The sequence below is a fragment of the Coptis chinensis genome, chromosome 9 (assembly GCF_015680905.1).
Source record: "Coptis chinensis isolate HL-2020 chromosome 9, ASM1568090v1, whole genome shotgun sequence".
Classification (NCBI taxonomy): Eukaryota; Viridiplantae; Streptophyta; class Magnoliopsida; order Ranunculales; family Ranunculaceae; genus Coptis; species Coptis chinensis.
The window spans coordinates 33824175-33877501 of record NC_141464.1 but is presented as its reverse complement, the minus strand read 5'-3'; the positions used below and the strand labels follow the sequence as shown (position 1 = coordinate 33877501).

Here is a 53327-nt window from a genome sequence, read left to right as displayed (position 1 = left end):
ATAAGGGTTTGTAGAAACCCTTATCATTCGCACCCAGATGGTGGAATGATTTAGCAAATACAGATTATTTGCTAATATGTTGAACAAATAAACTCGCGTCGTTGATAAACATTACCTTACCACCCATCAGGTACTAAATTGAAATACACGAGTTATTTGGACGAAGGAACCGACGCTTACAACTATATCTCCAAATAGAAGAGCGCGGTTACCTTATTGTGGTGTTACTTGAATGTAACGGAAAATGAGTCATTTAAAGTCAGATACTCAAAACTTTATGTTGGGTCTTTTTAAGTCAGATTCCCGAGACCAGATATGTCAGATTCCCCTAGACTATGCACACCCCCAAACAGGATGAAACTGGGGTGTCATATTTCTATATCAACTATTAGGTAATAGTTGAAAGATTTGGGGGTTTAGCGAGTACCCCCAAAAAAATGGTATTTTTACATACCTGTGTCGAGAAAAAATTGCATTAGAAAGTGTCCTTCATGAAGCTTAGATTTGTAAAATAGGACAACTAGCATTTTGAAGATGTTCGGTTGAAAGATTGGTCTCAATAACGGAAATGATTGATTTATCTCTTGTATGCAAGGGTAAAAGTTTGTTACGCTAAGGTATGTCTACATTTTGAATTACTGAGATGGTAGAAAATTTAAGCATGTAGGAGATTCCCTTAAAGTATATTCAAATACCCGATATAAAAGCATGTTTTCAAAGTTCATTATTTTGGCAAAATTATTAAGCATTCATAAAAAAATGAATTTTAATCATGCTCGTTAATTCTAAACAGGCTGTCATATCATTTCCAAAATAGGCTAAGATTGATTTTCTTTTGAATAGGCTAAAAATGTTTGGAAATTGCATATAACCCGTTGACAGGAGATTCAAGGGAGAGATAAAAGATAACGTACCTGCCCAAGTTGTGCTTACACGCACTTGGGTCGAAGATGACTTGAGTGGTCATTGACCTGTTGATAGTTCGGGGTCAATGCCACTCACCTGTTATTCAGAAAATTATTACATACAAATAGAAACCCACAAACCAGGCGGAAATGGTGGCACAAGGCCAATAAGTTACAATTTGGTGCCTTCGAGGGCCTAATTACACGAATATATTTAAAAATAAAAACAAACAACTAAATTATTTACGAAGTTAAAAAAAAAAAATCTATAACTAAATATTTAACACTTAAGTAATTTTTTTTTTTTTTTTTTTTTTAGGCGTGGTGCTAGGGCAAATGGAAATTAGTGTCCACAGTCCATATGCTTTCGGCACAATCAAACGTGGGATTAGGCATTGGGTGCAGTCCCCACGTCATTTAGTCCAAAGTCCGTTTGGTTGTTAAGCGTAAGTCCTAAGCACACACACACAATATTATTATTGATTTATTTACTATTTACTATTTACTATTTATTATTATTATTATTATTATTATTATTATTATTATTTTATTTTATATCTTTTTTATTTTTATTTCTTTTTCATCTTAATTGCTTCGGATAGGTGCAACCACAAAGTTAACACTCACAACTACCCACGTAGACTTTTAGTATTGCTTCGGTCACCTGCTCAACATTATCACCGTCACTATAACTTCAACAAACCCAACTAGTTTCATCATCATAGCAAGCAATCTCCACCTTCACCAAGTGTTTCGGCCGACGCCAAACAATGTTTCTACTCGATCCAATCCAACACCCGTCTCCTCAATACTCAAACATCACCACCTTTTCAACGTGACCTCCAACTTCCAAAGACTAACCGACCGTCTCCTTCCTCGGGCATCGGTATACCCACAATGTTCTACCAATCAGCCACGACCAACCATCTTCACGCCCAACTCGCCACCAACATCACCCCCACAATACAACGTTTACTAGCACGGACATCACCACCACTACACATTTACAGGCACCTATCTCGACATCAACCAACACCATGATCACAACCAATAGTGGCAACAACAACCATCGCCTCCTTCATCACGATCGCGAACACCGCCAAGACCTTCCATCGGCGGCATCCCAACAACTAGAACCAACAGCCATCACTACTAAGCACCTCCAACTTTCAGCACCAAAACAGCACCACCACCATCGACTTCTCACACTTCAACTTCAACAACCACCAAACAAAGACCTTCTTTCGTCACCAACAACCATCAAGATCATCATACCACGCCGTGAATCACCCCAAATCAAGAGCGAACTCCGCCATCACTCGAACTAACCTCAAGCCACCAGCCACCAACGCCGCCACCTTCACTTCACCATAGACCTTTGCACGACCGGACACCACTGTCTCAATCCAAAGCATCACCGATCTCCACCTTCCTCAAGCAAAGACGACCACCACCACTAGCATTATCCCAAAGACCAAAAACAAAGCACCTTCTTCTTCAATTCAAACACCACATGCACCTCCATTCAAGTACACCTCCAACCAAACCCAACCACCTTGTCCAGCCTCCTTTGCAACAAACACTTTCAGAGAGGAGGAGACAAGTCGGAGAGGAGATAAAGAAAAAGAATGAGACGAGCGTAAAAAAGAAAATAAAGAAAAAAGAGACACAGAGAAGAAAAGGAGGAGGAGAGTGGAGAGAGAAAAGAAAAAAATGAAAAGAAAGAGATGGGGTGTGGGTTTTTTTTAAAGGCCAAAAAAGGGCCCATAACCACAAAATGGTTGATTTTGTGGTTTTTTTTCCGGATAATAAAAAATATGGAGAGGAAGAAGAAATGAATTTGATTGATGTATATGATCAAATTAATTATTTTGCTAATTTTATGAACTTGGCCGGTGCCATTGATCCGACCAGAAAAAAATGATCGGGTTTGTCATTTCGTTCACATTTCAATAAAATTGCAAAATATTTCATCTTAATGATTTTAATAAGTTTTGTTGTTTGATAAGTTCATTTTATTCTTCCTAGAACTCATAGACAAGTCTAATAGAAGAAAACTTGATCTCTAACATGTATGGCTCATCTCTAAGCTCATACATGCTAGCAAAATGGAACCAAAGCAATGACTTATCTCTAAGCTCATCACTTTGATCCCTAACTAGACACTACACCAACTATCATTTTGGGATAGGATGTAGGTCTAGTTGTTCTTCCTAAACAACTTACCAAACCAACAACGAAGATTTTCCCTCACATGAGTTTTATTAACTCCCCAAACGGATATAATTCTCACTCGGGCAGAGTTTCCACTCTGAGATCACATAACTAAAGTTTTATTCTAATTAACTAAAAATAAAACTGAATTAAAAACATTTTAATTAAAGATTGGAAATTAAATTCTTCATTACACTAGGAAAGCAGTAAACTACTCTACTCCTACTGATGGAATGCTAACCATTTCATGAGAAAAACTAAAACTAGACCCTTCTATTTATAGTTGAATGGACGGTCGTGATCGAATCTCAGAAATCTGATCCAACGACTGAGATTTGATCACTATTCAACTTTTTGACTTTAAGGAATAGTAATCACTATTTGACACTATTCAACATTATTTGCAACAAGTACCAACTCACAGTGAAAGGGGTGGTGGCAGAAGGGGAGGTAGAGCAAGAGGCTCAAGTAAGAAATAACTTCCATTGGTTCTTTAAATGTGTAGTTTAGGAGTATGGAATGTAAGAGGGATAAACGAAGCTGATAAGGCTAAGGAAGTGAATAAAGTAAGATTAGAGAATAAATTATGTATGTTTGGACTACTAGAAACCAAAGTGAGGCAAAGCGGAGATATGACTCATCGATCGTATTATCTTCGCCCGTTTTGGGCTCACTTAAATAACTTTTGCTTTCGAATCCGCCCCGGAAGAGTATGGTTCTGTTGGGATCTTGGGATGGTATCCGTTGTTCATCCGCAAACAACAGCCCAAATGATTCAATCGCAAAGTCACTTGTCTTCCCACTAACAATGCGGTTTCTTTTTATCTATTGTCTATGCTAGCAACTCAAGGAGAGAAAGAAATGTTTTGTGGAGTGATCTCAAGTCATGTAGTTACACTATTAATGAACCTTGGTGCATCAGGTGATTTTAATAGTGTGCTTTCCTCATCCGAAAGATATGGAAGTTTAGTTCACCCAAGAGAAGTTGACGATTTCTTAGAATGTGTAAACACTCTTGAGGTGCATGATCTACGATTACGAGGAAGCTTCTTTACCCGGACTAACAATTCGAGAGGGAAGAGAAAGAAGGAGCTCCAAAATCACGGATGCCTAGTAAACCAAGAGTGGTACAACTCCTTCCCCTGCCTTGCAAAGTTTTACCCAAAGGAGTTTTCGATCACTCACCCGATGGTACTAAATTGGTGCTAAAACCCCTAATTTTGTTTTACCCTTTTAGGTTTACGCAATGCTTGGGTGCTTCACAAGTCTTTTATGCAAACTGTTTCGAGGCCCGGAACATGCAAGTGACAAAGGCAATCGATCTATATCTTAGCTCAAAAGCAGAAAACTCTCAAAGGGGATCCTAAAGAGTTGGTCAAGAGAAAACTTTTCGATGTGGGAAGAAAGAAGAAAGAATTAAGATGTTCAGTGTCCAAGAAAAACTACAAACTGACCAGGCGAATAATTCTCTTATTCAAGAAGAAAGGGCAGTAAGAGAGGTTTATATAGAGCTCATGAAGATGGAGTATGAGGAATTAAGACAGAGAGCAGGTTGTACGTGGATGGTTCAAGGTGACAGATGCACTGCTTTGTTTCATAACATTCTCAAGGAAAGGAAACAAAGGAATAAAGTCTGGACAATTTCTGATGGTGAAGGTCTATTGATCTCAGAACATGATAAAGTAGTGGATTTAATAGTCGAACACTATAAATCTCTACTAGGTGATACTTCTCAAGCTGATATTCAAGTTATTCAAGATATCACAAATGTGCCAACAAAATCGAAAAAATTAGAAGTACAGATTGAAAAGAAGAGATTAGAGAAGCATCTTCTTGATTTGGGGCGGATGGATATAATGCCTTCTTCTATAAGAAGTGTTGGTCCATTGTTGGGGCAGATCTTATGAATGCAGTAAAGTTTGTACTGAGCTCTCACACCATGCCGAGTGGGTTTAACTCTACTTTTATATCGCTGGTTCCTAAAGTACCAAACCCTGGAAAGGTGAATGATTATAGGCCTATTGCCTGTTGCAATGTTACCTATAAATGTGTGGCAAAGGTCCTGGTCAACAGATTGAAGCCTATATTACCTGACCTTATTGGTTTCAACCAGTCAGCATTTGTACCTTCAAGATCTATACAAGACAAATGAGTTGCTAAGAAACTATAAGAGAAGATATATATCACCAAGATGTGCTTTGAAGGTGGATATTAGTAAAGCCTATGACTCTGTTCATTGGGATGCATTACATGTCATGCTTCAAAAGATGAGAATACCCCAACAAGTCATTTTATGGCTACAGCTTAGAACTCCACCCCTTTCTATTCTATCATCATCAATGGGAAGCCCGAGAGCTACTTTTAAAATAACAAGGAGACCCCTTGTCACCTTACTTGTTTGTTATAGTCATGGAAGGATTGAGCAAACTTTTATTGGAGGGATTAACTAATTCTTCTATAAAAGCTCACCCAAAATGCTCAAGGTTGTGAACCTAGATGACCCGTTAGTTTTCTTTAAAGGTGATATGGAATCTGCATTATCTCTAAAGGGTATCCTCATGAAATTTTCGTAAGGAACCGGCCTTATGGTAAACTTGCGTAAGACTTCCTTGATCACGGAGGTTTAACAATCGAAGAAGGAACACTCATGTCATCAAACTTGGGAGTGTTAGCTCAAGAGCATATAACTTATCTTGGTCTCCCTCTCATTTCCTCAAGATTGGGGATTTCGCCAACCTCTTATAGAGAGAATAACTACAAGAATCAAAAGTTGGAAAACAAGAGCTTTTTTATCTCATGCGGGAAGGTTGCAATTGATTCACTCGGTTCTCTCCTCTTTCCATGTGTATTGGGCAAGAACTTTGTCTTGCCGAGACGCGATTATATCTCAAGTTTCAAAAATGTGTGCGAAGTTTCTTTGGAGTGGCCCAGATATGGAAAGAAAAATGCATCACGCAAGTAAAGAATGTTTGGCACTAACAAAGAAAGAAGGTGGGTTGGGAATCATGAATCTAGGACTATGGAATAAGTGACCTATTGTGGGCTCATATTCAAGATAGTTACTAAAGAGGAAAGTTTATGGGTCAAATGGACTTGGAGTCACCACATTAAGGGTAAGAACTTCTGGTCAATGCCATGCCCAAAGGAGGGCTCGTGGGTGTGGAGGAACTTACTTGAGTTGAGAAAGGTGGCTTCAAAGTTCATTAAGTATAATTTCAACAGTAATGAAACTTCTCTCCGGTATGACCTATGGTGCTCACAACCCTCTCATTGAAGACCTAAATGCCGGGAATGAAATCCATCCGCCTTTGGAGTCCAAGGTAAGTGAGTTGATCACCGGGTACATGGAATGCTCTTGTGCATAATTTGCAAAATTCGAACCGAGCTAAGAATCTTAAACATTGAGATCAACACATTCCTCGTTTTCGGATAGAATTATCCGGACGCCAGATCCTAGAGGTACATACAGTTCTATATCGCCTACAATGCTTTGAGAGTCCCTAGGGAGAGGGTAAGATGGTATAATCTGGTTTGGGGAAAATGGTTATGCCTAAGCACTCGCGTTTATCTGCATGGCAATTGTTTGTTTGGTAATTTACCGACTCAAGACAGAACTTGTCAAGAAAAAAGGTGTTGAATAACTCTTCATGTTGTTTTGCAACAACTTCGAGGGAGAATTCAAAGCATCCATTCTTTGAATGTGTATATAGTAAAACCATTTGGGAGGAAGTAAAATTGCTACTAGGATGTCAACCCGCACGCTTTGAGCTCAAATGAAGAATGGTGGTACCAACTAATTCTTTACAAGCAGAGATCACCAAAATCTACATCCGTGCTAACGATCTACTATGTGTGGATTGAGAGAAACCAGAGAAGATTCAAAAAACAAAAGGCAACCAGCTTTCGGTGGTAAAACAGAGGCTCCTTCAAGATATGAAAGTGTATGTACAAAGTCAATTGGATGAAGTCAAGAATATCTATAGTGATAGAATGTTAAAGACTTGGTATAATGGTGAGATACGAAACTATGCTCAAGTTCCGCAAATGGTTAAAGCCGTAACAAGATATGTTCAAATTGAATATCGATGGTTAAAATTCCGATGATCGGTGTGGAGCAGGAGGAACAATAAGAGATTGTGAGGGAAATATTACAATGTGCTTTCGGGTTCGGGGAGGGATGAAGTCCATCTTATTTCAAGAACTAAAGGCAATATTGCAAGGTCTCTATGGTTGTCGAGTATTAACATTCGAAGGTGGAGGTAGCATCGGACTCTTTAGGTCTATCAAGATTCTCTTGGGTAAGGAGAAAATACCATGGTAATCGCGGTCAATCTAGTCAAAGAGATTAAGGCAGTTTCGCTAACTTTTCTCTCATTAGGTTCATACATGTCTATAGAGAATGTAATAGGGCGGCAGACTTTCTCGCAGACTCTTTCAAATGTAAATGAGGTTATCTTTTTTTGTTCCTCCTCTAGACAAATGTGACCGACATGTATTGTGGAGGAGGATAAAAGAGGTCAAGTTTATATAAGAGTTTAATGCAGGTAGGGTCTGCCTTAACCCCAAAAACTTATTAAAAAAAAAAAAAAAAAAAAAAAAACATTATTTGACACTATTCGAACTATTCATCTTTTGACTTTACAAAAGTTAAATAATAAAAATCTAAAATATCTACGTCGTCTTCGATGAATAGTGACGTGCTTGGCTTTATCTCTGATTTCAAACCATACGTCCATTTTGTAAAAGCAATATACCGTTGTGTAGAGTTTTTCATACTGATCATTTTGATAGGTCATATGCTTCAATCGGAGTTAGGAGACGGAAGATGTCACTATTTGAACTTTCTCCCCGATTTTGGATCGTTACAAGTCGGGTTTGACCAAGTCTTGACCCAAACATGACTCCTTTAGCTAGCTCAGAACTCAAGTTTGGATTCTTCAACTTGTTTCATGGTTCTCTCGAGTCCATGAGCTTTCCTGGCAGATTGGAGCTTTAAATGAGCCGACATCAAGATTTCAAGTCCAAGCTTTATTCGGGTCAGATTTCATGTTAAAACGTAGATTCTGTGTATTTTATCATCGATCGTTGAAACCTCGTGGAAAACATGAAAATACAATTAATTTACATTTATTAAACACATAATTGACCCAAATGTAATGTCTCTGCGGGGTTTAAAACACAATTTTGGCTACTTATCACTGGAAAAGTACTTTCCACCATCATTTTTTATATTAGCATTCACCTTGTTGTGCATCTAGCTGATGAGGCATTGATGTGTGGACCAGCTCAAAATCGTTGGATGTATCCGTTTGAACAGTAAATAATCCTTCTTTCAATCCCAATTCTTTTTTCCTTGCTTTTAAATAAAATTAATAAATGCATTCATGGGTTTATCACTTAATTAGGTCAATGAAGGAGTGTAAAGATATACCCAGTAACAAACGATTTGTTGAAGGATCGATTGCAGAGTCTTATCTTGTCTCAGAGTCTGTTAGGTATGCAATGGAGTACATTCCAAATTCACAGCCCAAGAATCACAAAACCAATGGTCAAGTGTTTCTAGATGAAAATGATGAATATAGCAATGAGGGTTCTGTGCTTGAAGGTAAAGATGTGATTTTGTCGAAGGAGCAATTTGTACAAATCCGTAGATGGCTACTTTTCCGTTTGGAAGTCGATGGACTTGATGATCACTACAGGTGTTAGTTTTTGGCATGAATGTTTACTTTCCTATTAATAAATTCACACATATATACTAACTTATTTGAATAAATTGTAGTGAGTATCGTGAGTCTTTGCAATCTAGTTCCCGAGGCAGCAGAAAAGGGATAACAAAGACAGAAGTAGAGATACAAACAGATTTTATCGATTGGTTATATAATAAGGTATTTGTTAATTAGGATAGTAAGTTACATTTTTATGTTATTTTCACTTTTTGAATTGTGGTATGTTTTCTCTGTAGTTGTTGGAGAATGGCGACACATTATCTGAATTGTGGTTCTTTGCTAGAGGGCCATTGTTCAAAGCTAAAACTTTTCGAAAGTATCGCATCAATGGTTATGTATTTTCTACTAAGTCTCATGATGAAACCGTTCTTACGCAAGACTGTGGTGTTTGCATGAGTGCAATTACTACATTTACATCAAGTAGGAAAGATAAAAATCCTATCGATGCGTCTGCTAAGTGGTATGGAGTCATCAAACAGATACTAGAGGTGAATTACACAAGTTTCAAGGAAGTGGTGTTTTATTGTGATTGGGTTAGGGTGGAAGATAAGACCAATGGATGTAAGTTATGCCTAAACTCTAACTTGGTGGTGGTAAATTTTAATCGGCTCAAGAGTTCCGACAAAATGTTAGATGAGCGACCATTTGTGCCAAAGAAGCAAATCAAGTATTCTATTCGAGGGATTTGAAATATCCTGATTGGTGGGTGGTCATACATTCACCAAGGCGAATGACTAACGAAGTGGACAAGCTAGAAGCACCAGAACCAGAAGACTTCCAATCTACTCTTGCAAAGCAACCTCATTTGAGATCACTGCTAGAACCACGTCGTTGATTGTAGTGTGCAATAATTTTGAAAATATGTTCAAATGCCTGCCTTCCTTTTTTTATGATCATCTTAAGATTTTCTAGTAGTTTGGAAAATTAATTTTGGATATTATGGTTAATTTGATAGTGCATATTCTTTTATTTCTTTTCGTTCTTTTTGAATAATTGGTTATGTCATATTTTAAGTGTTATGAAATCCTTAATAATTTGTTTTCAAATGTTGTTGGAAATTGTTAGGCTATTTTTAAATAATGGAATCAGGTGGTACAACTGCACACCGTACTGCATCAGATGCCTCTTCTCCCCATGTGTCAATGTACTTCTCAGTCATCCAAGAAGACACAATTAATGGGTCCCTCCGGGAAAGTGCTTGTTGAGTTATGGCCTAATGGCCAAATTGTTGGACAAAATGCAAGCAAGTTCAAAACTGCAATAGGGAACCAAGTGAGGCTTAATATCCCTATCAACACCAAGGATTGGAGACTAGTGGATGGTGGCTTTAAGGATGCAATTTGGAAAGCCTTGACGGTAATTATTTTTATTTATTTATTTAATGTGTTAATTAAATAATCAACTTTACCATTAAGATAAGCTATGTCTTAATATATTGTTTCTTATCAACTGTACTCATGATAGGAGGTTTAATGTCGAAAACTTTGAAGCTCGTCCGTTGGTCGAGACAAATTATTCTCAAAAACTTAGGACACAGAAAGCAACATACAGGCAAAGTTTTTTGGAGAAAGCCGAAAGCATTGAAGCATCTAAGGAAAACCGCCCCACCGCTATTAATCCCCGCTCTTTGGGTAGATTTTGTCGACTATGAGCTTGGACTAAAGTAAAAAGAAAGGAATGCAAAAATGCGGCAAATAGGGCCATGAATACTATTGGTAGTACTAATGGTAGGAGAACCTTCTCCCAAAGGCATAACGATTTGGTGCATTATCATTTTTTAAATTATTAACCCTTTTGATTATGTATATAGATATGAATACTATTGTCGTCCTTTTTGAAGCACTATTACTAAGCATTGATTATTTGCTCAGAAGCAACAACAAAACCCTCAAGCAAAAATAACTTCGAGTTGATGATTGGCTTAAGGGTCGTGAACGCAGTGATGGAACAGTTTTGGAAAGTGCTCGGGAAAAATATGTGAGTAGAAGTTTTACTGCTTCTATTTTGTAACTTCAGTTTTTGATTGCTACCGGGTATATTTTGGGGTATTTGATTGCTTTTTTTTTTTAAAAAAAACAAATAAATGCAGGATCAAGTGAAAGCAGTTAAAGAAAGAAGACTAGCATCTGGAAAGACTGACACGGGAGACATCGACTCCGATGCATTGACTGAAGTACTTGGCAAGGATAAGAAGAACCGTGTTCGTGGAGTTGGTTCTAATGTTTCTAGGAAGCAGCTACAACATGCTGCTGTCGCAAGCGCTTTACTCAACCAAATGGCTGCTACATCAGTTGCAAAGGTTGAGGCCGATGTGGCTACATTTAAATCAAAGGTCGAGACAGACATGTCTGAGGTCAAATCAATGCTCAAGGTCAGTTTTTTCTTGGCAATTACGGTTAATGGTTAGAGTTAGTAATATGTGAACCACACTTTAAAATTATCATGTCTTCATCTATACCCGCATAGGTTCTCCTTCAACAACAACTAGGCAATACTACGACAGGCAATAATGTGACAGCCAATGCCAAAGCACATATGGGTGTGACTACACCCAGAACTGAAGTTGGTTCAAGTTCCGCTCAACGCCATTCTCCAGCAACCCCTCAGAACTTGACTCCTGCTTTTGGGTCGCTTGAACAGCCTAGAGTCACATTACTAGATAAGTTTGGTACAGAAGTTGCTAAAGGGTCTATTGATTTAAGTGCAAAAATTTGTCATGGCAGAATTCTGGTTGGTGGAGAGAGAAGAGTGTATATTGATGAAGTATTGGTTCCCGATGCTACTGTTTATGATGGTCCACAAGTTGGTAATGAAACTATGAATGCTTGGCTTGATGGGCGATTGAAGTATGATTGTTGTTTGTAGGTTTTAGACCTTTTTTGGATTTCTCTACTTTTTGCTCTTCCTGCTTTAGTTGAAGCTCAAGACATATTTTTATGTGGTTGTGGTTGCCATGACTTGGAACTTTTTGGGTGTGTTGTCATGCCTTGAAATTTTTATGTGGTTAGTCTTGTCTAGTTGTAATAATATAATGAACTCTTTAGCTGTCAAATCTTTTTATTGGTTTTATGTCGTGACTTGCCTTGTTGTAAACAAACCAAGGCCTTTTGTGTATTTAAGTTTTAAAGTGCGGATGGCGGATGTCGAGATATTTTGAGCAATTAGTAGTCAGCCGGGGGATGCGTAAACCCCTGGTTAGTTTTTGTTTATTTTCTTCTTCTTTCTATTAGCTATTTTAATATGAAGTTCTTATTTTCATATGAAGTTCTAATAAATGTGTAATTGTTTGATGCATGCGAGGTTCATACTGTTGGAGAAATGCTGTCGAGTGGTGACTTATTCTAAGCCACTAAGGTACCACAAGAACATCTCGAACTCTTTTCATCACTTTCTTGTGTGTGTGTATTGCTTGAAAAGCTTGCGGCTTCTCTTATATCAAGTGCGAACAACTAAGATAATCATATGAATTCTACTAATTGTCTAAAATAGCAAGCCTTTGGTGATTCTACATTGCTCATATGATGATTTGTGATGATGAGTTTGGATCTGTTGAATTGTGAACAATCAGAAACATCAATGGCAACAGCACGTCCTCATAGTGCAGAAACAAGACCTGGGAGCTCTCAGCTATCGCGGTTTGCTGGAACATTATGGCTTGCTTTTTTGTTTGTTTAATATATGATTCTCATCAATGCCGCAATTAGAAAGTCTGATTTCATCATGCTTAGTCTAATTATTTTCGATAATTACATTGCCTGTAGGGAGTGCCATCCTCCAAGATTGATGGGTTTGATTTGAGTTCTAGAGATTTCCCAACACTTGGTACTAAAAAGAATACCGAGTCGCATGATCAACAAGGTTTGCATATTTACCTCATTAAGTTTATGTTTTAATATTTAATGTAATGTATTCATTTTCAGTTTTATGTGATAAGAAATTAGTCCATACTTGAACAATAGAGTATTAATTTTCTTGACATTTTTTCAGTTTTAGGGTTTGTTGCCTCTTTTCAAGAAAAATTGTTAAGGGAAACAATTTAAGATTTATAATTACCATCAAAGCTAATATTGTTAATCATTGACCTTATAAAAAAAAACAAAACATAGGGTGTTCATCATACCAACTCAAAACCCATGAAAATCGGACTCCTTCGGGAATCCCTTTTGTATTTTAAATTTAGAAACCTCGATATCTAGCTCGTTTAGCTCAGAGCCCAGATTTTTTTTAATTCCGCCTCATGAAGCATGGGTATATTGCACGCCTAATGTTCCTCGGTTGTTTAATATGACTGCATATCATGCAACAAGTTGTTGGGTTTTCCAGGGTCACTTTCTCTATTCATAGATTTTTTTTCTATCTATTCATATCGTGCTGCATGCGTGGGTTTTCTCACTACAGATTCCATTAGTTGTTAATTATTGTAATCACATGTTCCGTGTCTCAGATCGTGGGTCAACTCCGCTTGACCTCGAGGCAGACTAGGAACACCAAAAAGGGAGATCCAAGTTTCAGAATCGGTGGGTATGCTTATGCTTAACTATTCTATCCGTGCACTTTGACCGATATCCTTCATTTGAAATTTTGGAGTTCTTTATAAAGAATTACAATGACACAAGAGATCGCGGTCCATTGTCATCTGCTTGAAATTTTAGAATTTGAAGTTCTAAATGATAGAATTGAGATTTTTTAATTGAGCGATTTTGGTTTTCGTCTTGTATTTTGAAGTTGAATCTGTAGATGCAACCACCCGATAAAGGATCTGTTAATACTTGGAAAAGAGATGACTTTCCATATATTGGAGAAGGAGTGCCACCGGTCGCCGATAAGTGGGCGAGAGAACCCCACCGTATCCCAATCACAATATGCCTCCTCAAAGCATTTTGACCCTATCACATGATTCCTATTCATAATCCTCCCCGATGGACTTTGGTACGAGGGGACCGCCTAGTATGCCTCCTTATGGACCCTTTGGTCGTCCCGGTGGTTATCCACATGAATCATATGGTTACTATCATCCTCATCCTCGGCATTCAACTAGGCCTTTAGCCAACTCACGCACAAGAACTGAAGTTAAATGGGCCTCACTCAAAGCACGAAGGTTCTTGTCGACCTTGCAGATGCATGATCCTTACATTTGACTGTTTACCTAGTTAGGGCGGTGCTTATTCTGAGCCAGCTCCATATGAAAGCTTTTATGGTCCTCCACTGCGCTTTTACGCAATCCCTAGCAGCCAAGATGCCTCTAGGATGGGCGTGTCAAATGGCCCTTGTATTTATAACCAAGATCCCAGCCATAATGTGCACACTCACACCGGCATTCTCCGGCCTAGACCCGGTGGACAAATTCCCACAAACACCCCATTTGTCGGTGAACAGGTGGAGTCGGATTGATTACAATACTCGGTGGGGTCCATACAAGGTTCTTTTGAAGCAACATGATAGTTGTGAAGAAAATGATGGTGTTCAAAAGAGGGAGCACGCTCCAGTGAGCCATACGCCATATCTTGAAAGAGGGAAGCGGTCAGGGGTTCTTGGAGAGGATGGCTTCCAAGTAGACTGTACAAATGATGAACAGGTTGTTACCGCAAAAAATGCTGGGTATGGAAAAACTTCATCTCAATCTGCTGAGAGCCAAGGAGGATGCTTTGAAATACCAGCTGGTGTGAGTTTCTATGGGGACACAGACAAGGCAAAACTGGTAAGGATATTCTACTAAAGAAGCAAGAAGATTTTCCTATTCGGTGGTTCACGGCATATGTCGCCCAAGAGAAGTCCGACTTTGATAGACAAAATAGAGGGCTTAAATACCAAAGTGCGAAATTCGACCGCTTGGAAGAAAAGTTAAATCTTTGTGGAGGGTGAGGATGCAAGAGAAAGGAATGCAGCATTTACTCCTGAAACAAGTGATTACAAGGCACGTGTACTATCGTCTCTATTGCTTTTTGATAGTAGTATGTTTTCTGCCCGAATTGTGATATTTAATGAGAAAACACACACCCCGAGGCCCCTCAAATTGAGTTGAGGCTTACCGCTTACCCCTTGCTTTTTAGACTTGTGCCCACAAAGTAAGATTGCAACCACAAACCAGCTAATCATGTGACTAAAATGGCGAGTATGATAGATGATTTCTTTTCTTATGTGTTGAAAATACAGCTTTTGGAGTTGATATTCTACACCACCATTGGTTACATATATGTGAGACAGCAAACACAAGAGCTAGGGAAGAAAGCTATATATTTAGGGTGTTTTTTTTGAACTGGATTCGGAATAAAGGGCACATCCGGAAGTCACAAGTCACAAAGAGCAAAAGGTATCTCATTTTCATTCTACGCGTTCTATTCATTTGGTCTTTACTCATAGAATTTTGCTTACTGCTGATTAAAAAAAAATGATCCAGGGACTCCAAACACGCAACTGCAAGAAAGACATTCAACATCAATCTAAGATAGACGGTAATGGCCCTCAAGTGATGTTGAGTCATATACTCGATGTTTATGAAGATGCAAGCGATTCGATAGCTCTTCCGATGAGGATTCACCAAGAGCACTTTCTTATCGAACTCCCCGCAATCACTCGGGCATGTCCAATTATTCTTCACATCTACCTTCCTACGAGGAAAGAAAAAAAACTACCCTGCCCTTTTATTATGTAGGTTGCCAAGTTCCTACAGAGTGTTGCATTCTATTAACTAAAATTTAGTCAAAATTTTTACACCGCCAAGTAGAAAAGAACTTGCCACTCTTATGAAGACAAAGATATTTCACACTTAGCTATTAGAAAATTGTTATTACTATGTGACGTTGTTATATAATCTGTGGCGGGGCATAGGAGACTGTTGAGATGTCTTTGTAATCCAAAGATATGACGTGGATGATGAAGAGATCGTGTACAAAGGCAAATAATGCTGCCAGATCAGTTTTCATAATTAGATACTATCCCCTCCGCCAAACCAAGTAATTATCCATAATGATGTGATTATCACTTATGCTAAGCCACTAAGGTACCACGAGAACATCTCGAACTCTTATCATCACTTTCTTTTGTGTGTGTATTGCTTGAAAAGCTTGCCGCTTCTCTTATATCAAGTGCGAACAACTAAGATAATCATATGAATTCTACTAATTGTCTAAAATAGCAAGCCTTTGCTGAAGATGCCATTGTTGAGGCTCTGAAATCTGCGAAGTTTAATTCTTATTCTCCTACTGTTGATCTACTTCCTGCTAGAAGGTAAAGATATGATTTTTATGTTAGTTTTGTTACTATTTAATATGTTTTTGAGTATTTGAAGTGATGTATGGATTTGAGACAGTTATATTGGGTGTAAAAGTAATGAATGGTTGAATTTTCCATGAATTGAGAATATGCATAATGTGAAATTCTTTAATGTACTGATACTGAAATAAGGGGTGAAATGTTGATTCTGATATATTGGATGAAGATTAAATTAGTGTAATCTCACCTCATGGGGTGGTTTTGTGACTTGGTATGAACTATATACTTCATATGTCCTGACTAGTTACAGTTATCATAATGTTAATGCTCAACAAAGAAAAATATATGTTGCACCGGTTATTCAGTAGGATTACTCTTGGTTCATCACGTTATATTGTGAATTCGTAACAGAACAGTTTCAAAACTGTGTTTTTGGAATGTTATGTGCTCATTTTAAACTGAGAAAAAACAAAGGCTCTTTAGTAAGTGGGATAATTCAATTGTAATATGTGCTAGGTTTGCATCTAGAGTTGGAAATACAAGTGATTTAAAAGCATCGATCAATTTCCTTATTCTATCTATTTGAAGAACTAACTCCCTTGGTCTTAGATCTTGATGCACATAGATTTGACTATATAATTGAGGAAGAAATTAGTCATGTCCAAGACAAGTTCACAAGCTCGGGTATTATATGATAGATATTGGAGTCGTGCTTAGTCGAGCTTAAGTATTTTGGGGCTTCACTAGTCATACAAGCCATATCAGTTATGTATTAAATGGCTACCTCTAATATTTTGTGTATACTGATGTTTTTGTATCAAGTTGATTGTATTCCCTTGTTTGTATTTTGGTCCATAGAACACGAATTTGAAGTTACTAGCCTATTGGTTTAAAGTTTGAATCTAGATATCATGTATGTTCCTTTGTATCGTTTTCTATTTATATATATATATATATATATATATATATATATATATATATATATATATATATATATATATATATATATTTATATATTTTTTTTTTTTTTTTTTTTTTTTCGTTTATTGATTGGGCTATGAACAAGCTTTGACAACTCGCCTTGACTATCATGAATGGAAGGAATGGAACTAATGCTCTTGAGCCTCCCAAACAGGTATTGCATTGTAATGCCTCACTTTTTCAAAACCCATTTAATGATTTTGACGCCCTTGTTTGAGGATATTTTGACTAGTCGTATTCGTTTGGCCTTGTTGCCACGTGTGATCGTTATAATATTATTTTGTGTATATGTTTGTATAAGCTTTTGTTGTGTTTAGTTTGGTTGCAACATGTTACTATAATTTTCATCGGGTGTTGAATTAGCGTGCATGTAGAAATAATTTTTCGTGAACTTTTACTACCAAAACTGTTTTAGGGACTTTTAGTTAGAAAAACGGTTATCATTAGCTTGGGTGATACATAGTTTGATGCTTGCATCTTCTACTTGAATTATTTGGTTCCACGTGCTCCTTAGCACTTTGTGAGGTTGAGTGGATGTGTGGAATTAGATCCTTAATTAACCATACTATAAGTATTGTGCGTTTGCTTAGAAGTTTAGAATACTTGTGCTGCAGTTTACCCAGCCAGCTTGCGCTGGACTGACTCTGCAGTCGAATTTGTCTTAGTTAGAGTTGGTTTTAAGTTTCAGTGACAAGTTAGGTCTCTGTATCTAATTTCTAACGGTCCCAGTTTCATTATCATTGGATAACTGAGATGGGAGTTATGGGTTTTGAAAGTTGAACTGTTCCAACTCAATTTTTCCTACACCTTTTACATATAGTTATTGTAATCTAATCACCACCGTGCACTGGTCTGATCTTTTCTTGTTTTCTTTGTATCTTTGGATGTTCAAAGGTCAGGTAAGTAGTTCTCTTCCAATTAATATTCAAGTAATCTACTAAATTTCTTTTTGCACTTAAATTGTTTGATTAAATTCTTCCATGACCATATGAACTGTAATTAGATTAAATGATCATAGTATGCACCGGATTCGATGTGCCCAAGAATCATAGCTAGACAATGTTTAGATGTACGTTACCAAAGATTGGGGTTGTAGAGAAGCATTATATAAACTGATTTTGAATAGTTTCTCTACTATAAAGTTAGAAAAAAATCTAATATCATGTAGTTTTAAGACAGCATTTGCAATTTGCTGAAAGTTTGAACTGTTTACGTTGGGAGTCTAAGGTTAGAAACTTAGGTATATGGTTAAATCTAAGTTTTAAGAATGATTGCTATAAGTTTTAAGATGATATAAATGGTTGGGTATAAAGGGTGTCGCATACTGAGCATATGATACAAACTAGAATGAGAAATACAATCTAATACTATGCATGCGAAATAGTAGCAATAGGATCTTAGAATGTTGGATCTGCATAATGCCATATGTGGTGCTCTCATTGTCAGTAGGTAGAGGCTAGTTAAAATATTACGGGCGTTATGTATCATGGGTTCTTGGTACATTTCATTACTAAATGGGATTTTTTCTTTTATTTGTTTAAAGATAAGGTTATTGTTCTTGGTACATGTTATATGGTAGATAGGTTATTGTTCTTCTCCTGTGTCTAATATAACACTTGGTTCCTCATCGTAGGTGAAGCACTTCTTGTTACTGCTGGTATTATTCTCTATCTAGGTGACATGCTAGCTTATATACTTTTTAATGTGAGTGGTTGCCTTTAAATGATCTGCTTTGTATTCTTCATTTAGTTATACATTTGCTCATTTTATGTACTGCATTTGTTTTCCTTTTGATTTATTTTTGTCGTGTTTAGGTAGCCTATTAGTTCCATTCACACCTGTGACATCTTTAAACTTTTCAGGGGGATTACTTGGACTTTGCTTATCCATTTCAGTCTTTTCAAGTAGGAAAGACAGCCAGGATGCAGTTTTTGGGGCTGGGGAAGGATTGAAAGATACTAATTGGGTGCGCCCTTCCATCTGTTTTTTAACTCTTGTTCTATGCTTTATTCTTTAACATTGATAAAATTTCTTATTAGATTCGGTTTCTTTTGATAAACCACTGCACATATCGTTTAAGACGTCAAATGTGATTTGGTTTCTCAGTATCTTTTACACTCAATGTGGCATAAAATTAGATTAGATTCTCTTGCTATCCGGACTCTTGATTGGTCAATCGAGTGATATCCGTAACTGAGTTTCAGCACAAGTTTTTTAATGCTTAGATTAGGGTGCTTAGGATCTGTAGGATTTCTAGATGTTGTTATGTTTTCCCTTTTACTTGCATATATCCTTGTAGGTCTTTTTGACCAGCTTTTCTTTGATTTAATGAATGTCAAATCTCAACAATGAAATGTTCATTTCACCAAAAAAATAAGGATTTTTGCTTGCAGTATGCCTGTTGGTTTTTTTAGTTTAGCAGATTTTTGCTTGACATTTTACCCCTTGTCGTCTATATATATTTTGTTATTCTCGTATCCCTAGTGGCTAATTCTTTTTGATCTTCAAGGATGCGACTCTTCAATACAAAATCTTCTAGTATGGGCAGTACATCTCAGGTAATATTTTTGAGATCTATCAATAATTTTCATGTTTGGCTTTTCTTCTTAGCTCATAAGAGGATGCTGAATGAATTGTGATCAGAATCATGGATTCCCTGGCTGTACATTTCTTATTCATTCATTTCGGCGGTACTCCTCCTCCACTTCATGGGTGGATAGCTCCAACCACTAGTGCAAGTTTTAATCCTAGGGAAGCAAGTTCAGTTCTTTGCGGAAGAGCTGGCTTTCCATGATTCTCCCGTTCTGCTTATGGCGAGTAGTTTTTGTGATTGTCTTTTATCATACCATGCTAGCTAACATCAGAATCCTTAAATTTCTTGCAGGTCACTGCATCATCTTAATTGGTTAAGTGATCTACGGGATCAAGTCGAGCATACTAGAATTTTGAATGTTGTTTATCGATCTTGATCTGCTTTAGGATCACGTCTACCCTCTATAGCTAGCGCAAAAGAGCAAAGGGTTCTTTGGGGTAGGTGCCATTTTTATGATCTCCGATGAGTACTCGAGGTAACTTTGTACCAACTTTGAAAACTTATGTCTGTTTTTTGAGCAACTAGGGATGTGGTTTATTGTGCTAAATGATTAGATTCGAACAATTGATGTTACAAACTTCTTATGCTTATGTTAGAATTTAAGGAAATAATATTGTCTTTGCGAACAAGTATTAGGCTGCAAAGAGGATAAATTGCAAAGGCATTGCCTTGGTGGTTTGGCCTTTCTCTTTGGTACTTTAGTAGCACATTAAGCTATGTGACATGGACACTTCATATTTTGAAAGCCTCGATAATGAATTGACTCTTGCGGGGAAAAAAAATCTTTCTAGTAGGGAAAGGTTTGTGTTGTGTCTCGAAACAAATGCTAATATGTGCCCAATAAGATAAGTATCCACATATCCGTGTGGACACAAAACACATTGACGATAAAATTTCTAATTGTGGTTACCCGATAGACTAAGAACACTCTCTGTTAACATATAGTCACAATTCCATGAGATGCCCCTAGCATGGATTTCCTTGTAAGGAGGCTTTATAAGGTTTTAACCCCAAGAAATATTTGTGTAACTAGAGGATTGAAATATTTTTTACCTAACTATGTCCTACTTCATATAGGTTGCCATGTCGAAACCAACACACACGTGTCAATGTTTCTCGATATTTCAATTCTTGCCGGGCTTTGTCAAATAAGTGGTGATATCGTGGGAGAAGTTATGGGAATTGCAGATGTGCACCCTAAAACTGATGGGGAACACTTTCGAGAGAGCAATAACAGTGACTGGATCGACCAATACAATGGGATATTCTATGACAACATATTAGACATCCCAAGATTAGGTTAGGTGAAGTCATTTCTATATAAGTTTGATTTGTAAATTGGGATTTGGACTAGTGTCTATATTTTTATAATAATGTTTAATTGATTAGTGGTTTTGTTTTTTGTTATTATATGTTGATTAAGTTTGTGGAATGTGATATCTCTATAAGATGGAATATTCATATGTGCAGGGTGAACTTTTTTTGACATTTTGACCCAGGAAAAAAATAAATATATATATATTTTTTTAACTGACAAAAATTTAGTAACGGATATATCCGTTACACACATCGATATCAATAGGAAATGGCACATTTATTACTAACGGATGTATCCGTTACACATATCAATATTAATAGCAAGTGGCACATCTATTAGTAACGGATATATCTGTCACATATGAAAATTGATTTCCCGCCAAAAAAGTAACTAAAGCAGCGCCAAACGTTACTAACACTTATATCCGTTAGAAATGAATAGATTAAACTGCCGATCAACAGTTGGCTATCCGTTACAAAGAATTATAGTAACGGATATAAGCGTTACTAAGATTAATTTAAGTAACAGTTATATCCGTTACTAAATTTTACCTAAGTGACTGTAACACCCCAGAGCTAACGGATATAAGCGTTAGTAAAAATATAAGTAACGGATATAGCTGTTAGTAAAAACCTTTTTTGGTGTAATGATTTAATAATATAGTTTCTTGTTCAGCAAAATTTGAACGTCAGAGGTTGAGCTGATCAATCAAAATGACTTTGCGATGAAAGTGACAACAATGAGCTGAAATCAGAAAGAACATGCAGTATGTTAGGACTGAACATTTAATAATATAGTTTCTTGTTCAGCAAAATTTGAACGTCGATGCCGAAATGATCGAGGTATGTTCTTCTTTTGATTTTTTCTAGTCTTTGCCCTTTGATCAGGTTATCTTTGCGTCCAACTTTGATTTGTGTCGGTGGTAACTTTATTTTGGACTTGAAATCATAGATTTTGACTTAAAAGTCTTTCAAAAGAGTAATTAGGTTACATTTGACAAACTTAAATGAGTCTTCCGTGGATTAGGAAAAGATGGTAATTATGTAGTGTTACGTCTCTGGGTATCTCTGTTTTGAGCTTGTTCATATTTCATGTCTTCATTGTGTTGAAAGAGTTTGCTAAACAACAATAATTTCACTGGCTGCTAACTCGAACACAACTGGACTTCATTTAGTTAAATTTCTTCATCGCATTTAACTACGCCTCGATATAAGCTAATGATGCATTACAAATTTTAGGTACTCACTTGCATCATTTTGAAGATATACACAAAGGAATTCCTCTTCATCGCAGCCATTCCCTTGAAAAGCAACCATACTCGGAAGTTATCGAAGCAGCAGGGTGGCTCTTTCTCTTGTCAAAAGGTGTCTTTGAAGTTCTTGCCCTTGCTTGCGGCCAACATGGAACGACTGGAATGCGTCTGTGAATTCTGGGCAGAAACATAGGAATAGGGTTCGTCTTTATTGTCCCAGTACTGGTGCTGATCTTTTCTTGATGTTACCTGTATGAGAAAAAATTACAGGTCAGATCTTAACATTCTACTTAGTTAATTTGACATAATTGACAACTAAAAATGCGTACAAAATTTATAATTCAAATGATAGGAATAGAATGTAATTGGTTGAGTTAGGAAATCTTACTTCTTGTAAGAAGTTTGCAGCCCCCTTTCTTTCAGGACATCTAAAACCCTTGGCTTCAAAGAACTCGAGCACGTTCTCCCGAGGACCTTGGTAGACGATTTGTCCGTCTGAAAGTAGAATAATATCATCGAAAAGATCACTAGCTGAAGTAGAGCAATTACTGCAGTTCCACCAAGAATGTGGACAGACTGCCGTAGGGAATTCACAATTTGGAGAAATAAGGTTTTTTTCACGTGGGGTTTGAATTTAGAGGTGGAGTAAAAAGAAGGTTTTTGGGGGGAGTGGGGTTTAGAATCTTATTTGTGGGAGACTCACATTATAATTGTACTTTTCCCTCTCCTCCGAAATTGGGTTCTTTCGTTTTTGAGTAAAAATGGTACTTAAAATTTGCCTACGTCGACACCTTCACTTTGTTGCCCAAATTGGCCAAGCTTTATTAGTGAAAAGGGGTAGGGGTTTTTTTGATGATGGTATTATTATATATATATATATATATATATATATATATATATATAAAGATAGGCTATAGTGCCACCCTTATCTCACACCCCTCCTGGTCCCTCAGATCTCATCTCAATATCATCAGATCTAATTCATTTAAAAATCATGAAATTTCAAAATTTCAAACTATTTCAAAAACAAAAAAATGAAGAAACGCGAAATTGGTTTGGAAAACTCATCTCGGTCTTCTTCTTCTCCATGCGAAATTGGGTTCTTCGTTTTTGTACTTTTCAGAATAAGTCTTTGCCTTCTGCTTTTAAGTTTAATTCTAAAAGAGGTAACTTTACTATCCTCTCTCCTCAATTTATCTACTGTTATTAATTTCTTGGTGTAATTTTCTTAGATAGGATGAGTTGACATTTTTTTTTTTTGTTCTAATTAGACATTGTATGTATAAAGTGGTCTTTGACTTTGTTGCCCAAATTGGCCAAGCTTTATTAGTGCAATTTAAGGGTGGGGGGTTTTTTTTTTATGATGGTGATTATGGGAGGGCATTTTGGTGTTATATTATCATAGTAAACAAAGTTCGGGGTGGACAAAACATGTGCTTTCTGCGATTCTGATGAGTCGCAGTTACATGTTTTTATCCACTGTCCTTTTGCAAGGGCAGTTTGGTTGGGTCTTAACCTCCACCAAAAGGTTTTAGAACCTAATATGGTGGACTTCAAAACTTGGCTTTCAGAGATTTTACAAACTATTTGGCAGCAGGATGACGATTTAATTCTAACCTTTACAATGGGTTTATGGCAAATTTGGAAGGTTCGTAATGAGAATAGATTTAAATGCAAGCAGTCGAGCCCCGTGCAATGCCTTTTCCAAATTAGAAGACTGGTGGAAGATATAAGCAAAGCTTTTTGTATAGAAGATCAGAGCCCAAAGTTGAAAAACACCTCTGTAATGGTAATGTGGTCTTTCCAACCTTTGGGTTGGTTCAAACTAAATTTTGATGGATCATCCATTGGGAACTCGAGACCAGTTGGAGCTGGTTGTGTCATAAGAGACGATATTGGTCACTTCATGGCTGGAATCGCCGATCCTATAAGAGTCGGCTCTTCTCTGTTGGCTGAATTCTATGCTTTAAAGTTGGGACTCATGGTGGTTGCATTGAAGCTAAATAGAGTGGTGATTGAAGTGGACTCTAAATCACTATTTCAAATGATTACTAGTACAACTAGTCATTGTCCAGTGGAGGTTTCAGTGTTACTCAAAGATATTAATAAGTTATTGGCTCAAATTCCTACCATAACTTTTTCATGGACATATAGAGAAGCCAACAGGGTTGCTGATACACTTGCTGGTCAGGCTTCTTCAATAGCTATTGATGATTAATGGTGGACCGACTACATACCGACTAGACCATTGGATTATCAGCAAATCTCCAACGTTGTTCCTTCTACCTGTTCATTTTGGTGGCTCCATCCACCAACTTTTCTTTTTGAATGTTTAGATTTGGATCTTCGTGGTGTAAAGTTTGAAAGAATGATCAGACAATAAAAAGTTAACTTTACCAAAAAAAAATATTAAACAAAGAAGTCTTTGGTTTGATAATATGGTTTAGATTCCTTTGGTTGATGACTGAGGTAGAAATTATTTCTGTGAACTTAAGTTTGATTTCTGTTTGGGTATTGAGTGGTTAGGTACAGTGATTTCCAACTTAAATATCCTTACTACATCCTTCATCATTTCGGTGAACTCTGTCAAAGTTTTAACTAACATTTTCGTGAAGTTTTACTAGCATTCGGTGAAGTTTTAACTAGCATTTTCGGTTTGAACTAGCATTTTCGGTGAACTCTGTTAGAGTTTTAACTAGCATTTTCGATGAACTCTGTCAGAGTTTTAACTAGCATTTTCGGTGAACTCTGTCAAAGTTTTCAACTCTGTTAATACCTCTGTTAGAGTTTTAACTTGCAATTGCCTTCTTGAGGGTTGCTTGTATTTATTTCCTTTCCAGTTTCGCATACAGTTTCTTATATTCGGTAGTTAAATGGTTATCCTTTTCAGGCAAGTACTTGAAGTGGTGGGTGGCTATAAACAGATTGGTGATATAGGTCAGTTGAGCAAGATCTTGCACCGCAATACACGCAGGTACTATTTCATAGTTGTGTGTTTTTACGAATTTAACTTAAAAAAAAAACTTTTGGGCATTGAACCAAGCAGGTTCCAGTGAGTTGACTGTTTCATAGATTGGTCAAGTCCGATTGAATTTCTTTGTTACACTTTGGAGATTCAGTCATTCGAATGTGAAAGTTGGTTTTCGGTGGGTCTTCTTTCCTCATAACTTGGATTCTATAGCGGATGCTCTTCTTTACGGAGGTTGGATATGCGAAGAATTGAAACACAAAACATGCATTGTTTCAGGTCCACTCCATATACCAAAAGATTATCAAACCCTACTGCACCCGAAGAACATGTAAAATGTACTTATTTTTCTTACCAACTGGTAACAAAATTGTTGTTTCGTGTTTTCAATTACTTGAACGCATTTTGAAATTTTTGGAGATGCATAATCATGTAATTGTTCTTTATTTATATGAGTAAATTAATATGTTTGGTGGATTTCTAAATGATTGGAACTTCAACTCAAAAGTCTCAAATACTCTATATCTAAAGATTGCAACACTCGTAAACCATTTAAGAACTGAAGAACAAAGTGATTTTATTGGAAAATGATTTACATCATCATCCAGCTCAAACTTCAAATAACCTTAAATCTATAGTTTTATTTGTTTATTGTTACAGAACTTCTGTTTTGCCTTTCCCCACAATCAATGACTTCGACCTCCATAGATGGTACCTTCCACACAGATACCCTAAATTGAATGGGGATTTGCAGAGGCACATTTCCCTTCTAACCATTCTATCTTTTCCTTCTATGCGTAAAGAAAGATAAGAGAAAAGGACCTCCAGCATATCCTACCTATACTTCACATCTTCCATTTAGTACACAGTATACAGCACTAGCAGATTGCATTGCAGTGGCATTGTCATCTGTTTCAGCTTCTGCCTTTGTTTCTTGGGAACGGGGATCAGCATTTTCTCCAACCAAGTTTAACCTTAAAGGTCGCCCTTCCACCTCCTGATTATATACACAACACAAAATTATTAAACATGAGTAGCTATGATTGCGGATAGTTAACTAAGCTTTGTATCAACGTTTACCACTTCATTCATAGCATCGAGTGCAGACTGTGCGTCTCTCATTGTTGTAAAGGTAATAAATCCAAAACCTCTGGACCTACCAGAGTCTCTCTCATATATGACCATGGCACTCAATAGACCTGGTTGGCCATCAAAGGCATCTCTTAGTCCCTCAGAAGTAAGCCTCTAGCTGAGATTGCCTGCATATATTTTGTATGGACTTTCAATAAATCCCCTATAGCTGCTGCGAATCTTTGGACCCATTGTTGGGGAATTAAGCAATATCAATTGATCCCCACTACATAGATAATTTGTATTTGAACTCACTTCAACTCCAGACAAATTTTAAATATCAACTACAACCTAGCTAACATGTCAAACTCTCTAAACAACTATTAACAACATATAATAATGTAACGATAAGAGCAAGCATACCACAACAAAAAAATATACTATGGTTCGGCCAATGGTGCCTACTTCCACAAGAGCTAGTTCTTTTATAAAGTGGGAAAGAAGATTACAATCTCTCCTTTCAATCTCTCATCTTACTAGATCACTCCTCTCTCTTTACAGGCTTGTCTCTCTATAAAGGTTATCTCTCAATCTTGATAGCTTTCAAGATTGGGTTTTCTCTGACTTCTGTGTTGTCTCTCGTGTGTTTGGTTTTGCCAAAAACCCCATCATATAATGCAAAACTCACAGTTCCTAAAAATAGAATCCTGCCAAAATTAGGCATGGGCGTAGGCGTGCTTGGAATTGTGCTACAACGGGCGTGGAGTGCGCTCTTGCCTGAGTCGATGTCAGGCACTTGAGCGCGGGGCGTGCTTCAGAATAGGTTGTGGAGGGAGTGGGGAGCGCTCTTGCCTGAGTCGATGTCCAGGCACTTAAACACGGGGCACACTTCAGAATAGGTTGTGGAAGGCGCGAGCGCGCTCTGTCTTTTCCACACAAGCTGAACTGATTTCTCTCCTCTCCTCATGTGAGGGATAACTCTAACAATCTCCCCCTCCTGAACAGTGAGGGGGGCTACCTCCATGCAATTTCCAAATCAATAGGAGAAGTGTGCTACAATTCTGGCAGTAGCACAACAAACATCAAACTTACCTTTCGGTAAGACTTTGGTTATCATATCCGACCCGTTCTTTCCGGTATGGATCTTCTCAATACACAAATGCTTGTCTTCGAGTACTTCTCTAATCCAATGATAACGCACATGTATATGTTTGGATCTAGAATGAAAACTCGAATTCTTGCTCAAATTGATGGCGCTCTGACTGTCACATAGAACTACAAACTATTTCTGCTTTAGCCCTAGTTCGTCGAAGAACCTCTTCATCCATAGCATCTCTTTGCAACACTCAATGGCTGCAATATACTCGACTTCTGTAGTGGAGAGGGCAACACACTTTTGCAACTTAGATTGCCAAGAAACTACTCCCCCTGCAAAAATAACAAGATAACCGGAGGTGGACTTTATCGAGTCAACATCACCTGGCATGTCTGCATCAATGTAGCCTTCAAGTAAGGGCAAACTTCCACCAAAACACAAGCACGATTTGGAAGTGCCTTTGAGATATCTCAATATCCACTTAACACCTTCCTAATGCTCTTTCCCCAGATTTGACAAAAATTGGCTTACAACACCAACGGCGAAAGCAATATCCGGTCTTGTACACACTATTGCATATATCAAACTACCCACTACGGATGCATAAGGAATCTTTTCCATCTGACTCTGCTAATGCTCACCCTTTGGACACATCTCTTTGGTCATGCAGAACTGGCCACCAAGCGGACAACTAACTGGCTTCGCTTGATCCATGTTGAATCTCTTCAACACCTTCTCAATGTAGCTTTCTTGAGAAAGCCACAACTTCCCACTCTTTTTGTCATAATTGATCCGCATCCCAAGTATCTGTTTTGCTTGACCCAAATCCTTCATCTTAAAGGACTTACTCAAGTCTTTCTTCAGCTTAGATATCTTGTTGATATTTGGGCCAACTATCAACATATCATCCACATACAACAAGAGCATTATGAAATACTCATCCGGAAATCTCTGAACAAACACACAATGATTAGAAGCAGACTTCTTATATCCATCCTTTGCCATAAAGGAATCAAACTTTATGTACCACTGTCTTGGTGCTTGGTTCAACCCATACAAGCTCTTTATCAGCTTGCATACTAGGTGTTCCTTGCCTTTGACCTCAAACCCCTCTGGCTGGTCCATGTAGACATCTTCTTCAAGATCTCCATGAAGAAAAGTTGTCTTAACATCTAGTTGCTCAACCTTTAGGTTCATACTTGTGGTCATACCCAATACCACCCTGATAGAAGTCATCTTCACTACAAGAGAGAAAATCTCATCAAATTCAATACAATTCTTTTGACCAAATCCCTTTACTACAAAGCGAGCTTTTTGCCTTAGGTGAGGATTATTCTCCTCATGCTTAACTTTGTAGATCTACTTATTCTTGAGAATTTTTCTTCCTTTCGGTTTCTCAACTAACTCATAAGTCCTTTCGGTTTCTCAACTAACTCATAAGTGTGATTCTTATTCAAAGAATTCATCTCATCATGCATGGCCTTCAACCACTTCTCTTTATATGTACCTTCAAGAGCCTCTTGATAGTACATAGGTTCTCCACCATCAGATAGTAAAACATACGTATATGGTGGATACCTGGTTGAAGCTTGTCTCTCTCTGTCTATCCTCCTTACACCATCTAATGGTGCCTCAGGAGGATGCATTTCTGCTTGCTCAGGTGGAGGTTCATGTACTTCATCTGCATCTTCTATATCAATAGGTTCTATCCCATCATGAGCAATAAGATCATCATCATGAGCTTCAAACTCATGGTTCTATGTATTCTCAATGCCTTTTACACGTTCCACAGTAGGAACTTCTGGTTCTGAATCAACAAGACCATTAGTGAAAACATGTAGCTTCTTGATAAACATAAAAATGATAGTTTACCTACGAAATGAACGATAAAACTCAAAACGTAAATAAACTAAAACTGATTACAAGCCTAATTTATCAAGTTTTCTACTCTCAATTCTATCGAAATAGAGTGGAGTAACAAATTCATTCCACTCCTAGTTCTTTAGCATGGAATGTTTTCTAGTCTAATTAATCGGTCTTAAGTCTAGTGAGAGAGATTTATTTGAGGGAATTCTATACTACGGGGTGGATTCAACGAACAAGTTACTTAAAACGGAATGCTACGGAATACTGAAATGTGAATCTAGATAAATAATTAGAGGGGAAATGAATCCACCTCGAGTCCAACTTAATCACCTAGCATAGACTGTTGTAATCCAATTCTTACGTTCTTACGGTAAGAATTGCTCGTTCTAATCCCTAATTAGCATGGAATTTCTGCCAATTATAACTAGCATGTGAGGTCGTCTACCCATTCTCATGGCGAAACACGACCTTCTAGAATGGAATAGACTCTACAACGACTCTACACTATACAACTAAGTTTTCATCAAGGCTTCATCAACCCCTCTAATGGAGGTTTTAGCCTTGATTCATCAAACCATTATTTTTCATTGAATTATAACTAAACATCATACCAAAATTCTAACTTGGCTAATTTAACTAACAATATTTCAATCTAATTTAACAACTCAGAAATGATACTCAACAAGAATTAAAATTAGATCTATAAATTGAAATGACAAAATCAAAATTGACAAACTAGCTATTTTATTTATCAAACTAATGAAGAACAATGATTCTAAAGATTAATCTAAAAACAAGAATTGAAATGAACTAAACTTAATTTTATTTAATGAAAACTAGATCTAGAATTATCTATAGTTTTAGGTCTAACTAGAAACCATTAACAAAGAGCTAAGCTTTTGTTTTTATATGTTTCAGATCCAAAAATCGTGTATGGGCTTGGAGCCATGTTTTGGGCCAGAGAATCAGGCCCAAAACCCAATTCTTTCAGTCCAAAAAGCCTCTCCAGCTGCAGTTGGCTTCGACAAACTTTTTGTCCACTTCTGCTCCTCTGATTGGGCCAAGTCTTGGACCATTGGAAAGCTCTTTCCGAGCCGGTCGTTTTGACATAAGGTAGACCCAATTCTGAGGTCTGAGTCCAAAGATACGGCCTTCGAAGTTCTGGCGACTTTTGTGTCTTTGTTTACGCCCGCGTTGACTTTGACTTTTCAGCTTTGACCAGGCTTTAGAAAGGCTTTGTCTTCTTGAATCTTGGCCTTTAATCATAGAACTCCTTAGCAACAAACCATTGCTCCTTTATCTCATCAAAGTGGTACATTTCTGCACATAATTGACTTTGAAGCCTGAAACGCATAAAAACACGTAATCAGTATTAACTCTTAATTATTACTCACATAATTGGTCTAAAAGTATGACTGTTACAGGGTTAAAACTACAGTTTTGGGCTTTTATCAAACCACCCCCAAATAGCATTTTGCTTGTCCTCAAGCAAATATGAGAAATTAGAATAAGTGACCAAAAAATGGAGTTCTAACTACTATCGTTTCGCTGAGTGCGATTGCATTGACCATATGCAACAAGGGCTTTTAAACCACTAGGAATTCCTAGTGGGCCGAGTTATAGCCTCGTGAGAGTTTTCGATGAAGGTACTCACAAACTTCATCTATACTACAATGACTAAGAAATAAAACTATTGTTTCCTCATTCATGTCTCAACTATCTATACATCTCACTAGCAAATGAATAAGAATAACCAAGTCAAAACCTAAGCTAATATATGCATAATAATCAATCATCTATGATACAAATATATATATTATGAGTAATACTATGAAATGCCTAGCAGGTTCATTTCTGAAAACTTCGAATAAGCGTCCTTAAGTAGGTCCTCACATAAATGTCAAGACAAAACCACTCGATTTTTCGCTCAAGTTTATTTTTCAAGTGTGCAGTGGGCACACTTTACCTTACAATCTCAATGACAAACAAGGAAGCCGGAGTCGATCAAACACATCTGCCACTTACTATCACACTAACATATTCCTAATTGAGCTAGAGGTCTTTATTAGGTGTTGCGGGGATTAGGAGATGGTTTAAGAAGGAAGAAAATGGATATTCAAAAGGACAAGTCTGAGATAATAGAGTCTTCATATTATGTAACTAAGAGAAAACCTTGTTATCTTCTTTTGCTTCTATACTTTGTTTCCATCCTTAGCCATATTTTTCTTTTTCTTTTCTTTGGCTTTTGACTTCCTTTTATTCTATTTTTGGAGTTTTTATTTTTTTCTATTTTTTTTTCTTTTCCTTGGATGGAAACTTCTTTTCTTTTTCTGAAGCAACTAACTAATTTTTATTTACACAGGTTTTTCTCTTCTTCTTTCTTCACTCATTCTATTCTCAGACTTATTCTAGATTGGGTAAGTTGAATTTTTTATTTTGTTTTGTTTTTGTAACAGGGTAAAGGAATTGTAGTTTATGGAAGGCTAAAGAAAGGCTCAGAGGGGCAACTAGCGAAAAATAATTCATAGGTTTGAATTTCTGGCTATATCGATCCAAAGAGGGCCTAAATTCTCGCTTAGGATATGGCATAGTGATCAAGCAAGTGGACGTGTGATTTCTTTATCCGGATTTTACTTCTCCCTTGTGTCATTTCTCAAATGTTTTATTTTCATATAAGGCTTTAGGCTATATTCTCACAGGATTTGTAGAATAAGTACTCTAGCCTAGATTTGAGAAACTTTATCGCTAACAATCATAGATACTCATGTAATATATTTATAGATAGATGCAAAGATTATTACCTATATATTAACCTAAGTTTCTAACAATTATTACGATGCAAAAGCTCATTGAGACTTCTAGATTGTTAAGAGCATAGAGAAAGAAAACAATACCAATATTCCTAAGTATATAGCATAAACTTATTTATTTATATTTTTGAAATTTTTAACTTGAAAACAAATGCATATTATACATATTTATATCCTAACAGATGCCTTAATTACACGTGTTTCTATGCCCCCCCCCAAAGAAGCATGCTTTGTCCTCAAAGTATTTAAATAAAGAGGGTAGAAAAATACCATAGAAACGCATGAAATTCTAGAACATCTGCAAAACAAGGTTAGAACATACTAATATAGGAAATAAAAAAAACTGACGCAACTCTATAAGAGTTCCACCCATTATGGGGTTAACAGAATTAAATTGCTTGGGACATAAGCAAACACTAACTGAACTAAAACTTACCTTATTTCCCGCTTAAACATCCTCCTCCTCATCAAAGAGATGAGGTTCCTTCGCATCCTGCCAGGCCATTATAACTTGCCAAGCTTGCCGCCATTTATCATCTACTAATGCTAACATGTTAAGTGTTATTAAGTCTGATGGGATGTACGGGGTGACCAAATAAGGTTGCACCTGCCATCCCGGCCAAGTCATAATTCGCAATGAGCGAACCACCCAATTGGTGGGTCTCATGACTTCAACCCTTTTCCAATCTGTGAATTGTGCACAGAATTCAGGTGAACAACTACGCATGATGCGGCTTACCAAAACAGGCATAAGAAGATACTTATACCTCATGCTTTGGGCTCTCTTAAGACTAGCGACTAAAACTCGAGGAATGTCATATCGGCGACGTCCCTTAGCTAAAGCGAGGAAAATGTCACCAGCAAGATCGCTTGTTTTGAAGTGAACCGCCATTCCCCAAAATATTCATCAGGATGAATAACATGGTGGTGCCTACGTTTAGGGACAGGCTACCAAGGGCAATGCTATATCGCCCCTGGTCCATTACTCGAAATACCCCTCCCCCATAATACTCATGGAAATATGTATAATTATAAAGGTATGCATTATCGGTCATATATCCCCATGTGTGAACAGGATCAGGTATTGGTAATCCCGAAACTAAAGCTACCACATGTTTATTGAATTCTAGTGTCGTGTCATCGACTACGATGGAGAATTCTTGTTCTCCATCATGATTACAATAGAAACTAACGTGGTCGTAGAAATAAGCAGTAAGCTGTGCTGAATATGAATCGTCATCACTTACCAGTAGATGGCGCCATCCTAACTGCAGGATCCTGTTTCGGAACCAATGTCCATAGGTCTCGGTTCCTAACACGTCTTCGAAAGACTGTTCAGGTATGACTATAGGAGATGACATCTCAACTACTCTTTGGACAGCTCCCAAAAATCCTGGAACAACCCTCAGAAAATTGGAAATTTTCGTGTTTCTGAGGCGGTATAAATGCGCTCCAACTTGAAGCGCAGTCTGCTTCGGGTGTTTTGGATTTCTGATGTTTGGGTGTTTGAAGTCAGACTTCAACTTAGGCGCAGGTGCGCTCGGGTGTTATTGGATTTACAGTGTTTGGGCGCGAGTCGCGCTCAACTTGGGCACAAGTGCGCTCTAAGTAAAATTCGGCGATTAATGCAGAGGGCGAAATGCTTTCGTAAGTCTTGAAGCGAAGTTTAAGAGGAAAAAAAAGAAAAAGCTTGGAGTGAAAGGTGAGGGATGATGGTGGGGTGTAGTGTGGTTTGTGAGTGTAGAATGAAGGTAGTTTAAATAGGATCTGAGCTTCCAAAATGAATCGGCAAGTTGCCAAATTGTTTTAAGGCAATTTCCGAAAATAGAAAAATTCCAAACCCGAAAACAGAAACAAACCATATTCTTGATTTTCTAACAACCCTGGTATCTTTTATACTGGATTTAGATAATAACTTCTAAACTCTCCTAGGTTTCATGCTACAACCACACATAATCATAGATATGCCGATATTGGCCAAATTCTCAACCGTTACTCCAAGACAACTTTACAGAAGATGATCATATAACAAATTATGCTCGGTATAAATATTACCACCCCCAAACAATTCGGGAAGGTGGGATTAATGATAAAAACACGCACAATTCGAAAATAGCCAATTATATTAAAAAAAAATTAATCCAAACAACATAAAACAAACACATTAATATTTAAATTTAAATTTAACAACTGATTTAAAATCCAACTAATAAAACAATAAAAACAATGAAATAATAGCGAACACAAACTGATGGTGAACACCTAGCCATGTGATGAAGACGGACCCTGAGATGGAGATTGGTCCTGGGATGAAGAATGGCTTGAGCCATCTGTCCTTCGGCGACGACGCTCATGCCTCTCAGACTTGTCTGGGCCAGAATCCTCCAAGGGTGGCATGCGTCATAGCATCTATATTCGGAACAAGCATTGTGCTTCCATCTCGATCCCGAAATCGCATCTTGGGCTTGGTGATGCTGGTGGATAGTCTCCATGTTAGACAAGATATATTCCTGACCCCTTTCGAGCATTTCAACTCTTGTCTGAAGGTTCGTTTGTTTATTTCGAACTACAATCTGTCTATCTCGGATATCTTCACAAATACCATAAACGCAACGCAAGCCAGTTTGCAACACTTGCATGCGTTCTAAATTAGAATTACAACTATCTAATGCATTTTCATCCAAACATGTCATATCTTCCATTTCATCTGCCAACTCAACTACATTTCCTTCAGACAACGGCCAAGTCTCTTGGATGCAATCCGTATAAATACTTGCATTAGAATGCAATTTGATCTTAATAGAGCGGATATTTGCATGACTCTAAATGAGAGCATGATCTTAGTGATCAATACGGGGAAGAGGCTTAATGCTCTTTTCCCACTCCTCTAATCACCTTAAAAATTAAATCGAGGATGCAGAAATTATACTTATTCGTTTGCAAAATCCGAGAACGTCTGGGACATTGCGGACCGATGTCGTGACTTTTTCTTTCCCAGGGCGCGTTCCTACCAATCCACCGAAGCTCTGACCCGGTTGATTGGTTCTCAGGGTTGCCTGGTGGACGCAATGAGAACTCGTATTGTATTCAACCTCCACGACAGTATCTTTCATCAAAGCAGAAACTCCAGTATACTGGGATTCTTGAATGGTCGTTTCTAGGTTGCTTTCAGGCGTAACGCCTAACAGCTCAGCTAACAACTGTCTCGTTACTTCCCTCCTCGTTCTTGCTACCTTAATGAAAATCCTATCCCCCTCCAATTCTCGCTTCTTATAAAAATTGTTCTACCAAATCAAAGTGGTAGAACTCCTCAATCGAGTACCAGAGTCCATTCCAATTTCTCCTAATCATCTCCGCGTCGTAAAATGGCGCGAAGCGGTCGGCAGCAAACGCGTGCTCCGGCAAAATCCGACGTCTTAAAATAACCATGGGAAATATTGAAACAATCTACGGGTTTGTATAATGGAGTGTGGGGATGCGATTTTAGACAACTTTACTAAAAAGAACCGATGGTGATGGCGCGTCAGTGGCGCAGTAGCTCCAAATTTTTAGATTTTTGGTGGTTTTCGGAGTTTTAAAATTGTTGGGGTTGGTGGTGGTAATGGTTTGGAGAAGATTTCAGATTGATTTAAATGATTGGTGTGGGTGTAGTTAGGTTTTTTTTTTTTTTTTTATTTGGTTAGGTTGAAAACTTTGTTAATGGCGGTTCTGGGATTAGAAATTGCGATATTGTTTGTTTGGGAAGGAAGGGGCACAGGTGCGCTGCCGGTGCGCACGAGTTGAGCCCAAGCCCATATCGACTTCCGAACTTTTCTGATATTTCGCACAATTTCAAATTCAATTTGCCGCTTTGTTACTGGTCCGATTTTGGCGAATGAGTTATGGAAATGATCAGTAGAGAATTTCCAATCCAATGATCCATAAAACACTCAATTCCAACCATGGGTGACGTATAAGAAGGTGGAAAACGCCTCAAAGTGCGTGAGTAACGTAAGTTATGCAAACGAAAGGAATCTACGTTATAGATAACGTCAACCCGAATGAACTACGACTAACGGGCCTAAGCAACACAATGGAAAGTTCGAGCAATCCGGATGGAAAGATCGACTGCCCACCCCCAAACAAATTTTTAAACACAAAATTTGTTTTAAACGTGGGTCGTTTAAAGTCAGATTCCCAAGACTTGTTGGATTGTTATTTCTATGATTTTAGAATTTTTTATTTATTTTATTTTTATTTTATTTTTTTATTAGTTTATTATAAGGAAAACAAAAAACAATAAATACATAATTCACCCAATAGAGGAACATGACTCAAAAACCGAGAACACATGCAAAAGTGGAAGACGTGAATTATGTGAAATGTGGACTTAGGATCCGGTACTTACAGCCACACACTCCATAGGGAGGGCCCGATTATCTGAATGGTGCACTTACCACTATATGGAAGTGAAAGGAAGTACACCAAATGACAAAGGTCAGTCCTCATTTACAGGGTCCTATAAAAGGACTTCCTCTACATCAGGGGACAGAAGCTCGTGAAAATGTTTTAACCGTTGGCCATTGACTTGAAAGGTACTGTTATCCTTGGGATTTACCAAGGTGATTGCCCCGTAAGGGGTGACTTCAGTAACCAGAAAATGACCAGACCAACGGGTTTTTAGTTTCCCTGGGAAAATATGTAGACGGGAGTTATAAAGCAAAACCTTTTGACCAACCACAAAAACTTTTGCGCAAGATTTTGCTTATCATGAACACGTTTCATGTTAGCTTTATAATCCTAGCGAGATCGTAAGAATCGCTACGGATTTCTTCAATCTCATTCAATTGCAATTTGCGTTTGACACCCGCCTCATCAATATTAAAGTTAAGACTTTTTATAGCCCACAGAGCATGGTGCTCTATTTCAACGGGCAAATGATAAGGTTTCCCAAATACAAATCTAAAGGGAGACATACTTATAGGAGTTTTGAAAACAGTTCTATACGCCCATAAGGCATCCGATAGACGCTTCGACTAGTCTTTCCTATCAGGATTTACAGTTGTTTCTAAAATCTTTTTGATTTCTCTATTAGAAACTTCTACTTGTCCGCTAGTTTGTGGATGATAAGGAGTTGCTACTTTGTGTGTAACTCCATACTTTTTCACTAGGGATGCAACAACTCTGTTGCAAAAATGTGTTCCACCATCACTAATGATGGCTTTAGGAATGCCAAAATAACAGAAAATATACTCCTTAATAAAAAATACCACTGTCTTATGGTCATTGCTACGGCAAGCCATGGCCTCTATCCATTTAGACACGTAGTCCACGGCAACTAGAATATAAATGAAACCGTGGGAAACAGGGAAGGGACCCATGAAATCAATGCCCCTAACGTCAAAAATTTCTACTATCAAGATTGGATTTAGTGGCATCATATTACGCTTCGTGATTCGCCCAAGTTGTTGGCAACGAATACACGTCTTGCAATGCACTTGGGCATCCTTAAAAAGGGTAGGTCAAAAATCCACATTGAAGAACTTTAGCGGCTGTTTTCATTCCACTAAAATGGCCACCACACTCTTTGTCATGGCAGAACGATAAAACTTCATTATATTCCCACTGGGGAATGCAACGACGAATAATTTGATCCGCACAATACTTAAAATGGTAGGGCTCATCCCAGTAGTATAACTTAACTCTGTCCAAGAACTTATTACGTTCATTTCTTGACCAATTATAAGGCATAACATCAGCCGCTAAATAATTTACAATGTCAAAGATACCATGGTCTTTGAAAAAATAGCATCTACGATGCTCATCGGGAAAAGAGTCCGGTATGGACTCGGAATCACTATTATCGCCGTTTTGTAAGTCTAGATAAGTGGTCGGCAACCACGTTTTCGACCCTCTTTTGTCCTTGATTTTTAATGTGAACTCTTTGGGGAGAAGAATCCATCGGATTAATCTCGCTTAGCATTCTTCTTTGCAAGAAGGTACCAAGTGGCTGCATGGTCCGTGTAAACTAAAGTTTTAGAACCAACCAAATAAGGACAAAACTTATCTAAAGCATAAATGACAGACTAAAATTTTTTTCAGTAGTTCTATAATTCCGTTGAACATCGTTTAAGGTTTTACTAGCATAATAAATAACAGTGAACTTATTATCTAGTTTTCGTCCCAAGACAACACCAACTGCATAATCACTAGCATCACACATGAATTCGAAGGTTTAGACCAATCGGGAGGTCAGATAATTGGTGTAGAGGTTAGCATGCTTTTAAAGTTTCAAAAGCCTGCTTATAGTTAAAATTAAAATCAAAGATTGCATCCTTCAAAAGCAGATTAGTTAAAGGCCTAGCTATTTTTGAGAAATCTTTAATAAAATGCCTATAAAAACCTGCATGGCCTAGAAAGGCTCTAATATCACGGACAGTCCGTGGTTTAGGTAGAGTCGCTATCTTATCTAGTTTGGCCTTATCTACTTTTATGCCATCACTAGATACAATGTGACCTAGTACTATGCCCTTTTTCACCATGAAATGACACTTTTTCCAATTTAAAACGAGGCTCTTTTCTTCACACCGTGTCAAAACCTTAGACAGGTTAGACAAGCAGTCTGTGAAGGAGTCTCCATAGATAGAAAAATCATCCATGAAAACTTCCATAAAGCGTTCTACCATGTCACAAAATATATGAAGCATACACCGCTGGAAGGTACCAGGAGCATTACAAAGGCCAAAAGGCATTCGTTTATAGGCATACGTTCCAAAGGGACATGTGAAGGTAGTCTTTTCTTGGTCATCAATATCAATAATAATCTGAAAATAGCCTGAGTAGCCATCCGAAAATAATAAAATGCATGACCAGCCTAGGCGTTCGAGCATCTGATCTATAAAAGGTAAAGGAAAGTGATCCTTTCGTGTCATAGCATTTAAACGTCTGTAATCAATACAGATTCTCCATTTCATAGGACCTTGTGTGACAACATAGTCACCCTTAGCGTTATGTACCATGGAAACCCTCGATTTCTTAGGAACTACATGAATGGGACTTACCCATTCGCTATCGGAGATTGGGTATATGATACCCGCGATCGAAAGTAATCGTAAGACTTCTTCCCTAACCACCTTTTCATGGCGGGGTTCAAACGACGAGGTTCGGCGAGAAGTCTTGGCGTTATCCTCCAAATGGATGCGATGAGTGCAAACATTAGGGTCAATTCCCCTTAATGTTGGCTAGGGACCAACCAATCGCTTGAGACCGATGTTCCCTAATCACCCTGATTAAACGTGTCTCTTCATCCTTAGATAACAGAGAAGATATAATTACCGGATGACTACCATCCGGATCAAGTTGAATATATTTTAACTCTGGGGGAAGAGGTTTAAGCACCGGGGTGGAAGGAAAGTCAATAGATGTTTCGTCAGGGTCCTCATCTTACGTAATGAATACTTGCTTAGGTAGCAAGTCTTCATACTCAGTATATGGAGCAACCGAAGGGTCTACAATTGGTGTGGACTCAAGGATGGTGTTGACTTCCTCTTAAGTAAGAGTCATTTACAAAATCTGAAGTTCCAAAAGAAAAGAATTTATACATATGGTTTTCGGGAAACGTGTTGTTAAAATAATCTTGAGCTAAGCTCTCAATCATGCTAACCTCCCCATCTATAGACGATTATGGTAACTGTTTCATCATTTTAAAAACATTTACCTCAACAGAAAGATGGCCAAAAGATAAGGACATCTTACCATCGCAGCAATTTATAAGCGCATTGGCAGTTGCCAAGAAGGGGCACCCTAAGATGATTGGTACAGAGTCGTTAGCGACTTCTGTATCGATGATAACAAAATCTGCAGGATAGTAGAAATCATGAACCTTAACAAGCACGTTTTCCACTACACCCTTAGGATACTTAATTGACATGTCTGCTAATTGAAATGTTATTTTTGTAGGGTGCATTTCTTGTAGACCTATTTGTTTATACAAATAAAACGGGAGTAAGTTAACACTCACCCCCAAGTCTAATAAAGCGGTCGTCGTGTGGGATTCTCCTAAGGTGTATTTTACAGTAGGACGACCAGGGTCCTTGTACTTAACAATTCCATTATTTTTTCGGATAAAGTTGGAACCTGCTCAGGTTAGAAAGGCGTCTTTAGGTATGTTGGTCTTACGCCTAGTATTGCACAACTCTTTAAGAAACTTAGCGTGGTTAGGTAGCTTTTTAATAGCTTCGAGAAAAAGGAAGGTTTATCGTTAGATTTTTGAAAACGTTCCTAATCTCCTCAAAGTTTGTATCCCTGGTTAGCATGGCTAATTTCTGAGGGAACGGTGGTTTCGCTCTATATTTAGCGTATGGCTCGACTTGATGTGTAACCTTGGCTTTCTGTTTCTTAGTTTGTGGTTTAACTTGTACCTCTACAGTGGTAGGCTCTTCAGTTTCTATTTCGGTATCTAGTTTGATATCCGGTGTAGGGAGTACTGATGGGGTAACTATAGGCATAGTTATTTTGTTATCAACCACTCTTCCAGAACGGAGAGTGGTGATAGCATTTAGGTCACCTACGATTGTAGTTTCCGTACTAGTATTACCGTTTACCTCAAAGGCTGTGTTTGCTGTTTTAGGGTTTGGTATCGCTTGTCCTCGAAACACGCCTTTTGGTTGGGCTTTCTCTTGGGCTAACTATTGTATGCCCTGATTTATGGATTGTAAGATCTGTTGGTTTGATTGAGTCATTGTTTGGAAAAGTTGTTGGGTAACATGTATAAAGATGTTGAAACGATCCGGTTGTGTAGGTGTAGTAGTCACAGGTGGTGCGACTGGAACTATCTCACGTTGATTATTTATGGGCGGGGTGTGATAGTTATTATTGTTAACCGGAACGATACCTCTATTGGTATTATAACTATTATAATTACCCTGACCTTGTCGTGGTTGCGCTTGGTTGTTATAATTATTATAATTCCCATGACCTTGTCCTTGTCTAGGTGGAGCTTGGTTATAGTTGTTTGCTTGCCTAACATTTTGGTTATTAAACCCTGGAGGTGTAACTTGTTGATTGTTTCACCAACTAAAGTTGGGATGTTGTCTCCAAGGGGCATTAGGAATAGGATAGCTATTAATGGAGCAAACATTATCTTGCTCTAATTGTTATTGTTCATAGGCGAGAGGACAATAGGAGTCAGGGTGCTCAGGACTCAAACAGAAATTACATGGGTTGGAGTTGACATTCATGACGGGGATAGGCTTTTGTTGAACAGAAATAGCCTCTACCTTTTTAGTTAGAGATTCGATTAAATTGTTAAGTTCTGGATCGGGTTTCATCTCGAACATACCCGCGCCTTAACTGTTGAAGAAGAACTAGCGAGCGGGGATATCATCACTACCCCCCATTACTATTAAGCTTTAGTTTGATCTTCTAAAAATTTGTAAGCCTCCGAGGCTCCTTTACTTAGGAAACTACCCCCATTCATTATGTCAAGGACTTCTTTATGGTGGTGTAGAAGTCCTTTGAAAAAGGCACGAACAAATGTGTCTTTCGCTAGGTTATGATGTGGACATTCTATAAGGAGATCGGTGAAACGATTCCAAGCCTCTGAAAATGATTCATGAGGATTTTGTCGAAAGAAATGAATCTTGGAAAGCATCTCATCCGTCTTTAGGGGTGGGTAAAAATGTTCCATAAACAGCTGAACAAGTTTAACCCACGAGTCCACATAATTAGGCACTTGGGCAGTTAACCAAGACACCGCCTTATCTGCTAAAGTGAAGGGAAATACCCTCAGTTTAATTTGTTCCGCACCAACCGTAGGATGGTGGAATGTTGTAAGGACTTGTTCAATCCTACGCATGTGCTGATAAGGTTTTTCATGGTCTAAACCATGAAAAATGGGTAACAAATTAAATATGTTTGGGGGGATTCGAAAATCCATCACTGGTTCTGCTAAAACGATGCAAGATTTAGGGCTATCGCTCAAGGCTTTGTAAAAGTCGGAGAGAGGAGTCTCTCTTTCTTCAGCCATTATGTCAGGTGTGGTGTGTGAAATAGTAGCTAGAGGTGTAGTGGGTGGTATACTAGATAGACTTGTTTGTTAACGTTATCGTGTAATTACGTTCGGTGTTTTTGTTCGACCAGACCTTAATCTCATACAAGGCTAAGACCAAACTTAGCTAAACACGTCAACACTCTAAACAATCCTGATATACTAGTATAAACCTCTAACAAGAGATGCGAGGTGTGGAAGAAAGGAATACCTGAAGGCCCTTGCTTCGCTTTATGAATAACGTCTTGTTTTTGGCGTGTTCGGTGTATATAACAAGTTAGAACACGAAAAACTTAGGAAATCGGTTCAAAACAAACCTGTGGAAATCCGGCAAAATTCAGTTTAGAGTGGAGTGCTCACTTTGAAGCAGAAGCGCTCGGTGTGAACTTCGAATTTACGGTGTTTGGCTGGTCGCTCGAGGGTTCCAGCGTTTGAAGCGCAGGTGTGTGCTGTGTGTAATTTTTCGAGAAACTTTTCAATCTTTGAACAGCACAACCGGTATGAATCAAACAAGGGTGGGTGGGTTTAATGGGACTTAAAAATGACTAATTATACTATGAAAACAATACTAAAGGTAACTAAGATAGCATCGGTGCCATTTGATAAACATAAAAATGATAGTTTACCTACGAAATGAATGATAAAACTCAAAACGTAAGTAAACTAAAATTGATTACAAGCCTAATTTATCAAGTTTTCTACTCTCAATTCTATCTAAATAGAGTGGAGTAACAAATTCATTCCACTCCTAGTTCTTTAGCATGGAATGTTTTCTAGTCTAATTAATCGGTCTTAAGTCTAGTGAGAGATTTACAAGGGGAATTCTATACTACGGGGTGGATTCAATTGACAAGTTACGAATAACGGAATGCTACGGAATACTGAAATGTGAATCTAGATAAAGAATTAGAGGGGAAATGAATCCACCTCGAGTCCAACTTAATCACCTAGCATAGGCTGTTATAATCCAATTCTTACATTCTTACGGTAAGAATTGCTCGTTCTAATCCCTAATTAGCATGGCATTTCTGCCAATTATAACTAACATGTGAGGTCGTCCACCCATTCTCATGGCGAAACACGACCTTCTAGAATGGAATAGACTCTACAACGACTCTACACTATACAACTAAGTTTTCATCAAGGCTTCATCAACCCCTCTAATGGAGGTTTTAGCCTTGATTCATCAAACCATTATTTTTCATTGAATTATAACTAAACATCATACCAAAATTCTAACTTGGCTAATTTAACTAACAATACTTCAATCTAATTTAACAACTCAAAAATGATACTCAACAAGAATTAAAATTAGATCTATAAATTGAAATGACAAAATCGAAATTGACAAACTAGCTATTTTATTTATCAAACTAATGAAGAACAATGATTTTAAAGATTAATCTAAAAACAAGAATTGAAATGAACTAAACTTAATTTTATTTAATGAAAACTAGATCTATAATTATTTATAGTTTTAGGTCTAACTAGCTACCATTAACAAAGAGCTAAGCTTTTGTTTTTATATGTTTCAGATCCAAAAATCGTGCATGGGCTTGGAGCCATATTTTGGGCCAGAGAATCAGGCCCAAAACCCAATTCTTTCAATCCAAAAAGGCCTCTTCAGCTGCAGTTAGCTTCAACAGAATTTTCGTCCACTTTTGCTCCTCTGATTGGGCTAAGGCTTCGACCATTGGAAAGCTCTTTCCGAGCCGATCGTTTTGACATAAGGTAGACCCAATTCCGAGGTCTGAGTCCAAAGATACGGCCTTCGGAAGTTCTGTTGACTTTGTGTGCTGTTTCTGCCCGCGTTGACTTTGACTTTTCAGCTTTGACCGGGCTTTAGAAAGGCTTTGTCTTCTTGAATCTTAGCCTTTAATCACAGAACTCCTTAGCAACCAACCATTGCTCCTTTATCTCATCAAAGTGGAACATTTCTGCACATAATTGACTTTGAAGCCTGAAATGCATAAAAACATGTAATCAGTATTAACTCTTAATTATTACTCACATAATTGGTCTAAAAGTATGACTGTTACAGGGTTAAAACTACAGTTTTGGGCTCTTATCCTTCTCACCCTCCTCAAAGTCTGTTATGGTTTGGTCTTCCAAGAACACAACATCTCGACTTCAGATTACCTTCTTGTTAATCGGATCATAGAGTTTGTAGCCAAACTTCTCATCCCCATAACCCAGAAAAATGCACTGCTTGGCTTTGTCATCAAGCTTGGATCTCTCATCTTTCGGAATATGCACAAACACCCTGCACCCAAATACCCTCAAGTATCCATAATCAACATCTCTACCTGACTATACTTTCTCTAGATAGTCACTATTCAGAGGCTTTGATGGCGATTGGTTGATCACATGCACGGCTGTACGCATTGCTTCTACCCAGTAGCTTCTAGATAGCTTAGAGTGAGACAATATGCATCTCATCCTCTCTGCAATAGTCATGTTCATTCTCTCTGCTATTCCATTCTGTTGCAATGTCTTGGGAACGGTCTACTCATGACGAATCCCATGACTCTGGCAATACTCTTCAAACGGCCCTATGTACTCACCTCTATTATCTGAGCGAATACACTTCAAAAGCTTCCCTATCTCTCTTTCCACCATGTTATGGAATGTCTTGAACACGCCAAGTACTTCATCCTTGGGATTCAGACTATAGGCCCATATATTTCTTGACGCATCATTAATGAAGGTCAAGAAATATAAAGCTCCCCCGTGGGACTTTACTCTCATAAGACCACATAAATCAGTGTGAACAAGCTCAAGGACATTATCCTTTCTGAGAGAAGGGAATATTTGGAAAAACACCCTGTGTTGCTTTCCTACCAAACAATGAGTGCATCTATTTAAATGCTAACCTTTAATGTTTGGCAAAGCCTTTTGCTTGGCAAGAACTTCCATCCCTTTTTCGCCCATATGACACAGTCTCTTATACCACAGTTCGGAGGAAGCTTCTTCTTCTACCGCATTTGCTTCTACTTTACACAAACTAGCTTGTGGCTTATAAAGAGAGCAAGTTTTCTTCCCTTTGGCTGCTATTATGGAACCTCTACTCAGTTTTCATACCCTGTCACCAAACGAGTTTAGAAAGCCATCATCATCTAACTTCCCAGCATAAATTAGGCTTAGCCGAATGTCAGGGACATGTCTTACATGCTTGAGTGTCAAGGTGTAGCTGACATTGGTTTCTACATGAACATCACCAATGCCTACAATCTTTGAAACTCCCTGGTTACCCATCTTTACCTTACCAAATTCACCATGGCTGTAGGTACTGAAGAATTCCCTGTGTGGTGTGACGTGATAGGATGCTCATGTATCTATCACCCACTATGTATCCTGGCATGAGGTACTAAGACAACACACACCACATTCTGACACAATTCCCACTAGATCATCGACTAGTGCGGTAGTATCTCTATTTGTGTTTCTGTTCCTCTGTACCATGTTTTCATGTACATAGTTATTCTTCTTATCCCTCTTCAGTGTTCTGCACTCATACCTGAAGTAACCCTTGGTGGCATAATAATAACACTGTCTCTCTGCCTTAGGAGTTCTAGTATCACCCCTAGGTTTACTTCTGTCATCACCTCTAGAATGAGATGGTTTTCTGCTCTTACCTCTTCCCCGCTTCTCTGTGACAAGTATCTCTGAGTGAGAGGAGCTGCTTCGTGAACCCCTTCTTGTCTCCTCATTCAACAATGCCCCCATAGCCATCTCCATGGAAATAACTCCATCTATTGCGGCTCTATGAAAAGAGACTGCTAACGTCTCCCAACTGTCAGGTAAAGAGTTTAATAGGAACAAAGCCTCAACTTCATCTCCCATATTAATCTTCATCAAATGCAGCTGATTGATGGTATTCTGTACTTTATTAAATGCTCAAGCATTGAAAAACCTTCTCTGTACTTCGTGTTGGCAAACATCTTAATGAGCAGTACTTTGTTACCGACAGACTTCCTCTCATAGAGGTTTTCGAGTTTCTTCTACAAGACAAAAGTGGTAGTCTCTTGGGATACATGGTGGAAGACACTGTCGTTAATCCACTGTCGAATGTACCCAATCGCTTTTTTGTCAAGCATTTTCCACTCAGCCTTCATCAGTCTTTTCCGGTTTTACTCCCCCATTCTCAATGGATAGTGCCAAGTCCTTACAGTATAGCAAGTCTTCTATCTTTGCTTTCCAGATGGTTTAGTTCGCTCTATTCAGACTAGTCATGCGAATGTTAATAGAATGCTCCATCTCTACAAGTTATTTAAACTCAAATCTTCTCTCAGGAATTTTGTCAAACACCTTCCGACCAAGATTTGGATAACACCCTAGATTAATCTAACCAAGGCTCTGATACCACTTGTTGGGGAATTAAGCAATAACAATTGATCCACACTACACAGATAACTTGTATTTGAACTCACTTCAACTCCAGACAAATTATAAATATCAACTACAACTTAGCTAACATGCCCAACTCTCTGAACAACTATTAACAACATATAATAATGTAAAGATAAGAACAAGCATACCACAACACAAAGATATACCTAGGTTTGGCCAATGGTGCCTACTTCTACAAGAGCTAGTCCTTTTATAAAGTGGGAATGAAGATTACAATATCTCTTTTCAGTCTTTCACCTTACTAGATCACTCCTCTCTCTTTACAGGCTTGTCTCTCTGTAAATGTTATCTCTCAATCTTGATAGCTTTCAAGATTGGGTTTTCTCTAACTTCTGTGTTGTCTCTCGTGTGTTTGGTTTTGCCAAAAACCCCAATAGATAATGCAAAACTCGCGGTTATGCAAAAATAGAATCCTGCCAAAATTAGGCATGGGCGCGGGCGTACTTGGAATTGTGCTACAATGGGCGCGGGACGCGCTCTTACCTGAGTCGATGTCCAAGCACTTGAGCGCGGGGAGCGCTTCAGAATAGGTTGTGGAGGGCGCGGGGCGCGCTCTTGCCTGAGTCGATGTCCAGGCACTTGAGCGCGGGGCACGCTTCAGAATAGGTTTTAGAGGGCGCGGGCGCGCTCTGTCTTTTCCACACAAGCTGAACTGATTTCTCTCCTCTCCTCATGTGAGGGATAACTCCAACACCCATCACTTCACTCTCTCCTCCCCGAGGTACTTCAGGGAAGTTCACTTTCACACTTCGCCTGCCCATTAGCTGTGTATCAAGCCACCATCAACAATATATTCTCAGTAACCACCAAGAAGACAACATTACCATATAATAATGAACATGTCAGCAGAAATACCAAGATACTTCACAAGGAATATGAATACATTTTGGGCTTGTGTGTGCTAGAAAATTGAAAAGGAAGACACAACAAAATTTTCTACTATAACCGTGGTTGCATAATTACCAAGTATCTACAGTTCCATTTAAACTAAATATTTGCGAAGTTCAAATTTGTAAGTATAATTTGAAACATTAAAGTTTAAAAGTACTTATAGCTCCATTAAGCATTTTAATAGTGTCTTTAGCCTCATCAATAGTTTGCATTGTTACAAAACCAAATCCTCTACTTTTATCAGTAACTCTATCATATACTATCTGCAAATAGAATCACAACCCAAAAAACAATGACAAAGAAAACAAAGATTAAGTCCTACTTAACAAAATAAAAGATGAAAAAAAGGTGGTCAATTGGAGTTCAAAACTCTGACAGAGTTCACCGAAAATGCTAGTTAAAACTCTATCAGAGCTCACCAAAATGATGAAGGATGTAGTCAGGATATTTAAGTTGGAAATCACTGTACCTAACCACTCAATACCCAAACAGAAATCAAACTTAAGTTCACAGAAATAATTTCTACCTCAGTCATCAACCAAAGGAATCTAAGCCATATTATCAAACCAAAGACTTCTTTGTTTAATATGATAATATAACACCAAAATGCCCTCCCATAATCACCATCATCCAAAAAAAAAAACCCCACCCTTAAATTGCACTAATAAAGTTTGGCCACTTTGGGCAACAAAGTCAAAGACCACTTTATACATACAATGTCTAATTAGAACAAAAAAAATGTCAACTCATTCCTATCTAAGAAAATTACACCAAGAAATTAATAACAGTAGATAAATTTAGGAGAGAGGATAGTAAAGTTACATCTTTTACAACTAAACTTAGAAGCAGAAGGCAAAGACTTATTCTGAAAAGTACAAAAACGAAGAACCCAATTTCGCGTGGAGAAGAAGAAGACCGAGATGAGTTTTCCAAACCAATTTCGCATTTTTTCATTTTTTTGTTTTTGAAATAGTTTCAAATTTTGAAATTTCGTGATTTTTAAATGAATTAGATCTGATGATCTTGATATGAGATCTGAGGGACCAGGAAGGGTGTGAGATAAGGGTGATATATAGAAATCAAAGGCCCAAATATTGCCTTAACTAAATAGAGCAGGGGTATTTTGGTAAATTATTTTTTCTCTCTCTCAATTCTCATTTCTATTTTGCGATCAAAACCCTTACCTTCTCTCTCTCTCTCCAAAACCGAAAATTTTCATTTTAACTATCAAAAATCAAAATCAAACCGAACCCAAAACAAACTTTTACCTTCTCGCGTGCTCTCACTCTCTCCTCCACTACTGAAATCAAACCCAAAATCAAAATCAAACCCAAAAATCAAACCCAAAATTGAAATTCTAAAAATCAACTTTAACAGAGCTTTGTGAATAATTGATTTTATATTTGAATCTTTTGATTAAATAATTTAATCAAACCGAAATATGTGTATAATGGAGTCAATGGCAGAAAATATAACTATCAGTATGGAAGAAGATGTAGTTGTTGGGTCTTCTTCCAATAAATCCCTGGGCAGAGAAATGCATAAAATAGTTGCTCTATTTGTAGGTATGATTTTTAGTAGTGTTGACGACGCAAAGACTTACTACAAATAGTATGGTCAACAAGAGGGATTTTGAGACTCGTGTTCGGTCGACAGATCGGAAAAAAAATGGTGTGGATTTGGCTACGGGCTATTTAATGGTTTGCTCTCGTGAAAGGCTCCATAACAAGAGATAAGTGGGAGAAGTAGGTGTTTCTAGAAATACTAGCACTATCAGGTGTAGTTGCCCGCTAAAATGCGTGTTACGAAAAGAAAACACGAAGATATATACTATGTAAGTTGTGCTGAAAATGACCATAGCCACGGTTTGGTTAGTCTAGTAAAGAGAAATTGCATGAGATCAAACAAAAATATGCCTGAAGTGGCGAAGAGGTTGACTGAAATTTTTGGTGAAAATGGTTTACCAGTCGGCAAAGTTTCAACTGTTTTTAATGGGGAAGAACTTAGGTTTACAAGGAGGGATTGTTGGAACCATCATTACGATTCGACCAGAAAAATGCCTAAAGAAGGTGATGCAACTGCTATGCTTAACTATTTTATGCAGAAGAGTGCCGAGAATCCCCAGTTCTACTACGCCATTGATCTAGATCAAAATGGGACTGCAGTAAACTTTTTCTGGGTTGATGGGAGGTCTCGAGTGCAGTATGAGTATTTCGTGGATGTTGTCTCTTTTGATACCACATATCGTACTAATGCATACTCTATGCGTTTTGCCCCTTTTACTGGAGTCAACCATCATATGCAGTCAATTTAGTTTGGTTGCATATTGTTACTTGATGAGACAGAAGATACATTCATATGGCTGTTTAAGGTCTGGCTTGTAGCCATGGGTGGTCGTGCCTCCTAAAAGATTTTCAATTAGGGATGGTGAAGTGTTTGAAGTAATATGTGAAGGTAATGAGGTGGAAGAGATAATAGGGGGGTATCTCAAATTGACCCATGAATATTCAGTGTTCATACTCCTAGTGGACTATGAACACTGAATGTTCATACTCTTGTTGGACTATGAACATTCAGTGTTCATAGTTAATGCAGTACAGTTTGCCAATGCGTATGTCAATGAACTAGAAAAGCGGGCAACAAAGTCAGAAAGACATAGACGTAGCCATATTTGATTGGAAACGTCAAAATAAGCATAACCCACTGTTTTGCCGTGGGCACCACCCTTTCGAGCCTTAAATTCATTGTTTAGGCTTTCAAAATCACGTTTTTACCGTTTTAGGAAAGTTTTGTTTTTGCTATATCTTTTTATAGGAGAGTCAATTTTCAATTTGATCAATTGGGTTATTTCTATTTTGATTGGTAGTTTCTTAATATGTGGTTATCCCAAAACTTTCTATTTTTGGAAAATTTTGAGTTTTGTGGTAATTAGGGTATTTCGCCTATATAATGGCTGGTAGTCTGTATTAGGGTTTTCAGTTTTAGTTTGAGTTAATAATATTAAAAGTTACTTCTCTTGTTTCTATTGTTTGGTATTCCTTGTGTGTGAATCAACAAACCTTGAAGCCATTAATCCCTGGTATTTCACAAAAAATCAACAGGCTTTAGTGTTCATACCTTAAAGCCATTGGACTATGAATAATGAATGTTCATACTCTTGTTGGACTATGAACCAAGGCCCAAAATATTAAATTTGGTGAATATTTTGATGTACCCAAAAACCGATATATATCATATATATCATAAATATCGGAGATATATATTTTTTTGTTGACCAGTCAAAATTTTGTTTTGTATGTCGATATATCGGAAATATCGTCGATTATATCGGAAATATCATCAATATATCGGTTAAAATCAACAATATTTGGTCAAAGTCAACAATATTGATTAAAGTCAACAATTTATATCGGATATATCGTATATTTCGGTCGATATATATCGTTATATCGAAAATTGCAATATATATCAGGAAAAAAAGGATTTAATATTCGGTTGAGATTTATCGAATATATCCATGTCGGTGTACCAAAAAAAATATATATCGGCGATATTTTGGGCCTTGCTATGAACAATGAATGTTCATACTCTTGTAAGACAGCTTATACATTGTCGTATATAAACTTTCTTTATTATATAATGTCGTGCACAACTTATACATTATCGTGCACAGCTTATACATTGTCGTATATAAGCTTTACGAGTAGATATGACACTATAACTGTCATACTTATATGTTATGTCACTTCTTACAACATATATCTGTAGACTACTCAAACCTTCTATTCGGAAACATAGAGCCGAACAGTACCATTTCTTCATATTCATCACACTTGAATATGTAACATACAATTAAATGGACGATGAATGTTATCACACACAGAAGTAACATATACTTGAATATGTAACATACAATTAAATTAAAGACTTATCTAATGCTAAAATAGAAATACTTTGCTGTATGTTATCACACACAAACTCTCTTACACATTCTAAAACCCATCACCGACCTAATATTACAAACTAGATAATGAAAATACTAATATGTTAGTTGCTTCTCACCACCAACAACACTGTAGTAATATGCACCACCTGAACCCCTATTGAAACCAGAATCCCTTCTATTAATTCTGCTTGGATTGCACTTTCACATTTAAACTTGCTGTAAACTACCCCCATAAATCTTCCATCTTGACTCTGAGTTTGCTTTTCCACCTTAATATCTACTTCCAGCCTGTTAGACACAATGTCTTTCTAGAGTTCTCTCTTACATTGGAGCCCATACTCTCCAACAAGCTTCAGTTCTGCATCCAAACGCTCCTTCTCATATGGATGACGGGGCTTCTTAATTGTCTTCCCATCTAAAACAATTCAATACAAACTAAATTCACAAGCACTAATAACCACACGCTAATAATGTACAGTACAAGACACAATTATACGGTATCTCAGCAGACTTGCTGCTTCTATTAACCACATTGTCTCCACTCTTATCAAGTAATTTGACACCTTCCAGAAGTAACAAATTAAAAACTCGCTCAAACAAAATATGTTAATAATTCATAATTTACATTTTGACATGTTAACAAACTCACTCATACATATAGTCCCAAAATGAAGGATAGTAAATAATATACATTTGAATATGAATTAAAAAATTAAACTCGAAAAAAAAAACAAAAAAACAAAGGTTATTTTCTCACTTCCAGAATTAGCAAAAACCGCATGTATTAATTTAAAAAAACAAACAAACAAACTCGAGAATTAAAAAAAAAAAAAATTGAACAAATATTTCAAAATTTTAAAAAGTACATACATGAGAATCAAGAATGGGGGGGTTTTGGGTTCTTCAAATCGAATTTTAATATGGGTTCTTCAAATTTGGGCGTTGAAAATCGAAAGTAGGGGGTTTTGGGATCTTTTGATTTCAAATTTGGGTACGTGAAATAGAATAGTTTGTTGGAGGAGAGGTGTTTGTTTTGGGTTCGGTTTAATTTTGATTTTTGATAGTTAAAATGAAAATTTTTGGTTTTTGGAGAGAGAGAGAGCGAGAAGGTAAGAGTTTTGATCACAAAATAGAAATGAAAATTGGAAGAGAAATAAAGTAATTTACCGAAATACCCCTGCTCTATTTAGTTAAGACAATATTTGGGTATTTAATTTCTAATTTAGATTGGTGATCCAACGGTGAGTTTCGGCTGTAATGTTGTTGTTAGATTTTCGACTATCAACCCATCTAGCCCGTGTATATATTATATATAGGGGAAATAACAAGCATCCTCTACCTATACGGCTTAACTATTTTTCCACTGTACTATACATTCAAAAGGAACATTGAATACATATTTGAGAGTTGAGACTATAGTTGACTAGTACATCAGGGCTGGTGGGGTTGGCACTCATGAATCATGATCCGCCCCGCGTTTGTCACACACATGGAATACATGATGCATCCAAGTGTGCATGCGTAGTTTAGGAATATTTTCTCTTTGAAGTCGTGGTAAACTTGAAGCCCATCATCAGCGTAATCAAAGGCGTTGGTGCAGCTTTACTCGGCAACTTATTCAGCGATCAGCCTATATTAATATGCATTTGAAATTTAGAATTCACTTTTTAACATTGAGCAAACGTCTTCAGTAGTCTCATAGTGGGTCCATCTGCTTGAAATTGTAGAGATGGTGTGGCAAATCAAACACACCCCAAATAATTTCCATTCAATTTTGAATGAAAATCGTGGGAGGGAAAATTGTAACGTTACATACTGCCTAATCACCTATGACAAAAATATTCCAATTGAAAATTTTCAGTTACGTGTTCACATGTTCTATGCATTTAAATGTTAGGTTTGGTGCGGACCACGTTCTGGTAGGTTTGGCCGTGTGAGTGTGGTCCTTAATCCTTATATATAGTTATATATATCCTTCAAATGATAATAATAGCTGAAATAGTGTTGAAATCTGTAACGGAAAAAAAAAGTTTATGGTGGG

At 37.6% G+C, this 53327-nt stretch overlaps 1 pseudogene; it reads right to left on the bottom strand.

The window, feature by feature from the left end:
• Window positions 1–26007: 26007 nt before the first annotated feature.
• Window positions 26008–51819, bottom strand: LOC147475656 (33 kDa ribonucleoprotein, chloroplastic-like; annotated as a pseudogene).
• Between the last annotated feature and the right edge of the window lie 1508 nt (window positions 51820–53327).